This window comes from Chlamydotis macqueenii, chromosome 2, assembly GCF_036417535.1.
Source record: "Chlamydotis macqueenii isolate bChlMac1 chromosome 2, bChlMac1.mat, whole genome shotgun sequence".
In the NCBI taxonomy this organism is placed as follows: Eukaryota; Metazoa; Chordata; class Aves; order Otidiformes; family Otididae; genus Chlamydotis; species Chlamydotis macqueenii.
In genome coordinates this window covers 21,417,072-21,489,160 of record NC_141557.1, presented here as the reverse complement: position 1 = coordinate 21,489,160, position 72,089 = coordinate 21,417,072, and the positions used below count along the sequence as shown (strand labels likewise).

Genomic DNA, 72,089 nt, shown 5'->3' with positions numbered 1-72,089 from the left:
CTTGTGTTACAAAACATAGTAAACAATCACTCTGTGTTCAGCTCCTCCATGCCACTCCTCATTTGCCAGGCTTCTCCAGTAGCTCCCCTCCAGCACCTCTGCATGTTTCTAACATTTCTAGTGCCTTCTCATCTAGAAGCCATTTTGTAAACCTAATAATCCTCATCATTCTTCTCCTCATTTTAGTTCTGCTATAATCTGTATAAAATAAGGTGACTAGGTGTATTAGGTTTGTGTTGCAAGATTTTGGCAGCAGGGAGGGCTACAGGGGTGGCTTCTGTGAGAAGCTGCTAGAAGCTTCCCCCATGTCTGACAGAGCCAGAGCCAGCCGGCACCAGCGTGGACCCACTGCTGGCCAAGGCTGAGTCCATCAGCCACGGTGGTAGCACCTCTGGGATAATGTAGTTAAGAAGGGGGAAGAAAACCTGCTGTGGAACAGCAGCCAGAGAGAGGAGGGAGAATATGTGAGAGAAACCACCCTGCAGACAGCAAGGTCAGTGAAGAAGGAAGAGGAGGAGTTGCTCCAGGCACTGGAGCCTGTGGTGCAGGCCATGGTGAGGCAGGCTGTTCTCCTGCAGCCCATGGAGGCTCATGGAGGAGCAGAGATCCACCTACAGCCCACGGAGGACCCCACGCTGGACCAGGTGAATGCACCCAAAGGAGGCCTGACCCTTGGAGAGCCCGCACTGGGGCAGCCGGTTCCTCAGGGACTGCACCCCACGGAAGGGACCAACGCTGGAGCAGTTCATGAAGAACTGTATCCCATGAGAGAGACCTCACACCAGAGCAGTTAATGGAGGACTGTCTCCCGTGGGAGGGAGCCCACGCTGGAGCAGGGGAAGAGTGTGAGGAGTCCTCCCTCTGAGGAGGAAGGAGCGGCAGAGACAACGTGTGATGAACTGACCACAAGCCCCATTCCCTGTCCCCCTGTGCCATTTGGGGGAGGAGGCAGAGAAAATGGGGAGTAAAGTTGAGTCTGGGAAGAAGGGAGGGGTGAGAGGAAGGTGTTCTTAAGATTTGGTTTTATTTCTCCTTATCCTACTCTGATTTGATTGGTAATAAATCAAATTAATTTCCCCAAGTCGAGTTTATTTTGCCTGTGATGGTAATTGCTGAGTGATCTCTCCCTGTCCTTTTCTTGACCCAGGACCCTTTCATTATATTTTCTTTCTCCTATCCAGCTGAGGAGGGGGAGAGACAGAATGGCTTCGGTGGGCACCTGGTGTCCAGCCAGGGTCAACCCACCATACTAAGACAACAAGCAGTCTTCACAATGTGTATTGGAGCAACACAGAGTGACATAATGAGAACTCCTGGGTTGTGCTCAGTTACCTTCAAAGTAGATATAAATATCCCATCTGCTTTTTTGATCACTGCTCAGTACTGGGCTGACGTTTTCAGAAAGTTATCCACAGTGACTCAAAGACCTGTTTCCTAAGGACTAATAGCTATGAGTTATTTTCTCCCCCTACTTTGCCATCATTGACATTAAATTTTCATCCACTCTTTGATCGCCTAGTCATCCAGGACTGTGACATCCTTCTGAAACTTTGAGCTCAGCATTAATACTGACTGCCCTTAATAATTTTGTACAAACTGAAAACTTTCATCAGTCTGCCAGTCATTCTTTGCCAGCTCACTGAGGAATATACTGAATGGCAAAGTCCAGTGTACAAATATCTGCAGGAGCCCAGTGACAGCTTCCTTCCACAGTGAAGGCTTTCCGTTATTTCTGTCATTTCCTCCTTTCTAGCTTAAAACAGTGAGAATCTTCCCTTTCTATTTCTTAGGGAAAATAGTGACCATTTTGCAAAAACTTCTGACAAAAATCTTCCCTCTGCATCACACCTAGGCACAAAGCTTGTAAAATCCTATAAACAATTTCACCAGGTTCATGAGGCATGACTTCCTAGGAAAAAAATGCATGTGGAATCCTACCCAGCACAGCTGCTCTTACAGTTCCTCCTGATTTTGCCGGGCAAAAATGTTAGATTTATTGCTCTATAGGTTTCAGCATCGCCCTGGAGCCTTTTTTAGAGTCTGGAGTTACACTGGCCATTCCATTGACTGTTTCTCTGACACCAGATGCATTGCAACTAGGAAATTAGCAATTTCATGCTGAGTTACCCCAGACCCATTTGATTGTTGCCATCCTGCCTTCTTCTTGCCTGTCAATGTATTGATTTGTTTCAAAACCGCTTCAGTTTGAAATTGTTCTTCATCTGTCACAGGAGGCTCCTTCACCTTGTTCTTAATGAGCTGTATTCAGGAAATCTTTTTCCTAGGGCCTGATCTTTGCTGAGTAATACTTCTACCTCTTGGCTGTCTCACTTGAAGCTGCAGTGAGTTTGTGGCAGATATCACAGTTTGGGTGTGTTTGAAAGTCTTTTTTATTAGCAACTTGCCTCTTGAACTGGTATTTCATACATCTCACTGGAGATCTACTTTTCATTTGCCAGAATTTCCTGTTTTTTTAATTTTTGACGTAATTTCCATCAAGTTCTAGTAGTTCCCTTCACTGTCCTTTTAAATGGGCTGGATTTTTGTGGGTGTTGGTTTTTTTGCTTCTCTTTCTTTCTATGAGGTTTTTCAGCAAGATAGTAGGCACTTCTCAGTTTAATATGATATCTCAAAAAGTCTGTTCAAGGCTTACAAGCATTTTCAATCTTTTAGCTTTTACTTTTTTTTTTTTTAAATTGGTGACCATATTTGAAGAAAGCTCCCTTTGAATTTCAGCTTGATTGAAATGGACTTCCAGGTCATTTTTCCTTACTGGCTCAGTTTTGAATTTCAGTATATGCAACTGCTACATCCTCTTCACCGCTAACCTCTCCACTTTCCACACAGGCTGTAAATTACTTGTCTTTCTCTCTGTGTCCTTTGTAAGATATGTTCTTAGCATTTCACTCCTTTAACCCATAAGTGTCTGGTCACCTTTTCCTTTACGTAGTGTAACTCCTATGTACCTAACTTGGAGCAATTGCTTTGAACTTCATGGCATCTACATCAGATGTGAAAAAGAGCTTTCAGATGAAGGCCTGTCAATTGTTTTTTCCAGATTTTATTAGATAGACTAATGAAACACAGGGCCTTTGTCCACAAACTTTGACTTACATTGTCATCAAATGAACGGGTACTGCAGGGGTTCTGCCTGATCAGGAAGAACAAGTAGATGACACCTTCTACAGACAGATAGAAGTATTTTCATTTTCCCTGGCCCCGGTGCTCACAGCAGACTTTAACCACACTGATATCTGCTGGAGGGAGAACAAAGTGGGACATTAGCCACCTTGGAGGTTCCTGGAGACCACTGATGACAACTTCCCAACCCAAGCGACAGAGGACCCAGCAAGGAGAGGTTGTTGTTGGACCTCACACTCACAAACAAGGAAAGGCTCATCAGGGATGTGAAAGTCAAAGGCTGCCTTGCCTGCAGTGACCAAGAGATGGTAGAGTTCAGGATCCTGAGAGGAGGGAGCAGGGCAGAAAGTGAGATCACAACCCTGGACTTCAGGACTAAAGGGACCAGTAGTCCAAGAAAGTTAGTTACTATTCACCTCCTCTATGCTCAAGAACGGTCCATCCCAAAGAACAGTAAGTGAAGCAAAAATGCCAGGAGGCCCGTGTAGACTAACAAGAAATTCCTGGAAAAAGTCAGACATGAAAATGAAGTATACAGAAAGAGGAGTCAGGGAAAGGCAAGCTGTGAGAAATACACAGACACTGACTGAGCACATAGACATGGTTAGGAAAGCCAAAGCCACCCTGAGTTGAGTTTGGCAAGGGATGTTAAGAGCAACAAGAAAGGCTTCCATAAATACATAAGGGGCAAAAGAAGAGTAGGGAAATTTGGGCCTGCTGCTGAATGGAGCAGTGGTCCTGGTGACACAGGACATGGACAAAGCTGAATTACTGAATGTCTTCTTCACCTCGGTCTTTGCTAGCAAGACTCACCTTCAGGAATCCCCAGAGTCAAGGGAGAAAGCTTGGAGCAAGGAAGATGTACCCTTGGTGGAAAAAGGATCAGATCAGAGAATACGTAAGTAAACTGGACATACATAAGGCCCTGGGCTCTGGTGGGATGCATGCATGAGTGCTGAGGGGGCTGGATGATGTCATTGTGAGCCACTCTCAATTATTTGTGAATGATCATGGTGACTTGGATAGATGCCTCAAGACGGAAGGGAAGAAAATGTCACTCCTATCTTCAAGAAAGGCAAGAAGGAGGACCCAGGGAACTACAGGCTGTGTCTGACACCAGTTCACCTCACTGTGCCTGATCTGGACCCCTTCCTTGGGGCTGATACCTTAGCCTGGCCTTGGCCTGGCCCCAGCCCAAAATCACAGAGTGGCTGCAGTTGGCAGGCACCCCTGGAGGTCATATGAGTCATATGCTTGAGCAGGGCCACCTAGAGCCAGTTGCCCAGCACCATGTCCCGATGGCTTTTGAAAATCACCAAGGATCAAGGACTCCACATCACTGCAGCTTCCAGACTAGCTGGTACTTCCAAGCAAAAAACAGGCTTCTCACCATAGACAGGAGTCCCTTATATTCCATATCATCAGCCTCCAGTTGGAGAGTTGCACTTCACTACTTTGCACTTTGAGATATGCTGACATTAAGGTAAGGAATTACATGGGTAAAAGCCTACATGAGTAAATTCCGCAGGCTTTATTTCCCTGCAGTCTGAATGGAGCCTGTTTGGAGCTGTTAAGGGGGTGAGCAGGAGACAGTAGCAATCAGATTGGTACGGGTGTGGTTATAAAAGGTTTGGAAAACCACTATTTTATGCATGAGATAAAGCGAAATACTGGTCTGGTCTTCTACCTTTGTTCAATCTCCTTTCCATGTGCACAAAGCAATTTCAAATAGAGGATTTGCTCTTCGTCTCTCAAATATTATTTCTGTTCATTCAAGAAGCCCTTCCTCAAATTCCCCACATATCGCTGGGGACCTGCTCCACACTCCAAATGTTTTTTTCATGTAATAAATACTTGACATTTAGAAAAATCACTTCTAAATTTACACAGTGCAGAGCTCACAGTTTGAGATTGCCCTCTAAACACCCTGAAGTGCCAGGCGCATAAATAAATATCTTTGCAAATAGATTCTCATTTATTAGTTTTGCAAGTGTATTTTCCCTTCTTGGAGATGGGTGGTTGCTACAGAAGTGAAGAAACAGCTCTGGTTTAAATTAAATAGCAGGAAAGTGCAGGAGAAAGGCTGATTAAAAACGTTAAAGTCTCTCCTTGTTCTTTCAATTTGTTTCTCTCTTTGTAATTTAAGTTTCCTAATAATGGTACTATGCATCTAAACTGTCCAGTTGTGCTTGATGTTATGGCCAACCAAGCAAAGACCAAGCTCCGAACAGCAGCAAGAGATAAACTGCAGTTTTTAGAGAGAGGAAAAGCCGTCTGTCTGCAGTTGATGCATAGTCTCCATCACACAGAACCTAAGTGAGTCTCAACACTTAGTGGATTTGCCCACATAACCCTACTGGGAGAGGATAAAGCATTGCTTTTTCCAATTTGAAGAGGGAGCAATAGAGGACTAAGTGCTTGGCCATAAAGAAATCAAGGGACTGGTCACTAGTCTTGCTACATGGAAATTAAAAATAAAAGATCCTTCCAAAGGCATCCTTCCCTCTGAACTGCAAAGTCTTGCCTCATTTCCAGGTGCGTGGAAAGGAAAGAGAGAAAAGATCCCTGATGGCCACACATCGGTTAGCATCGCTTCTCACTGTCTCAAAGGACCTGCGGTTGGTGCCTGTGCTGCAGAAGCTGGAGCGCTGATGCACTTAATGGTGCCGTGCAAGGATACAGCCTTAATCCGTGAGCAAGGTGATCCTTTCATTTACGTCAGCTGTCAAAAACCTAAACCTCTTGTTCAAGTTGGCTCTCTATTGTCAGCGGAGACATAAAAGCACCGCAGTGGATGGGACAAACAGCTTGTTTCCAATAGTCCACTGGTTACAGAAGGTGGCTACATCAGCCCAGATGGTTAGCCTTTGGGCAGCTTGTGTATGCCAGTCTCCTCCTCCATACAGGCTGAGCCTTAGCGGCCAAAACCACAAGGGATCAGGGATCCTTGGGCACGCGCTCAGAGCCCTTGAGCCAAGGGCCTTCAGCTCACGGATTGCCTGTGTTTTGCCATGAAGTCTATGAGTCAGTAACAGCAATGACCTTGATGATTACACTTTTGTTTTTGTTTGGATGTGCCAAAACATTGTTTCTTGGCCAAGACACAATTTAGTGAAACCAAAGTAGTTTGTCACTTTTTCTGGCAAATGACAGATGAAATCATGTGGAGTGGATTGAGTGAGGAGCTCCCTGCTAGCACAGAATCATGCTTTCTCTACTGTTTACCTCTTTCTCTGAGTGTGGATATACAGATTCAAGGAATATGCTGCCCAGTCAAACTTCATGACATCCTCTTCATCAATGTTATATTGCACTGAGAACTGGCTATTACTTACCTCCAGTTTTTGGTTCTCTCAGGAAGATCTAGCCCATACCTCCCAAAGCCCCTCAGACTCACAGGTACTTCATGTCTTGCTAATGAATTTCTTCAAGTGAAGCAGTGACAATCTCTAAGTGAAAGCAGTTTTACTTGCACTGCTAGATTGTTGAACTAAGCTAAAGCCGAAGTACCATAGGATTAAATTACTTTCAATGTATCTATTCAGGGCCACACAACAGTTCAAGTATGCAAATCCAATATTGACTTCAACAGTGAACATTTCATAGTGAAAATGAGCTTTTACATTCTGATTAAATCGTGTGACCGTGAAAATTGGTTTAGAGATCAAAGAAATTAAGTTCACCATGCTTGTTATTCACAAAGGTACAGCTTCTTTCAGAGAATCCCTATCAGCTTGATCCCATTACGTGCTGTCTCTAAGTGATGTTACACAGTCTGCTACTTAGCTCCTATGGCCCTGGTCACGATGTCTAACGCCACAGGTGTCACTACCAGGCCACAGACAGGCCCCTGACTTTGTATGAATGAGGTAGATGGTAGCTCGTATCTGTAATTCACCACCACTATGGGCTCTTAGGGTGGAGCATCAAACTGCAGACGTGATGGCCAAGCTAGTCACTCTGCACGCCCTTTATAAATTGGAGAGTCCAGGGCATGATTTATTACATACTAACATAGAGACTTAAAATAAGCCAGATGAATTATGCTCCACTTCTCTCCATAGAATGTAAAGGGAACCTACATTGATGAGTTTTGATTCCCACACCTGCATTCAGTCACATGGAGACCACCTTTGGTGCCAAAATACATCTATTTCAGTTCACTGCTAGACTATACAGCACTGAACTCCTGCACTGGGCCACACTCCCCCCTCTTCTTTTTTTCCCCTGGTCTGAGGTCACTTTGCAGTGATCTTCTGTCTCAGCTGAGCTCTTGCTGTCTGATTTTTGAAATTAATATCCTCAGCAAATCATTGAGCTCCTGCGGAGCACGTACAACACAATCAGTATAATTACTTCACGTCACACCTCAGTTGTCACTTCACTTTAATGGACTGCAAGTAAGATGAACTTGAAAAGTGCTCTAAGTTAATGTTCTTAGAATTTCTATTTTAGACTCTTCTGAAAGATGTTAAACATATTCAGAAGAAGATATTTCATCCTAGAAGTTATTATCCATATTATAGCAGAGTGAATAGGGCCAACAGAGTTCAGAGCTCTATGATTAAGGCACTGTTAAAAAACATTCGATGTAGACAGGAAAAGGGTAGGACAGGAATGATGGGACTGACCTAATAAGTGTAAGTGTTTATGGTGTAGAAATTTGTAGGTGAAATAGTCACTGTGACTATGAAGTAGCATCCTGTGATTATGGACCATAGAGCATAGCATACATGTCACCCTACCTTGAACTGGAAACTTTGGTTGATGAGGTGAATCTCAGGCTACCTCCTTCTGCCACCTTCCTCAGCTTTACAGCAAGGTGAGATGCCCAAGCGCTCTGGCAGACCTGTGTCACAGATGCTAGATCTGCCTCCCACTCTGACCCATCCAGTATTTCAACAAGTCTGGCTTGTTGGAATTTATTTTACACCAGCATTTCATGGAGAATTGTGTATTCAATGTCAGAGCACTGTAATCTCCCATTTTAGGCTACTGCCTCTGCCACTTAATAACTACACACCCCTCATCCTTCCTTCATAACATTTCTCCATAATGTACCACATGCAAGCACATCCAGAGTATCTCATATTTTGTCTCTTACTCTTCTATTCCAATGCCTCAGAGAACATTGTTGTCTTTTTTGGATCCAGCTTTGAAACCTTTCTGAGTGTAACAACTCTGTATTTCGGGAAAGCAGAACAAATTAATTTAAAATTCAGCTAGGGTAAGACTCCTTTTGGTCCTTTTTTTTTATCACAAACCAACCTTAGGGCATCCACTGATGCAGTATGCCACTCAGCTCGACTCCTTCCTCTCCTACAGGCGATTCAGACCCATCATCCCCACCCTTCTGGCAGGAGCCCTATGCACCCAGCCGCTGATGGGTCTGGGTGGGGGTCGGCACTACAACTGTTTGGCAGGCATAACCTCAGTGCATAACTGCTTCTCTGTCGCTCTCCTCTTGCCTAGCCAGCTTTTTCCAGACAGCTCCCCTTCCAAGCCAGGGATGAGGAAGAGGCAATACTTTGTCTGGGGCAGCACTCATTTATTCTGTACCTGGTCCTAGTCACCAGGCAGTGCTGCTCTTCCAGTGTTTAGCTGTTCATCAGCTAAATATTTGAGATGGCAAAGCTTATTCTAAGATGCTTTCTTTCCATAGCAGAAATCACACTGCTGCTTTAGCAATTGCTCAGGTTATGAGGATACATTTGCATCTGCATCACTCATACACAATTCCAGCCATTAGCACAGCGAATAAAAGATAAACTCTTTGGTTTTGATCATATAGAAAAAAACCTGTCATGCTATGGCAAGGAGAGAGGCCGCAAAGATGCAGATCTTTGGGCAGAAGCCACTTGGTGGGCTGTGAAGCCAAGTAACAACGTTCAGTTCTAATCCTCTGTTCTGGCTGCAATAAAATTTGGCAATTGAAGTTCAGTCCCTAGAGGGCCCTAGAGGATAATAATCCAAATCATAAACCAGCTGCATTTCATGAGACAGTCACCTTCTATTTTGAGAAGTCACAGTAAGCAGCACAGAAGCTATGTGGCCTTCTTCTGTCCAAAAGTAAAAAGTAAATGCTTTGAAGGAAAGTGCTTTCTCTGAACGTCATCTGTTCAAAATTTGTCCACTACAAGTATCTGTGTATGTGTCCTACAATCAAAACCCTATTAAGGAAAAAACCCACATAAACAAGCCACTAACCATGTCTAAAGGGCTACCAGATGCACATCTACTAGGCAGGTACCTGTGGTCAGTATTTTGTATGAAAAGCTTTTGCATCAGTGGTTTTAACATTTTCAATTAATCACTGTTTTCTAGTTTAATAGTTATTTTTAGTGAAAAAATGTAACAATTTTTGTTTCTTGGTTCCTTTCCTTGTTTGATTTTTCTCCAATAAATAATTTAGAAATTTCAAGTCATGAGAAGTAACAGAAGAAGATGGTTAACTGTATTGCCATATAGGAATGGAAAAAATTGAAATAACATGAAGGTATTATTTAAGGAATACGTATTTATACATGCACCAATGCCCCAAGCCCCCATACCTTTTTTTAAGCACAGCTTGCTTTTTTCCCTTGTATCATTTTAAGGAACTGCCCATATTTCTACTGACAGTTGCTAGCACTTCTGTAGAGAGATTAGACTAATGCATTGTCTACATACTTTTGATTGTTAAGCCTCAGGAATTCAAAAAGGAAAAAAAGAAATCACAATTATGCCTAATAAGTCTTTATTTTCAAACAGAAACTGCAAAAATATTCTATTACAGAACAGGTAACAAGTGCAGAATTCTAAGTATGCATTCTAACAGTGAAACCATTGCCTCCTTGACAAGAAATCATTAGGCACTTAAAACATGGAAACAAAGTACAAATTAAATCAGCCGTAGCAGATGACTCAACAATACAACTTCATCATAGTTTTCTGTAATAAAAGCACACACACGCTTGAGGGGCTTTCTGTGCCTCCTCCTAAATCCTGCGCAGAGACACTTCTATGTTACGCTGCTCACATTCTACTCAGACAATATCAAGTTCACATCTGAAAACATAAATAATTTCAGTGTTGAGAGAATTTGAAAGAACCTTTTTGGAACCAGCAGTAGCAGAGCCTACGCTAGCAGCTTCACACAGAGCTTGGCGCACGTGGAGGAGCACAATTATACCAGCTCCAAGGAGGGGTAAGCTCTGCCTGGCCAACTGCATTGGAAAGAATGGACCCAAAATGTACGCAAACAACATGTATTTTAAGAGACAACAAAACCTCTGGGCAAAAGCGACTGTGGAAACTTTATGACATTACATTTTGACACATGGCACAGTCTCTGAAAAGAAAAATCACGTGTTTGCCATCCCTTAGGAGCAGCCCTGTGTAGAACCTCTCTATTCGCTCATCTTCTCACTTGTAGCTCTTGAACTGAATCAGAAACAGAGGCAGCCTCTCAGACCCACCTCAGAAAAGTAAATCTCAGAAGCAAGTGTCCAAATGACTAATGAAAATAACCTTCTAGAAATCAGCCAGATACCCTTAAAAATGATTTGGGGTTGTACCACTGTGTTTTTAGGTAACATTATGTACCATCCCCTGCAGTTTACTCTGGTAGCATAAAATATAATTAATATTTTAAATAATTTTCATTAGATACTCAAAAGAATATTAGAACATTAACATAAAGAATATATGAAAATACACAGAAATTTCAGCTATGATACTTCAATTTCACAAGAATTTAAGAACGGGTTTGTACCATTAGCACTAAGAACAAATACACCAAGGCGGAGGTGTTTTTAGGGAATCACCTGACAGCTGAGCCAAGAGCTGACAAGCTGGCAGGCTGCTGAACTACAGACTCCTCTTGTCAGGGACCAAAGTGAACAGTGAGGGATTTAAAGCCAGCAATTTTGTTGTAGACTAGACTGTCCTGTCACAACCATTAGCATGATTCACTCTGACGGCCTCTTGTCATGACACCATGAATTCATGGTGAGATCATTAAATACTTCCAGCACACAATTGTCTGAGTTTTCTCCCTCACTGGAGAAAAGTGGGATGAAAAAAAGACAAGACAACAGTACCGGGCACAGCAATAAACACCGATGTGCTGTACTGTGTTGCTGAAGCTACATCAGGATTTAGCAAAAGACAGATCTGACTGTTTATTTGATGGCAACACAAGGATGTCACTCCTCACATTTAACCTCAGGGGCTAAAAAAAAAATATTCCAGCAGTTCTGTTATTTGCAATAAAGAAGCACAGCCAGACTTTTCATCTTTAAACAAGTATTTGCCAACACCTGCCACTGACGGACAGTTATTGCCAACACACAGAGGGCTGCGAGCTCAATAAATTACCACACATCACAGCTACTGTGTGGAGCCCCTTGGTGTACAGCAAATCCAGGCTGACGCACTCCCATCGGGTTAAACTCTTGTCACATTGCTTGAATTTGCTCAACACCAAGAGCACACTGACAGGCTGCTACCCTAGCTGGACCCACGCATGCTAACCCAGTAACCTGGGGTCATTCCCTGGTGAGCCGGCGTTCCCAGAATAGGAAAACATTCTGAAATGCGACTTTATGAAAGGAGACTGCTAAATAACAGCAATACTTCCTTTGTTTAGTGGCATGCTGCAGATCGTTTCATGCTCTAGTTGACCATTAGGATAATTTAAGGCCAATTAAGAAATACTTTATGAAAATCTGGAACAAAGCTTAATAAATACAAATCTGCCCACACATTGTGCTCTGTAGCCGAAAGCGCCAAGTGGTTTCTCCAGCGTACCCTGAGAGATCAGCAGCCTTTGAAACTTGGCTGTCCAGAAGTTCAGAGAAGGATAATGTTCCTACCTAAAAGGACAGAATTCAAAATGCAGAGAGTGAGGCTTTATAGGGTAAATACATATCCCTTTGTCACCATTCTTGGCTAGCAGATCCAGAGATTAAAGAGATCAGCTGCTGAACTACCACAAGACGAAGGATTACCCAGCTGTGAGTATTTCAAACTAAGACATATTTAACTAACAAGCTCTTGCGTAAGAAGTCTACTGCTTCAGAATGTGCAACAAATGGCTATCAGCTGTTTAAAATAAAGCTGTTCCAGCATAAGCACTCCACAGAATATTCCTTGGGCTTGATCTCACACAGACTCTTGTACACAGGGGGGCATGTGCTTTACCGACCTGAGAATTCCTGGAGGAGCTACTGCATGGATGTTCAGGCTCTCACTCCACAGATTCGTCACATGAGAGCAAGTAACAGGACAGAGAAAGATCTCCAGGCCAAATGTTTTTTAAACACAGATTGCCGTGTCAGGCTGTAGCTCCATCACAAAGTCTGTGCAGGGTCAAGGTCAAAGCGATCAATTAACCCTGACCAATTAACCAATCCAGATACTCACTTTGGATAAAATCAAATAATACATAACAACAGGATATTTTTTTTTCCTGGTAGTTTGGGAAGCCCACAGAAGGTGCTAGGTCACCTAGATCATTAGTTTCTTTTCCGGAATCACACAGGACAGAGAATTTCATCTTGACTCAAGCATGGCAATATGTTCAGACATCTCACTACTGTACAAAGAAAAGAGAATCAAAGTGAGATTTACTGGTCTCAAAGCTGCCAGTCCTTGTGCAGCTCTGTGCTCTGCAGATGCTGTTTGAGATGCTGGGATTAGCAGAGACTGAAAGCACAGATGTGGGGGAATAACGAGCAAGTTCATACAAGTTTACTATCTCTGAACTGAGAAATAGTATTTACAGTCAAAAGTTTTTTACAGTTATCATTTCAGAACCTGCCAATGGTGGATAGCTTGCTAAAATGACTGTAATGGGAAAGACAGAAGGGGAAGCAACAACCAACCAGTGCAGGTACCTGGAGTCCTTAGGTGCCTTCTGTCACCATGGGGAGAGACAGGCTCCTGCCCGCCAGGATAAGCTCCTGCAGGAGCTCCCTCCCTTCTGACTGGGTAGGTCTCCAGAGATGTTACCTTCCTGACTTGACCGAGGTTTCAGGGGATCACTGGGCCTGTCCAACAGCCATCAGATAACAAATGGCCCCCGCTGTATCCCTACAGTCCCACCTGCATGGTCTTCTTTACTTTGACTCTGAATTCCCCTGGCTCTGTTGGCATGAACCAATTCTCTCTTTTTGTTGCCATGTCAGGTATTTGCCAGCTCCATGTGCCAAAACAGCTCAGTGCAGGATCAGACAGGAGCCAGAGACAGCACGAAGGAAGGGGGGGAGTGCAAGAATAAGGACTGGGCTGTGGAGCCAACCATTACAGCAGCTACAGCCCAAATTCAGCACCTCCAGTTAGGCAATGTGAATATCCCACCATGCTGCCTTCCTTGAGATGCAAACCGAGCCATTTTAAGTATGTTTTACTATGCTGCAAGCATAGCAGCACCTGATTCATTGCCACAGAAACTCCCTAGCAGACACTAAACAGGACTACATAACGCCCCACAGGGGGAGGAGGAATTACCAGCCTGAGGCAGCACTGGACCCTAAAGGCAGATGAAATACTACAGATTCAGAGGGGAAAAAGGCATAGAAGCAGCCAAGCAGGCTTCAGTCTAACGATGCTGTGAAGCAGTCATGTGCAAGGACACTGCCAGCCTCTGCAAAGGTACAGTGGAACTATTAGCACGTTGTCAGTGTTTCTATCTTTAGAAAACTATTTAATCTCAATATTCACTCCACAGCATGTGACAGCATTGGAAGCCCACAAACCCTAAAAATGTTTACTCCTCATGTGAAGGAGAGGGAACTGAAAGGCCTTTCTTAACATTTGGTCAAGAATCCTTAATCAAAACTGCACTTGGCTCGGTCTTGCACATGTGTCACAAACATTCCCAGCCAGGTACAAAATCTGTTTATTCATCATTATTCATCTGGCACGGATGTAAAATAAATGAGAAATTACAGATGTAAAACAAATGAGAAATAATTTATTTGGCTACCTGAGAAAACATCCTTTGCCACAGTGAGTGTACTTCAGCAAGTCTTGATCAATCCAACTGCACCGTGTCACACAGGAACTCCGCTATCAACCTGCCCAGCCTGTGCGCAAATTAACACGACGTACCCACCAAGCACACAGCAGCGGTAACTAGAATAAAGCCGAGTACAAGGTCTGCACTCCTGTGGAGTGGATGCAATTAACATCTCCTCGTAACTTCCTGGCTGGAGCAAGGCCTGAGAAAGCAACATTAAAAATAGGTTCTTAATCCAAAGTCTAATAGCGCATATTTTTATTCTAGGAGGAATTAAGAGTATTTGTAGGAATACTTGTCAGTCCTGTGCTCCACACAAATCACTGAGAGCTTTGAGAGCACAGAGGATCAGGTCTTCAGGTCAACGTCAAGTTTAAACTTTGCTGAAACAGCGCTAAAAAGTCAAAGTGTCTGTCCGTGTTACAGAGCTTTCCGTTTGCTCTCATTTCTGAGTGCTACATCACACTCCTTCAGTCAAGACCTCTTTTTGTCAAGGAAACTACAATAGGTTTCTTCTTTTCGTCTAAAGCCCTCTTGAATAACCTTTCCAGGTACTAATACACGTGTGTTATAAATAACACAGCTGCACAGAAATAGTCCAGAAACACAGTAACTTCAGCTCTTTATGGTGTGTCATGGTACACTGTATATATTTATTCACTGAGATAATGCAATACAGTCCTAACTAACAGACCCTTTTGAAAAAAGTTGCCTCACCACTGCAAATAGATTTCATTTTTTCCCCTCCACATCTTCTACTTACACACAACCAGGTTTTGCCACTTCACTCATGCCGAGTAGTTCACTGAATTTAATCTGAGCAATGAATGATCTGCCTCGCCTCTACGTACACGCAAAGCACTTGCAGTTGTTCTAGACAGAATTCAAGAACCTCTCAATCTCTAAAAGATGTACGATTTTTTCCAAGTCAAGCCATGTAGCTGCTACCCAGCCAATATAATCTCATTGCACTACACCAGACTGGAATAAACGACAGCCCTTGCCTGAACACCGGTGTGTCTTTGTCTCCCCAGATGAAATATGATGTGGTTCTCCTGCTGGGCTGTTTGCATCACCCAAAGGACAAGTACATCACTTTGCACAGCTTTCAGCTACAAACACTCAGGGGCAGTTTACGTGTGTGATTTATGGTGTAGGAGGAGCTCTTCTGGGAGCAAATTTGACTCTGATCTATAATTAGGGTCTTGCAGTAAGCAATCATCCATAACACTCGTAACATGGATGCAGTGTCTTGCAGCAGCCAGCTCTCTGCACATAAGCAGCAGATGCCTGTGGCCAGAAACTGGCACAAATTTCACTGCTAGTGACGAAAAAATGTGGACGTGTGGTGCTGGAACCATAACAGATCACAGTAAATCAAACCCTTGTGCTCACTCCTTTCAGTCACCAGCTGGTAACGCAGATGTACCCATCAACTCAATTCTGATGTCTTTGTTTCTGTTAAAAGCCCTACTGACATTCAGAGGTCCACTCCTGTATTAGCGGTGTCATTCAATGCCTCTAAGCACTATCTAATTTTTTAAAACTTTACTTTGCCAAAAATTTACTTCATTTCTGGTACATGCAGCTAGGATTTATTGACATCTCTGCTCAGGCAGGAGTAGTATTGGATTCTGATATCACTATCCTGGAAATGGATCAAGATGCTGAATGTGTTTCAACTAACAGATGTGGAGCCATAACAATTGATTCTAATATTTTCAGGATTGTTTATGTTAATATAAAAGTGCTGCAAGGTAAGCTTTCAAATATTACAACAATATAGAAATGCTCTGATAAAGTATCAGTCTAAAAGTTTTTTTTTAACCTTATTTTAAAAGGTTCAATTCATTTAAGTAGGATTTTTTTTTTCAGATATAATCCTCAATGAGTGGAATACTGAATGCTCTTTAAATCAGCTGATTGGGGATTTAATGCTACAGTGGCAAAAGGAGTTTTAGCAAACAGAACCTCCGATAGTATCTGACTGTAAAAGAAGGAGAAGAAGGACACTCTATCTTTGAACTGATCGTTCAATAGACTCTTAAAAAAGCCACTGAAACTCTTCTTCTAACAGAAACTAGTTATTACAAATTTTTGTTGGGTTTTTTTTTTTTTTTGGTTGGTTGGTTGTTTTTTTTTTCCTGCAGTAAAACACATAAGCAATAACATACAAGCAGCCATAGCCAGGGGAAAACTGCTTGTCACAGCTCCTGTAAATGTTAACATGATTCTTTCCATTGGGCTGATATTTCACTTTCTTTTGTTGCAGGATGTTGCTCCACAGGTATTCCTGACCATATGGAAATGTAAAGCAGAAGAACTGTATGGGTTTTAAATTAAGTGACTGTAGGGTCTTTTCTCATATGTCCTGGTATAGGAGAAGAACTCGGGGTTGATTGTAAGAGGAACATTCTTCAAATAATGCTTAGCACAGTTTCCTTATCTGTAGTCACATATAGATAGGAGCTATGCTAGGTGAAAAAGAAATAGAAGAAATGGTAGATTTGGTACCAATCATTTTTCTAATGAAAGGTCCATCTCTTACGTCAGCCGAGATACAGATCTGGGATTGCAGGAATGTGTGCAAAGTCACACCCTACCAGAACTCCGGGGATTGCAGCATGGAACCTAGTTTATTGTCCTCATTTGGAGCTGAACTGGGCCTTAGACAGGAACACAAGCATGAAGAGAGGTTTAAAAACAATTATACACTCTGGTCCTTCTTGTTCACAAAATTAACATAATTCACATGAGTGATCCCATTAAATCCACAGCATTATCTACTGCCCACAAAATGAAATTCCATAAACCACTTGAGTATCTCTAACCCGAGGAATTTTTTCATCTGTACACTCTGGGACAAACTAAGAATGACAAGGCTTTGAATTAATTACTCCTCTGTAGCTCTTCTCGTCACCTTTCTCATGTAGACAAATGCTAGAGTTTATAGGATCAAAGTCTTAATTGAAAATGTTCACTGCAACTCATGCAGCTACCATACAGAGACTACTGCCTGTATTATGTGACATTAACAAAACCAGGGATCTTATGTCAAAATGTTTTAATGATACTTTAAGAAGCAAAACATGACGAATGTCACATAGTGCCACCATCCTGAGATTGTGCTTTGCTATGATTAAACCAATAGTCAGGAGTTTCAGAATTTCCCAAATAAATGTTATTTTGTATTTTAAAAAAATGATTACTCAAAATTCAGAAATGTAGCAGTCACTGTGTGAAAAATCACTTCCTTTCTCCCCAGGTGTAAAATACTTCTCTATTGTAATAATGCAGTTTAATGCTCACAAAATCACATCAGACCAAATCCAACACCGAACTGCTGAGATATACACAAATTGTCTCCTTAGGATCATCACCCTGGAATTAAAACAATAAAACATGTTATTGATCTTTCTTGTATAGTAGGAAAACTGATTGTTATATTCAAAACAAGCCAAATGTCCTTCCACATCTGCTTTGTCAGCCTGATTTCAGAGTGGGAATCTATGACATTTATTATACAGTATCATAGGCTCACAAAATTCTCCCCGTTAAGCTGGACTGCTAGTGATGTAGCTCAGGCACCTGCTCTTTCTAAAGGAGGACTCCTTCATTGGAACACCCCCAGAACTGCTCACACTCACCCCACCTGCACCACCCACTTCAGGCTTCCTAAGCTAACCAAGGCTGGGTCTAACCAGTGTCTTCACGTCTTCATGGGACACATCCACTACTAATCTGAATATGGATATGTTCTAAATTACATTCTCTTAATCATAATTTGAAATAGCTACAGATTTAAATGATTCTGTTTCTTCAACAGGCTAGTTCTGCTGTGGAAAAACAAAACCAAACCCTTCTAGATCTGTAAATACTTTTTCATTTGAAATGAAAAATGAAATCTAACATAAATCCTAATTTGATTTAATTTGTGTTTTTCTATTCTAGCGAGTCTTAAGTAAACCAAAAGCAACTTATCTCCACTTGTTTCATTACTGACATTATTCTTAACACTTAAACTTAGTTAGTGGCTGAACACATGAGCAAAGCTGTACTGCATGGGCACTAAAGCAGAAGACCTTTCTTTCAACATTGTATACATCTATAATTTAATGCTGGATAATATTTGTCCAAGTCAAGGATAGGCTGAAATCTGGCTGCCTGACAGGAACCCAGAGGTGTTCTTATTTTCAAAATGTGGTATCATTTTTCTCAAGGTAATTAAAAGTGAATTGTGGTGCAGTTCATATTTCTCTAGCTACATTGAGACACCACAAGCATAGAAGAATTTCAGCAGAATTTAAGCTCATGTTGGTTTCTTACTGCTATAAATAGGTTATTTATAACAATTATATTTATAAATAGGTTATTTATAACAGTATTTATCACTTGTTTGGATTGTATCAACTTTCAAGATTAAAAAGACATCACACACTGACAGAGCATTATTCTCTTTGATGTTAATTCCTCAGCAAGAAAGCAGGCAGCTGCCTGCTTTACAGGATTCTGCCTTGCCAGCTCCACCTTGAGCGCAGGGCTGCACTGCTGCTCCCTCTATCAGAACCAGATGGCTTTTAATAATCTGATTAAAAGCCCAGTCCCAATTTTTACTTTCCAGGTAAGATACATTCACACTCAGCCAACGGTTCACCAGTTCTTACTCCTTAACCACCAGCACACCCCTGCTCAAGCTCTCCTCCTTCTGTCCTTTTGCTTGGATAATGGAGCACTATTCTCTTCCTCTGGCTCAGGGAGTCTCAATCTCACTCTTTATTTTCTACATTTTTTTTTCTGTTGACTGGCTCCTCTGAGCAGCTGCTTAATGTTACTGTGCTGCATGTCAAAGGAAAACCTACTCATCTTCCCAGCTGTCTCTTTCTAGCAAGCAGAAAACCTGACGGATTCTTGGTCAGAAAAAATTTGCATTTTAACCAGGCTTCTGGGCAATCAAATTTTTGCCAGTCTGATTAATTTATCATCCAACAATTTTTCTAATCAGATTTTTCTGTCTATTTTTAAATACGAATCAAGCCATTTCTCCTCCTTGAACTTCTGTTTACTTGAAGCTGATGACATGCCCTTCAGGCTTATCAGGTTAAAGCAATGAACAAACAAGACTTCCTTCAGCTGCAGGGCCATAGCAAGAATGATTTGGTAATTTAATACAAAGTAATAAAGATCATTATTTTAATTACATTACAAGATTTTTCTGTAGTCTCATTTTCCATTTTACCATCTGTGACAGGTACGCATCTACTTTAGCAAAGACACACATGTCTGCTGAGCATAATCACAAGGGTGCAGGAGTGGATATTAAGGCAGATGGATTTTCCCACATTATTCAGCACCAGCTCTGTGGGGCTCTCATACCTGACAATTCCCTCTATCCAATAAGTAAAGTTGACCTTTACAACGGCAAAGATGGTGTTTAGGAGCAATACTGCCAAAATGATTCACTGAGATGCAGTTATGCTTTCCAGAACCTGCTACCTGCTTGCAATGCAGGTGCTTGCAGCAGAGCAGCTCTCTTCACTTCTTATTTACAGCAGCAAACATTTGTGTCCCAGTAACATGTGAGGGAAGTGCTGCCTGAGACTTCTGTGGGCACCCCGTGGTGTGAGGAACCTTCAGCTACCCACTAAAGGGGGAGAGCGTGGAGCGGGGAGAAGAATATAAAAGGAAAATGGAAAAGAGAAAGGAGATTGTTCAATTTTTAGAAAAGGTCATCTTCAGTGAAATACACTCATTATAGAATTTCAATTATCTCTAATAGTTGATAATAGTAGCAGAATGGTAGCTCATACTGAAAGCATTTAATTTCTTTGGTTTTAAAGGGATAACTTTTCTCTTTGTAAGTAACTGATAGTGGAGAAAAATCTTAGGGCAGCAGAACTTACCCTTCTGGTTGTTTTTTCTTTACAGCTTATTTTGCAAATTCAGCCACAGAAGTGATTTTCAGTCTATCAAGCATGGACACCATTTAATTAAGCCAAACAGATGCTTAAACATTTTTGTGGCTTCTCTCTGTTTCCCTCTAGATTAAATATTCATAAAGAGCTGCCTTTCATTTTCCTAGCTGAAAATTACATGGTATGTCTCCAGCGAGTTATATTATAGGAAGAATAAATACAATGGAAACTGCAGGGTATAAACAGCTTAGCCACTAAGAAAAATACATTATGTATTTCTTAACCTTTCCAACGTGCTGCAACTTTTCACAAGCAAAAAAGTATACTTTAGCCACATGAAACTGCATAGACATACATCTCCTCCTAGGCAATTTTCTGCCAAGGACTAGGAGAATGGATTCATTAGATGGCTTCTAGGTCCCTTCTCACATGTTTTATATTATGATAATAATATATGAAAGCAGTTTACTTTTCTATTTCTTCAAATAAACTGTAACTTAATAAAATTGTGCCTTCTTGGTACTAGCAATCTGCTAGTTTAAAACATAGCAGTCTCTGATGATGAACCAAGTGTGAATGTATCTTTGATAGCATGTTTTCTGAATACCATCAAAGAATATTGTCAAATACATTTCAGAACCTAGCTAGAAGAAAAGCCTTTAGCTTTTGAACTTAAAATTTCTGTCTTAAACAAGATGATGCTATTTTAATTTACTTAACTTGAGTAATACAGTTGTGAGATTACATCAGTCCAATCAAAGCATATTGTATACAATGGTAGTTCTACCACAGATTTCACTTACTGTTACATTAACTTGAACCCCCTGGAAAAAGGGAGTTCTGTGAAAGGCAAATGTGACAACAGTATTGTGAGCTGGGGAATTTCTGAGTTAGCTTAAAAGATGAAGAAGTATTTATATAAATAGGTCTTATTTTGTCAAGAGGGCAAATCAAGATTGAAAACATGCAGGCAAATATTTTCAAAGTCATTTGTACTCTGTACACGGTAAAATTGGCTGAAGGTCAGAGGCCAGACTCTCTTCTGCATTTCTCTGAGGCAATACACAGAAGGTGGAGGTCCAAGGGGGATGGGAGACTCAGAAAGGACCACGGAAAGGGAATGGCACTTCATCCTATATTTGTAACTCCCAGATTCTGAGCTGCCCCAAGGTAAAATCCTCAGCAAAATCTGCTATAGTGTATGGCAGCTTCCTCATTGCTGTCCACAAGCTGTTCTTCAGCCCAGGGCTGCGAGAGCATGCTGCTCTAAACTTATCTTTACCTACCAAGAGGGAAAAAGGGGGCATACACATGCTACCGCTTCATGGGGCAATCTTAGTCCTTACTTTGGCCTCTGTATACATCTGGAAAGGCTGTGCTAGGATGAGGTGTCTTCTCCTGTAGATCATAGTATGTGACTACCTTTAATAAAGCAATTTACAGCAGAGGCTGGTTCATGGGAATTGATACCAAACCAAACATAGGTTGGTAGAGACGTACATCTGAGATAAGGAGACACTACTGATTGACTGTGAATTACGGTGATCATATGTATTTAGCTATGCTCCCCATCTAAAGTTCATAATTAGAAATAACTTCCTAACTCTGTGGTACATTACATTTATTCAGAAAACTCCAACGTTTCACTAATTTATGAACATAACTTTCACTAAGTGTAAGGTAGAAATGTCTCTAAGGAAGAACAGACCCACACTGTGCGCAAAACAAGTTTTCCCTTGGCACATTATTTAAATAAAGATGGTTTATGTGGTAAGAATGTGCCCTACCTTTTTAGTCTGATCCACATTTACCAAACTGCAACTTCAAAATGCCTTTGCCATGAAGCTGAAGGATCTGGTTGTATTCTTTGGGCATTGCATGGAAACCTGGTTTAGGTAGCTGGTTGTCGTAATAGTGGTGGCTGATTGGCGTCTTCTCTGTGGATCTTGAGAAAGGCCAGAAGCCATAGAGCTTCACATTCTCACACAGCTCAAGAGCAGCACTAGTGATCATAAAACCAGATGACAACCGGTAGGCTTTCACACCCTTAGTTCTCCAGAACTGGGCAAGACTTTTCAGATAGGTAGGGTGAAAAAATATCACCCTTTGGGTTGCTTTGAACTCTTGCAGAGTGTGATATACTTTAAAAGAAGTGGCTGTGTTGCTTCTGAAGGAAAATGCTGGTAATAAAAGGAAAGCATCTCCATAGACAGCTATGTTCTCCAGAAATTCTGTCTTCTTTTCATTTAGTTTGTTGTATCTGCAAAGTACAACATTTTAGGAAAAGAGTGAACGGAATGTACTATTGATATAAATATTACAGACCAAAACAGCACAGTTGTGCTTGCATATATGAGTTATGAACTCTGCTACACTACCTCAGTATTGCAAATCTATACCAACCTGGTTACACATTGTCATATGTGCAGTTACAAATCTCTGGTTTTATTGTATAATAAGAGCACACTTCATAGGATTGATTTGGCAATATAGGAGATACTGAAGCAGATCAAATTCACTGCTAATGAGACCAGGTCCTATTTACAGAATCGATTGACTCAAAAAATTTCAAAGCAGAATGCAAAAAAACCCCTCTGTATTTATACTTTCTCTGTTTAAAAATACACACACTGTGATATGTACTGCATGTGTTTGTGAAATGTGTTTCTTAGATCAATAGGTATACAATAACCTCTCTTCAAAATCTGGGTATCTGCCCTGTGTGGAAACACAAGTATGCATGTGAGCAATCCTGGAGTGTTAAAGATCAGGGTGTGTTCAAGTTCTGCGGGGTCTTAGCTGCTTTTGATATACTTTAAAAATATCTGAAAATATGGGCATGTCTATTTATCTCCTTCGACTACAAAGGGAACACATGGAGATCTGTAAAGACTTAGAGATCTAACTTCACAAATGAAGAGAGTTTATCCTCAGATGCTTTGATTCCCCAACAACCCTCAAAGAGACTTAGTTCACATCATTGGAAAATTCCATGCTCCCAAATACTGAATAGTGAATTTCCAGAGTCATCCAAGAAGTGATACAAGACACACAGGGGTCACTCAGCTCTTTTCATCTATAGATCTGAGTTGTCTGAATCACTTGAACATATGGTGCTTGCACACCCTTTGGGATTGAAAGCTGAAGTTCCCTTTTGCAGGTAGTTGTCTATTTGAGCAGTGTGTTGTCACCTTTTAAGGGCTACCAGAGTCCACTCTTCACAAACAGCTCCAGCAGAAACTGGAAAACTTGGTTTCATTTCTTTTCACAACTTGAGTAGGTTCAAATCCTCTTCTCATGCAGCGCTTCACGACAGAGGACAGCAGCCACTGCCATTTCCATTCAAAACTCTCGTGGAGGAGTTATCAGTTACCTCTTGCACAACTGAACTCATGCAAGGAGTGAAACACCCCTTCTCAGCCTGAAGGGGTTCAAACTTACAGCTTCTGCTTCCCAGAAAAGTGCCATTACCACTAGACTCAGCCTCTCCTGTTGGCCCTGGGTGCCTGCCAAACCAAGCAAAGAACGCCTGAGCCTATATCTAAGAAAAGTGGCTGAAGGGTGAACTTTTGGCTTCTACTCCGAGAATTTTCTTTATTTCTGCTCAGTGTAAAGTATATAAAGAGCCTTCAGGACAGAATTCAGATCTCTGTTCTTCCTTAGAAGCCTGAAGAACTCAACCTCGCCTTGTTTTCCTTTCCAGCTCTGCCACTGCAAGGTGCAGCGTAGCCCAGGTCCATTAGGACATTAAGAACTGTGTTTTATTCCTCCAAGAGAGTTCACCTACATTGTGCACCCTGACAGACACAGCTCAAAAGCTGATTAATCTTAACAACAATAACATCAGATTAACACAGTACTCAAACACAGAATTATAAATTAAAGTGAATAAAGTCAGAATAGGTCTTCTGAGAGAAGAAATAAACTTTGTTCTGCCAAGTGGTGCCAAGTTGCTTCCTGCTTCTCCTTCAAAAGCATTTACAGAACTCTCTGAAAAGTCCTCTCATAATCTCATTTCATCCTCACACAGGTTTAACTCCTGTTTCCTTCAGAGTAACTCCTGTTAACCCTGGTGTGCCATAATTTGGCTAAAAAATGAGTGCAGCTATGGCAGAACACTTTGATCAAGCCCAGAAAAATTGTGGGTCAGGTCAGCAGTCAGCAATGATGCTGAGTCACTGGACAAAGCTTCCCTTCCATATATTCTTATGCAGCCCCGCTAACATCAATGAGCTAAGTATATTTTTGGAGAAGCAATAATTCATCTTCATTTATGTCGAAAAGGTCTGGATAAGCATCAAGGTAGTTAGTACTCATTGCAAAAAATCAAGTTCTATCCTTGAATCAAAGACAAATGCCTGTTAGTAATTTCTGTGCTTACTGTACTTTTTCCTTGTCCCTTTAAAGGAAAAAAAAAAGCTTTGCCTGATGTTGTCTATTTGACAAATACAGATATGACAGACAATAACATACAGTAAGACCAGTAAGCAGTAAATAACATGCCACAGCAGTCCCTTTCATAGATAAGCTGCAGTTTCAGCCTGCTGAAGATGTCAGATTAGTCAGCCTGGCCTTATTAGATTTTCTTGAAGAAGACGGTGGAGGAAAAAAAAAAAAAACTTTGCTGAGAAAAAAGGGTGAGAGCAGCTTTCATATGGATTGAGAAAATGGATAACAGAAATCGGGCCTCCATTCAGGAAATAGCCTTCATCAGAACAGCATCTAAGCGCATTACCTAAGAACACGTGCTTACAGTCCTACTGATAGAGTCAGACACACATTTCCAAGATTTCCTGATTTATGATTACAATTCCTTTCTTGTGTTGGGGGTCATGAGTGTCATGGGGGGAAAAAGAAGAGGCAATCATCAATTTTACTCTGCCATAAATTGTGGATTGGTGCCAACCGAGGGACTTGCTAATCTGGGTATTGCAGACTCCTTTCTCCTACAAAAAAAAAGGCCAGGTTTAACAGATTTCCATTTAAACTGGTACATATTTTACACGGAAACTAAGGCTTAATTAAGTAATCTGCATGCACTGCTCTCTATGCTGGTATCCCAATGGATTTCCAACAAAATCCAAATCATGTCAAACAATTATACAATATTGCACAGAAACGGATTTGCAGTAGTACTTACTTCTGAGCTATGATACTCGGATTAACAGTCACAAGGTTTGTTTTACTGCCAACATCTTTGCTAATGCTTCCTGTGGTTGGAGGGAGGTTACACCTGAAATTGCAAACATTTACTTAAACAGATGTGCACCAGAAATGCTTTACCGTTATTATTTGCAAATTCCTCTCATGTGCAATGACACTTTCGCGTCAGCTCCCAGGGATCTCTAAGCACTTTATAAATATTAAATAAGGCTTACAGCACTTCTAGTAAAAATATTTAATCTCCTGTACAGATGGTTAAAATAGGGCACAGAGAGCTCATTTTCACAAATCATCTCACAAACCAGGAGCAAAGTTAAAATCCTGGAAGGACTCAAGTCTATGAATGCCCTATGTTTGCTGCTAAAAATACTGCCCCTCTTGCCTAAGCAATGCATTTATTCTGAAAGTCTTCTATTATTTTCTGTTTAAAAACAGTCTGAGTGACACCAGTCCCTCAGCTTGCACAGCAGTGTTGACTGCTGTTTCATGAGACAACAACAGCGTAACTCGCCCGACTTCAGAAACAGTGGTTTCTGTAACAGATAAAGAAAGCATTTTTAAAAAGTCTGTCACTCAGTAAGTTTAGCATCTTAGTATGTATATTTCCCATTTTTATTAAGACAGGTATTTAACTTGAATGATTTTTTTTTTTAATTTGAAAAGCCCAAATATTAGTCAAAATCAGGAAAGGAAACAAAATGCAGCAGACTACGTGACTGGACATCACTGAGAGAAGAATCTTCACTTGGTTACTCCATTCCCTTGCAGGAACTAGAAATTGAGAGTCACGTACTGAGAAGACAGTGGGCCAAATTATGCTCTGAGTATGTCTGGTTTGCTCCACAATCTACAGAGAGAGCTGAAAAAACCTACTAGAATTAGCTGCCTAATTTTTCAGATGGCTAACACAAGATGAGACAAATACGGAGGCAGTTAAATAACTGCACTAGGGAGCCAACCTAGGGCTAAGGAAACCCTTTGTTAAACCAGAGGTAAAGGTAAACATGTGACATTTAACACCAATCTTTCCTATTTCAATTCCAGGGTATTCTTTATTCTCTCCTCCTGACCTAAAAAAAAAAAAAAAAAAAAAAGAAGAAAAAAAAGTTCCCTTTCCTAAAGGATGTTAAATGAATAGAAATTTCAGGTTCTCAAGTAATCACATTTCACACCACTGGCAAGGTATCTTTGCAATCATAGATCATACATGTATCTATACAGTCCTCTCTTTACTTACGAAGCAGCGTTCTGAAATCTACAAAGCAGAACTATCCTTAGAGAGGCAGAAATAAAGGATTGTCAAGATCCTTCCTCCCTGCTACAAAGCAGCGCTGGCATGCTTCCAAGCCTGCCAAGTTTTTAGAAACATTTGACACTCTTCAGTAAGATGAAGCAGCTCTTACCTAAACACAAAGTCAGAACGATCAATTTCAGCTCCGCAGCTGGAATTTTTCAGGATGCCTCCATTTCCAACCACGGCACAGGTCTTGAAGGGATAGGCTGAAAGAGGAGAGGACTGCAAACAAACAAAAAGACACAGTCAATGCCTCATAAATCTTTTGATTGTTTCTTCACATCTTTAGTCATTTGTCCTTGTAGGTTTAATCCGGTAAATCCCAGTGAAAGCATTCACCATTTAGCAGACAGGGCTGCCAGGCCTGGAGAGCCAAGAGCCAAAAATAGGCACCAACACACTGAGAATTGTGACTTCTGTCGACTGGACTTTGAGGGAATAATACTGCATTGTTAAAACCATATGAATATCTTTTAAATACATTTAACACAAAAATTATCTCATAGTGGACTAAATCCTTGGCAAGCCAAGGAACTAACTTGTACCAAAGACAGTTTAAATTTCCTCATTTTCCCTTGCACTGTAACAGACTGGGGGGTTGTCACATCGTCATTGACTTTGTCAGCTAATAGAAGGTAACTTTGTAAACACTCATTACTTTGTCATCACAGAATTACAATGGATGTAAAATAACAAATTTAGGGGAAGCTTAAGATGCTGTAAAGAATAATCATGTGTCCTGGCTTAACTTATGGCTAATGTGGTGGCTAACTGAAGAGGTTGCTGTTTCTGGCTGTTCACCCTCTCTACTGCTTTTCTTGTTAGAGGTGGCTGTCCTGGGTGGGGAAGCCGAACGGGAGCTAAGTGCATCCACTCGTGAACCAGTACAGATCACAACCTAGCAAATGAGTGTAAATTGTTGGCTATTTCAGTGGACATTAATACAGTTGGCTGTTATCCCAAGGTCTCAGAAACACCTCATACATCTTGTTCAGCCCCTCTTGCTGTGGGAGCACTGACATTCAACAGAGAGACCAACAGCTGGGCTATTTGACTGCAGAAACTGAACCCACTTGTAAAATGGAGTCAAAAGTTGCTTACACAAAGTGTTATCCTTCCTCACTCTCTCATCAGCTTGCCCAAAGAGAAGCAGGAAGGGACATTGTTATGAACAAGGTAAAAGTGTGGGAACAGTGGAAGACATCACGTTCCCTAGTAATATATTACAAAATAACATGTTCAAATATTTTGTTAAATTCTGAAAAGACACTAGAGGAAAACAAAGGCCAGACAACTCTGGCTAGCTTAGCAAGTATATATGCACATAAAACATACTACATTTTTCTTTCATTCAGTTTAAATTTGGAACCACCGTAACCTCTATTGCAATGAAGTTTTTAGTGAATCACAGAGACATTAAAAAGGACTGGACTCATGGTAGCTGAGATCTCACAAATCAAGAATGCCAGAGACGGGTAAGAGGGCTCCTGTGTGCTCTTACTTTTGAGAAATTAAGTACCTCTCTGTGCCCCTATTTGTCTGGTCTCCAGATCTTGTATGTCTATTGTAAGTCCTGAGCTACAAAATCTGATTGCTTTGCTCAACCTGTGTTTCTGACTGGAAAGTTCCCACCCCAGTGGGCAACAAAGCTGGTGAAAGGGCTGGAAGGAATGTCCTATGAGGAGCAGCTGAGGGCTCTGGGCTTGTCTAGTTTCGAGAGAAGGAGGCTGAGGGATAACCTCATTGCTCTCCACAGTTTCCTGAGGAGGGAAGTGGAGAGGGAGGTGCTGATCTCTTCTCCCTGGTACCCAGCAGTAGGACGTGTGGGAATGGTCCAAAGCTGCGCCAGGGGAGGTTTAGACTGGACATTAGAAATTACTTTTTTACTAAGAGGGTGGTCAAACACTGGAACAGGCTTCCTAGAGAGGTGGTCAGTGCCCCAAGCCTATCAGTGTTTAAGAGGCATTTGGACAATAATCCTTAAATAATCCTTAAAAACGTGCTTTAACTTTTGGTCAGCTCCGAATTGGTCAGACAGTTGGACTACATGATCATTGTAGTGATTTCCAACTGAAATATTCTATTCTATTCCATTCCATTCCATTCCATTCCATTCCATTCAGTATCAGGTTTACCATCAAAATAGCTTTCATAAGTTATATGCCCAAGCCTGCACCGGAAATGGCATGGGAATACAAGGAAAATGAAATGTTGTTCCACGCTGAAATGCCTTTGAAAATGAGAATGAGAAGAGCAAGGCAAATGTTCTCAGAGGATTCAGTCCTAAATTCAGCTGGCTGCCAAGCCAAGCTGCAACGTGTGTTCTGTATCAACTCTACCTGCAATCTGACCTGTGATACCCTTTCCATGCCTCCACCATTGCACAGGAAGGTGAAAAAAAAAAGGTCTTAAAAGGTGAATGGAGAAGTGTGTACAGGGGGTGAAGGGTCTCTTCCAGAGAAATCAAACAAAGCAGCTCTATTACTAACCCAAAATATATATGATACTGCAATTATAATAACAGGTAAAGGTTCTTACCACAGGTAGCATCTTAAAAATGTCCTCTGTAATGAGGATGGTCTTTTTACTGTCCACTTCATAACTCATGTTACTTCCCAATGGGGTGTTGTTTTGAGAAGCAATAAAATTGTGAACTGCATCACAGCAGGAAGCTAATTCTGACCTGCAAAAAACCCAAACAAAACCTGCTCAAAGACAGGCAAATAAGTAGGAGAGCAGTGGTAGAGAACTAGATAAATGAAAACCAGTTCTAATTAACTAAGCAACAAAAGGCTATATGAACCCTCTACAACGTCATTTCCCTTGCTTTGCAGAGCAAATCCATTTTCACAGCAAATATTCAGAAACTAATCAGACCAAGAACTCCTTCTCTTATCCTGTTTTTCTGTCTTGGCCTCCCTTTCCCATCCAGAAAAAGTTTTAATCTGACTTCTCCTTATTATTAATTGCTAAGATTACTATAGAAACACTGAGAGAACTTCAGTCCCCAAAGAATTAACAATGTGATTTCAATCAACATAGAATGTGTAATTGTAAGAAAGCAGAAGGCTGAAGAAAGAAAGAATCAATGAGATGAACAGAATAGTGATGGGAAGTACTGGCTATAGCACTTAATGAACAGCTAGATGGTTACAAGCCAATTAATTAATAATTAATTTCTGCAACTGTTCAGCATGGTTTTCCTGTGAGAAATATCACAGGTGTTAAATAAATTACATCACAACTTGCAAATAAAGAAGATTAGTATCTTTGTGGTAGAGAGAGACAGCCCTGCTGCTCCCTGAAACACCTAGCAGAAGTCCTTAAATAGGTAAGAGTGCAAGGGATTCACTCGGACCTTATACATAATGAAGGTTATCACCCTCTTACAATTCCTGTTACCTCCAAACTGATTTTTAAAATATGTGTGTAAATATCTTGTATTATTAACAGTTAAATGCAGTTAAAAGCCTCATCAGACCTGAAATGCTATAATTGATTTTACTTTAAGCAACAATGTTCTCTCTGCTGCCACTGGATCCAATTTTCAGACTGTAAGGTGGAAATATTAATGGCCAACCGTCATCTATCATGCAATTGGTAGGACACAATTATCATACTAGGTAAGATACTAAGAGAACTACTAATTGTTTAGAGAATAAAATTAATTGATAACAGAAATGCTTGGAATTTTTAAGAAAATAATACAGCAGGGAAAAGATAATAATTCCTGTCATAACACTGAAGTTTAATTGTGAAGAAAAAAAATATATTTACACTTAAAGCCAGAGGAATAGAAAAACTTTATTTCATACTTTTTCAGTGAGTATGGTAAACCAAACCGTTGCAAGTAGTTAAACAACACAGGCCAAATTCTGGCTGAAAGTAAGCTGACTTCAATAGGGTAAGACACAGGTAGGAGAAGTTGCTTCATTTGACTTTTTCAACAATGTACACAGAGCAAATATTCTAATAATAGTATAGTTTTATTTCTGATGGAGATGAGGCATAGTCTAGCACATGGAAGAACCCAAGGATTATGTTTCCTGGAAGACAGAGAAGAGAATGAACAGCTCTGGGATAACTCCCAGTCTCACTTCTCTTGAAATAATGGTCAAAATGGAGTGAAAAAAAGGTTGAGAAGGTTGGTTGGGTTCATACAGAAAATACCAAATTTCAGTTATCAGATGGGTTACTGATATATATTAACCTGTTTTGAATACTGAGCTCTGCAACTCCTCAAAGATAAAGTTTCCAGATGTGCGAAGAACACTGGGAATGACTGACTGATTAGATGGCATAGATCTGAAATAATCACACCAGAAGAGTTACCAGAAAATGTTAATGGGAAATATTACTCCTGAGGGAGGAAAAAGTAGGGTTCAGATTTCCACAAACCATATTCAGCTCCACTCCCTGAACACAGTTATTCCCACTGCCTTGCTCGAAGCCTCAAGGGGCAGGGAGGGCCTGTGGCCAATGAAAACCACCTGGTACAAGGGTGGGGATGGAACTGAGACTTTGCTCCTGTGGGTCAGGAGGTTCGCACATGGTGAAAACCAATGGACCACTCTTAACTAGAGTCCACTTGCTGTCTTTTCTTGTACACTTTTTTCTATAACCAGTTCTTTCTAACCTTAATACGGGCATAATAGCATACGGGCTTAATACGTACTGCAGTCATAAGAAGATTCAGCTATCACTGTCATGGCCCGAGGACACCACCAAGCCTCACTACCCCTGCCCAGTGCCCTGGGGCCACCCCCATCCTGCCCATGGCCAAGGACCCCATGTCAGCCCCCCAGAGCCATCAGTCCCTGCCCCAGTGACAAAACAGCAAGGCTGGTCTCCAGCTGTGCCCATCCCATTGCCAGGCAGGTGCCCGATGCCCAGGGCGAGGGCTGCCCCACTGCTGGCTGGGGGTAGGACAGGCCCAGCTGCCAGTCCCTGCTCTGCCAGCCCCATTATTGCGCTGGGATCCCATTCCCTGTCCCTCAGGGAGCAGCCATCCCTCACTGCTCCCTGCTAATCTCACGGAGAGGAAGAACCACAAACCCCTTAATTTTGATTTCCTTGAATTTTTTCTTAAAACTAAATGAAGCAGGCCTAAATATTATCTGTGTCTACAACGGAATGTTCAGAGGAGAAGGAATAATGCCAGAATATTATTGTCCAGCTTTAATAAAACAGCTGTTTTGTGTGTGATGGCTACCAGAACCTGAAAAGGCAAACCGATGATAGATAACATTCATTAATACAGATGATGAGTTTTGGCTCCTTATTACTCATTCCACAAGAATGAGTGCTTCAATAAAAGCAGAAACAGCCTGGAAGAAAACCAGATATCAGAATTAATATGAAAGTAATAGTTTAAATTAATATTATGGATCCACTGAGGAAGTAAAACAGAGCCAGGCTAGTTCAGAAACACAGTGAGAACAAGAGAATACATATTGATTAATGATACATATTGTTATGTTAGCTAAGAGCATACGGGCTTAAAATTTGGAGGTAACAACAGAAACCTCTTACTTAGATCAAAATATGACACAGAATCTCACCATGCCCAAGGATACATGAAAAGAGCTCCAGTGGGAACACACATAACCTGCAGACAGCAATACCCACTAGCAATATATTCAGCGATCTGATCGTACAGGATTTTGTACAAGCTGTGACACCCGGTACCTCTACAACTGACAGCAAACAATGAGGAAGGGCCAGACACTGGGCAGCTCACACAATCTATTACTGCAACTGTCATCACAGTATTAATGTCACATTAATGTGGTCTCTGTCATGAGGTAATGACACCCGAAAGAGCACGAACTTTGTAAGATTGCGACATGTATTGTACAAGCCAATTCTTTTAACAAGTGGTGTACGTAAGGTGTTGCAAGACAATGTTGCAAGACAATGTTTTAACTCATGTCTCATGCCACCTAGGGAGAGAGATATTGTTAAAACCTACCATACAAAGAAGTTCCTAACCAGATGGTGGGATAAGAGACAAGGGGCAGAATCTTAACAGCACCAAATGGTACTGCCTCGAAGACAAACTCCGCATTTTATTTTGAAGGGTAGAAAGTGATTCACACTGTCTGTTCTGACTGAGAGAAAACACTGAGATATGGGGGCAGCTCTTAGAAGATGGGATGTTGCTGAGCATTCACCTCAGATATGTGTAAGAATATGGATGAGGCTTATGGTAAGAAGGTTTAAGTTCCAGTTGTTAAGAGAGCTGCTAGACTCAGGGTTGCCCTAAACCAAAGTGTTTTTATGATCCAGTCACAGCATTAGAAGTCCAGAGCGAAGGAAGCTGGAGTGAAAACACCCAAGTTTTGTAGGACCCCCAGGTTTGGAAAGTATCACCTTTGGAGTACAGGTTGGTACTGCCAGTTTCTTATTTGGAGAAAGCCTTCTCTCCAACATGTCTCCTGCAAGCAGATGGAAGAGGAGTGAGACTTTAGAGCTGTTTTTAAGTCCTGAGGCCTAACATCAACCACAGATATTCCTAATGCCAAGATAAGGGGAAAGGGAATTGACTGCATTATCTGGAAATTTCACTTGTAACAAGTAAGGAACAAACTCAGTACCTGGAAAAAGACTACACCATTTGGACTGGTAACACATACCTCATAAAACTGAGTAAGTACAGTCATGATAGTCTTAATCAATAACCTAACCGGAGCACTGTGCTGCATTTGTCTGTGAAGTTTTGTTCAAATTAGATAACACAGAGTCATTGTTGCACTGGAGAATGTTTTTTGTTGATCAGTAGATGCTTTTGCTGAATTTTCTCCTTTGTGGACCAAGGATGCGGGACCCATTTTTCTACTGAGGTCAGCTGGGATGGAATTCTGAGCCCACACAGCACCCAGATAACTTCTTCAGGTTTGTGGCTGCTGAGAACTTAAGAAAATCGTTGTTTCTGAAGCAAGTCAGCAAAGTATTGAGGCAATCCAAAGGAATAATGCTGTTTTCCAACTGCTGTGCAGTCAGTTCACACTGAACTGTAGGCAGTAATAGAGGACTGCTGCCTTGATTGTACGTATTTCCGAACCCCTCTGCATAACACAAACACTTCACATGAAGAGTTCACTCTTTTCAGTGGAAGTCAGTAAGTATCTGCAGGATCTAAATATGTTGACGTAGCTTCTTTGCAGCTCCTGTAGTAGCTCTGTAGACAAGAAGCTCAGCCTGGACTATTGTATTCCTCCAAGCAGCAAAATGAGTTAGCTCAGCTTGGTTCTGCACTGATATGAATTAGCATTTTAGCTGGTTCAGCGCTTGCATACAGGCTGCACGTGCCTGCTGACAAGACACGGTGCGCACACATCCTGAAGAGACTGCAAACATCTCAACATCTTGCTTCCAACAACTCCATTTGAACCAGCCATAAGGGCTAAAGCACTCAACAGCTAGTCAAAGGCTGTCAGAGTTTTTCAGCTGGGCCAAAAGCTGGCACTGTCCTTATCCTGAGTGGAATGGGAAGAATCTATAATAAGAGTAAAATTTGTCTTTATGCAAAGAGCTTCTGCAGAGTTTACAAACTCCCCACTCCTCCAAACTACTGATACAAGCAGCAAGAGAACCTTTAATTCATCCTCCTGCACTAAGTAGGATGGTTTTACTCAGAACACCTTCTTTCATTAGAAATGCTTAGCTGAATTAATTTTGTTCTATATTCAAAAAAATATTCTATTCATATATATATCTGGTGTGAAAAGGCACTTGCTTCTGCACAGCCTTGTACTTTGGGACACGGGAAAGAGAGTACACCATCGGAACTGTCTAATGCAGCCCAGAGCTGGACCACGGGGCCAACACAGTTCACCGTGATCATGAAGAGGCTGCAGTACCCCAAGGGGACGTGAGCCTGCAGAATCTGATAAAACTGTGTGAACTCAGTAGTATTTCTTTTGTATAGACTACACTTCAGTGTGATGCTAGTGCCCGTAGAGCTGGGGCCAGAGGGCATTCTTTGTAGCTGAGGACAGCGTGAAATATTCCACTGTCATTATACATTGGACTAAACTGGGGTGGGAGGAGGGGAACAGCGGATGGGGATGGACACTGCAGAAGCATCAAAATATGCAAAATATTGTTCTAAATAGGAGATGCTCAACTGTCCTCTAAGGCCATAGTGGGAAGGGTGAGGAAAATCATCTTAATTTGCCCTAGTCAGTATCAGGAAGCACACTGACGCAGGCTGCCTAGGCAAGGTGCAGGATTTCAGTGACTGTAGATTTCTAATAGATGTCGACAAACTTCTTTCAGGAATGGTCTAAGACCATTTGATTCTAAGTCACCTTTTACAAACAGCCATACAAGTGAATGTTTGTTTGCAAAAAGAATGTCATACCAGTCCTGTCATACAGCACTTGCACACCATCCACACCCACAATGCTTACACAGATGTATCTCTGTGCATCTTCCGTTACCCAGCACACATAAACACCACATAAAACAGCTAACCAAATATGAAGTAAGACTAGCAAATATTTAAAGCTGTAACTCCTGTAAGCCTGATGCTTAGTGTATCTCACAGCACAGTCTGCAATATTATTTGAATAAAGGGCAAAATATTCCAAGTGAAAAAAACCTGTGGATTGTTAACAATCAGAAAAAGTCTATGCTTGCCTAATAGCTTGTTTTAATAATTCACCTAGCTTGGGTATTTGAAATCATTAGTTCATGTGAGCTATTGTACTGTACACGTGAAAACAACAAAGACTTTGAGGTTTCCTATTGAAGAGACTGCCGTGACAGCATAGAGAAGAACCCACAAAAAAATTCCACTATATAACAGCAAAATTTCAAGGGTGCAACTACAAACAGTGAGATTACCTTTTATCTATGTCCACCGCTGTCATATTTTATAATGAGCAAGCAATTATCTTATTGTACTGCACTGGGGGCTCTAGACAATGATATGGATTTCTCCAGGCTCTTGTCAATCCAAGTCAATAGCACCAAAGTGCAATGAGGCACATTATGACATATTCCAATCTTTTAGAAAAGAGTGGTTAAATCTGATATCCGAAGCAGAATATGTTGAAGGGGTATGCTACACTGACAGCCTTTGAACAGACTATAAATGAAGTAACATCATAAATGCCTAAGACAATGAAAGCCAGCAGGGTTGAATCTGAAATCAAGGCTGAACATGTAAAAAGTGCAATAAAATTTTCAAACCAAAGTCTATTTGAAGAGTCCTCCATGAAGACATAATTAACTCAGTCTGATCCAATATTAAGTTCTCCTTACACGAATCCTCCAACCTTTAGGAAAGTACATAGTCTGTAGAGCAATTAAAAGACTCAACCAAACTGTCACCAATTACTACCTCTCCATCCAGCCTTTATCTCTTCTGAAATAGAAATATGTCTCTGAATATACACTCTTGATTTCACATATGATCTATTAAACCTCTGCAGCAAATGTACTCTTAAATCACACCGTAATCTCAGAGCTCTGCATATTTTCTTGTATACTGGAATGGAAGGTTTCAGAGAGTACAGTGGAATTATTGATCAGTTTAGTGTTTGGAAAGCTATTGATTATGTGGTGAGCTCATGTAAGCATAAATTGACCTTGCAGGGTATTTTATTTGTGTTTCAACTGTGGTTCATTACAGTACACAGATGCATTAAGCAATACTGTTATATGCGTTAGACTGTAGCACACTACAAATGAATCACTTCAAGAAGGAGTGGGATTTTACAATCTGTGGGAATGTTTAACTCACTTTTCAGAAGTGGTATTGAAGTGGGAAAAGGGTAATAGAGGTTGAGTGGAATAAAAAGCTGGAGGGGAAATTACAAGACTAGGAAAATGGGTTGATCTTTTAACTATTCTTTTCAAGACCCAGGGTTCTTCTTTTTTAAAGTAGCAATGTTTTCTTTTAAAAAAGTTAAAAATATTTTGGTGGGGTGGAGCAGTGTGCCAGCTAAACTGCAGTGTAACATCAGGGTTTCAAAGCTGTGTTTCCTTCTCCTTTCATTATCAGATGCAAACAAGGCTTGTCAGGAATGATATTTCCATGGGGAAGGGGGCCAGCATGCACAGCTCACACAGGGGTGTTCCAGTGTGATACCCCTCCCGAAGAACTGCTGCACTGCTTTGCCAGGCTCCGAGCTCAGCAAGACAGCCCAGAATTACAATGCCCAGAGGCTTCTCTGAAACACAGCGTCTGCTCAGCCTTTCTCCATACCCTCCCTCCCCTCCCTCCAAATCATTTTGAGTGCTGTTTTAGCTAGTTGCTAGGTTCCAGCAAAAACAGAGTTGCAACTATTTGGAAAACCTGCAGATTATTTGCCGCCATAGGTGTATAGCCCAAATGAGAATAAACGAAAATTAAAAGTCTGTAAAGCAAAGAGATGTGGAGGTGTAAAAAACAATTACAGCTTGCACCCAATTGGGCTCTGTAATTTGTTGCACTAATGAAACATTTCTTTTAAGTGGAAAACCTTTGAAGAATACTAATATAATAATTAATATTCAGGTTACCTAGGGAACCTGAGACTCTACTGACTGCAGCTAGAAGAGCCTTTGCAGAGGAAGCTACCCAGCGTGGCTTTCTTCTGGAGCATTAAGAATGACACTTCCAGGCAGCTGCAAGATTATTTTCCCTCCTTTTTAAGTTTATACTAATCCTCTCTTATAACCAAGAAATCCAAGGACTTGCTTTGTCTAAAACAAGTTAGAGCTGATGTAAATGCGAAAAGGGAGGAAGAATTCAGGTGGGCTTAGAAACAAAGGGCTAATGTGGAGATGCTAGATGATTATAGAGCCATAAAAAACAAGTGAAATAAAAAAGAACATGAGAAGCAGAGCTGAATTTCATAAAGGAAAGACCCGAATAAAAAATACTTAAATAGTTCTCCGTAAGTCAGTAGTAGTAAATGATAGAGAAGATTTTCCCTAAATCAGTTAGTAGGATGCCATTTATGCCACTTCTGGTGCAGGTATATCAGCTTTGCTAGCTTCTGTTGTGAAGTTAGATAAAACCTCTTTAGCAATGGCTGAAAAACACTACTGTGGGGCACAACAAATCTTAACTAGATTGCAAGGGCAATGAACCAAGTGCTTGCACTTGCTCTTCTGCGGGGAGCCTAAATCTGACAGTGCCAAATGCTGAATCAGCATTACAGATACTGAAATAAGTGAAGGGCCAGGAGACTGGCTCCCCAACAGAGGCTGGACAAAAATCAGCCAGAGAAGAGTGACTGTGGATATTATGGGAGGTATTAAAGAGAACATCATGGCTTGCACTTGCCTCATCATTCTTCCTGATTTTGAGAAACACATGGGTAAACATCCCGTAGCTGTCAAGAACCACTGACCACTGCCAGATCGCAATCTAGCCAAGCACATCAGCCTGCATAGCAAAGCAGCTTTAGAGGAAGCTGTCTGGAAAAGAAAAAGGGCAGCTCTCTGACAACAAATGGACACAGTTTGTACAGTTGCACGGCAAAGCTGAGCTAGGTAGTAGAGGGACAACCTGGAATCCTGCACTCTGCTTTTTGCACAATTGGTTGGCAAAAACACAGTGGTCTGTGCCACACATGGCTGTCAGCTGTAACGCTTTTGCCAAATACAAAGATAAGTATTTCTTTCCTGCATTGCACTTCTAATTCGTATTCTTTTATTTGGCCTGGATCTGCTGCAAGTGTGGCTTACAAAGAGAATTGATGTGTACTCATTGGCACACAGTGCTGTCTTCTAGGAACATAAGTGTTACTGGCTCAGATCACATATTCCTTCACTGCCCTACCAGTGTGATGGTAGCCAACAGCAAAACCTGCAAAAAAAAAAAAAAAACAACTCACAAGAAAGCTTCTCTGAGAAATTCACTACCCCACGGGAAGCTGCTTTTGAACCTTATTAATTAGAGGTTAGTTTATGCCCTGAAGCATAAGACATTAAATCCCTTATAAATATGCATGCCTGTTCTTCAGAACTTTAGGATAATACAGAGATGTCATACAGCTGACACCACGCCAGAGAAGCATGTAAGTGTTCGCTCCATTTAACAGATGGGCAAACAGGGAAAGAAGTCAAGCAGCTTCTCTGCAGTCTACTCAGCAGGCAGACTTCCGGTGGCACTGGCAGGTGAATAATACGATACAGGCAGTTTCAAGCTCTCCTCCTGAAGTTGGCCAGCTGTATTACCCAATTCCTGCTGCACACCCCTCTGAAATTAATTTCCTCTTCTGCAAAACAGGTGTGTTTATGTACCTACTTAACAAGACTTTTAGAACTGAATGATATTTGTATTACACAATTATTATCCATTACTGACACTAGGCAAAGTTAAAAAAAGGAAGAGATGTGCAGCCAAAGGATTATTAATGCATTTATTTCACCACATTTCTAGAAGCTTTGTTCCCCATAGAGCTCTGTCACTGCATCATTTCTCAGCTAGAGTGTCCTTGCAAAGCTAGTTCCAGGCTCTTGTGCTTAAGTCTGATAAATAAGTTTGGGAGTGCTGTAAGCATGGAGTGTATACAGATTTAGTCAGTAAATTTTATACTGAATTTTTCTTTTTTTTTTAAATCTTTTTTTTAAAAGCCTCTATTGACCAACTGCTAAGAGCCTTGAAAGTCTCCAGTATGGTCTCAGAGTAAGGACAACTGTAAAATTTCAATATCGTATTTCCAGAAAACAACAGAGAGAAGAAGAGTTTGAGAGAACGGAAAAAGAAAGAAAAGTCTTACATAAAATAACACATCTTTTGTAAAATAATCACCTGCAATGCCCTAAACCAAAGTACCAGTCCTTGGTCATATCAATGGAATTTTTGGATGATATCAAAGCAGATAAAATTTCATAGGCACAGAAGAATATACAGTACTGTCATCAGAACTGCAGCATGGGTTGTGTACACATGAATTAGCTAATACTCTAGCTAGTCTGGATGTTAAAAAGCCACGAAACCATAACAGCACAGCCCCTGAAAGTCGATTAAGTAATAAGAGTTTGTCCAGCCTGTGCTGAACCATGGGTTTCAAAAGATTTATTTTGCTTGGTATTTGAGCTAAGTTAAAGCTAGCAAGCTCCTCTCAGTACACATACAGTCCACATTTTCTACACCTCACAGTTTTCGCTTTTGAATATTTCCAGTCTGACCACAGTTGTGTAATCCACCTTGACTACTTATGACCCACACTCCTTGCTGGAAGGTACGACAGTAAGAGGAACAGTAAGCATCTTGTACTTAAAAGTCCTACAGTCTCCTGTGACAGTTTAGATAGAGGCTGTCATGTTTGATTCCTATAGGCCTAGAAGATGTAGAAGAAGTTGGCCCAGTGGAAGAAAGACTGCAGAAACAATAAAGTGGCAAATTGCTGGTACGTAGTGGCTGGTCTGTTCGGAAGGAAGAGAAGTTAAAAAAAAAAGACGGGAAAACAAAAAGCCTAAATGTAGCAGAGTGAAGAGCAGATGACAGCAGCTTCAACTCTTATCAAGTCTGTGCAAGACATCTGCCTGTTCTGAAACAGAATGGGCTGCTTCTACAGCTCCTTATCATGCTCTGGTATCTCTGTGCACAGCTAAAGCCTGCCTGAGTTAACTGGAAGTTTCTTAAACCTTAACTCTGTGTATTCTCCTGCCACAGCCTTGGGAAACACTATTAATCAGTTATGACTGCACAGCAAACACACCAATTTATGTGCACAAAAACCTTTAACACCCCTCAAAACTACTTCTTCCAAGGATATCATGCTGAGCATGTGGAGATCAAGTTTTCAATGCTAGTTAGCTCCAAAGAGTTGGAAGGTAGGTCCGTTTATTTATTATTAATGATCATGACAGAATCTTTAATTCTGATCCATGTAATAATGTAATTCAAGAGAGTATTTTCCCCTGGAGAAAACAGGGTTGGCACAGCGAAGCTGTTCTCTAAAACCAGCATGATGCATTTCAGAATCAGAGTGGAAGCTTTTCAGGGATCACTGTTCCTCCTAAGCATGCACCTGCGTGCCATCCCAAAGAAGGACAGATGTAATCCTGTGCTTACATGCTCAGGGGCCATGACATGCAGCGTCAAACCTAATGAGTGCCTTGGGCACTTCTGTAATAGAAGCAATAGTCTTGGGGTAAGAAATACACTGCTCCATTACACAGCCTTTTACCAGAGTGCTAGTTCAGATGGACAAAATCACATTACAGATTTGTTTTTTAATACTGTACACTTTGTGTCAAGAATATTTTAATCTATTCTATTCATTATAGTGGAGACAGTTAAATTACTTCATATGTGTAGTTCTTTTATCCTACTCAGTTTGGAATTAAACAAGAAGAGCCTCAGCATCAAAGATTAATAGAAATGTACAGCTACAAATGCAGTCTAAAAGCAACACTAAATTATCTTTCCAAAAGAGAAGACTTAAATTTATGGCTTGTTAGATGAATCTAGGGTAAACAATTTTTCTAAATGAAACAATGAAAATTACCTGAATTTTGTAGATTCTTCTGGTGTCCTTATCCAGGTGCAGTTCTGCAGTTTTGTAACTATGTGAAGATAATAATCTTCTGAATATCTAAAAAAGGCAACAACATCAAACACTAGAATATATATCTATGTATATTTAGAAACAGTCTCTAAAACATTTAAATTATGCATGTATTAATAATAATGTGCACAGTGCATATATAATAGATTGCTTTTAGAACTCCATGACCTATTTTATTTTTGTAATTTGTAACAGTGTATCCTCATTTAATTAGTATGACCTATTAAACATTGCTTCTTAATAGTGATGTCCCAATGAACTTTTATTTTCAGAAACTTTCAAAAGTACATTGGTTTCAAACTTAAGTTTTTGACCATAAATATTTTGAAGTTATTAGAAATCATCTCAAGTGCAGAAGTCCAAAATAATACATCAACTAGCACTTTCGTTACATTGGTACATGTAACCAAATAGCTTTCTGCTCCTTTTAAAGCCTTTCAAGAGATTTAAATTTATTCATATGTGAAATACTTCAGAACATGCATGTCAAAAGAATGGAGACATTTCTTCCCTTATAGGTTCAATGTTAATACTTCTCCCATTTGTGCCTGGATCCTAATAGAGGTTTTTTTAAAAAATAACTCTGACTTACAAGGAGGACTGGAGGAATGGGAAGAAGAGATTATATAGATGTCAGGACTACAAATTGTATGGGACTCATGTCTCCCGAAAAGATCTACCTTGTAATATTTCAGCAAAAATGGCATAGCGTTGGCCCAAATCCAAATGATCATGAGTTTACTCAAGCTGGAACTTTGAAGTGTGTACTTTGAACAGTTTTACAAGACCTAGGATGGCAAAAAATCTCACTTGTTTTTAGATGCAGCATGAGAATTGATAAAAAGGAACATTAAAAAGGCTGTGGTAGCTTGCAATAGCAGAGGTCAGCAACCTGAAAGCTTCCTTTCCTCATGTCTTCAACATGCTTTCAGTACCACAGCTGTATGGGAAACACTTGAAAAAACAGATCCCTTTTTTGTTTGCTTCATAAAAGTACTGCAACTGCTAAAGTTAACTTGTTTATCCGCCCCTGAGTAAAATGATGTCCCATTTCCACATGGAAAAAGAAACGAAACTTTTTAGAGGAATTCTGCATTAGAACTGGTCTTTAGCTCAGTTTTGCACCTGTGACATCATGTACGATTTTGATTCTCTAGACTTAGCAAGCTCTTAAAGGAACTAGGCAACGTGACTAAGCTGATTTTACTGAGCCCTCGCACAACTCAAGAGTGCAGGAATGAATGGGCAGAAGTGGGAGAAGAGCACAGCTAGTTTCATTGCAGCCGATCTGACCTGGTGCAGAACATTCTTCCTCCTTCCAGCCCAACTCCAAATCTGTTCTCTCCCTTGTGCCACTGCTGGTACTTAATTTACTCCACCTCCATGTTGGTTTTGCCAGCTTTTGCACTTGCCAAATGCCTTCATAGACCACTTTAATTCACTACCATGGCAAAAAAAAAGAACGCAGAAAGAAAAAAAAAATGCATACACATTTTCTTCTTTGTGTGTAAAAGCTGATCAGGAAAGATTCTGTCAAACACCATAGCCAGTATAAACAAGGAGTGATGGGAGCTGAGAAACTGGGAACAAGGCCTTCCTATTTTGGCAGCTGCCTGCTGGTTTGTTGTATTAGCAGCCTTGGAACTGCAGCCAGAGAAAATGGAACAACTTTCTTGCTTAAGCTGCTACCTAAATTGGCTCACTGTGAGGTCAGACAAGTGTCAGTACCAGCACGGGGCAGGACAGGGAGTACACATGGGGGGAAGATGGAATAGAAGCACAGAACCAAAATAGCCTATGCTGATGTTGAATCACTCATTTCGTTTCATTCCTTAAGGCTAAACAATAAATAACTCTCAAATGCTGGGATTTATGGAAAAATTACAAAAATTAATAGGACACCAATGCAGGAAGAGTTACTTAGGCTATCCTTATCTAGGAGAAAAAAATATAGAAAAAGCAAATTCTAGCCTAAAGACATCGATAAGATGAAGATCAGAGTCAGAAATTAAAAGAAAAATTACCATCAGCTCAGAAAGAAATCGCTTGGACTGACAAGTTATTAGCAAGTCACAGGGAAACATTGAGAAACAGGAGAAAAATCAAAGCATCATCCATAATGCTACTTCTGAAGCCTCATGAGAAGCACGGGCACTCACTGTCAGAAACTATGGACCTTCTTATACACGAAACAGAAGCTGCACCTAGGGTAAAATCACCAACGCAGGAACATCGCTGCCTTTCCACTGCTGTCTACTGGATGGAATCCCCCTTCGTCAGAGGTGTTCAAGCTCACCAGCTCTCCCAGAAAAGCACCACTCACAGGTCCCTACAAGGCAGAACACTACTTCTGCTCCACCTGTGCATCCAGTTCTGCTTCTCCTGTGACTTACAAAGGGACTATGGACTGTCAGAACTCATCTTGGTCAGCGCTGGCTCAGCGCAGGAAGCGGCAGGGACAACCTGGCGGCACGTCCTGGGGAACAGGAGCTCCTGACTGCGGCAGCCCACCAAGGCGGCTGCCACATCTCCTCACACCGGTAGAAAGCTGCCATGAAACAAACTCTACTTGAATACAGGCAATATTCCCATAGACTAATTTTTTTAAAGACTCAAAGTGAAGCTCTGGGATTTGCAGCAGCTGGGTTTACAGCCCAGAAAGCTTTGTTTTCCTCTCAGAAAGCCTGTTTTAGCATTTCCTGCTTTAACGGAGCCTTGGGGACTCACTGCTCCAATGGAATCAGTCCAGAAGGCCATCAGAAAACCATTTCATGGCTCCGCTGCAACCCAGACAGTCCCCTTCTCTACTGTTCCATTTTAAAGAGCTGGGACATTACATATATTTCCACTGGCACCCAGGAGCTTACAGCACATATTCACTGATGCTAAAAGGGTTTCATTATTAAGACAAAAAAGCTCAGGTAAATTGAACAATAAAAATACACGGACAAGACAATAATTACAGTGCCGAGAATAGCGAAGGAAGCATGTTTCATCCTGTTTTTGTCTGCCACCTGCACCACAACCATTATAATAACTTGCTGTCGTAGGAAATTCACTTACAGTGCACGAGCCTTGCTGACAAATAACACCTGGAAGGCTTTTTTTGCCTACAGTACTTGTCAGGTACGCAGTGACCTTCTACGTTAACTGCAGCAGCTAAGGTGGAATTACTATGCACAGGCAAGGCCCCGACAAAGTATAAGTATCTTCTAATTTTTGGCAGATATCTAAAGGACAACAGCAAGGACAGAAGTGTTGAGATAGCAGGGAGACAATAGGTAAAATGTCAGAATAGAGAGAAAGATGCAGCCCCACTGGTTACTTGTTAAAACTAAACACCTACTTGGAAAAAGCTTTGAATTAGAAGGAAAATTGAGCAGCAGGAGTGAAAAAAAAAAAAAGGAGATATTCCTACTTGGGAGCTTATGTTCAAGAAAGAAACAAATAAAAAGAAAAACTAAAGGCAGGAATTGCAAGAGAAAAGGAGTATCCCTTTTGCATTTGGACACTTTAACACTACCAAAATAATTATCAGTTTTTAAAGCCCTCAGGAGAGCGTGCGCAGGGCTTGCTCTAGAATAAAAATGGAAAACTGCCAGCAAAACTCAGCATTTCAGGCTCTTTATCACCACCAGCACATACCTGCTATAATAATAACTTCCCACTTAAATAGCATTTTTTACTATCAAATCATTTGACAAGCTTTAAACTAGTGGGGTTTTTTTCCCTTTCTGACACCTTAAGAGGCAAGAGTGTCCAGAATGTCCCTGAAAGTCTAGAATTGCAATATAAAGCATTTATATACCATGTCTGTGAGTCACACCTTGAAAAAGCAACAAAGATCCCTGCAGCTCCTCTCAGTGAAGGACAACGAGTTGCAATACTCACGGGACAAAGCAATCCCTTGCTCCTTTGTTCCAAGCCTCAGTCTCTTCTTACCTGCCCAATTCATCTTCTGCCCTGTTAAATGGTGCAGCTCCTTTCTCCTTAGCCACAGAATAAAGGTCTCACACTTTGTAAAGTTCCTCCTACAATCTCAGCTCCAAAATGTTCTAGATATGAAGAGCACATCTGCATTGCTGCAGCCTGTACAACGTCTTAACAGATGGGATAAATAATAGCATTTATATTGCTATAACTGGATTTGGGGGGCAATACAGTGACTGGTTTTCCTTTTCTTGGCGTTAATCACTCAATTTTTCAGTCAACTGTATTCTCTGACCTCTGTTTGCCAATCTCTGTTTCAGCTCTCACCAGCAGCACATCACTAACATAGCAGTCTAGCATCTTTTAAAAGAGTAAAAACTTAAATCATAGTGTTGCTGATAAGGTAGAATATTGCTGGGAGAACAGGTTACAGAGGAGACTAAAACCCCAAAATTAAAAGAGTAAAGACAGAATGCTGGGAATATGGTGACTTAAAAGCAGGTGAAAGGTCTTAAAATGCAAATAGAAAGTGAGGAGAAGGCAGAAAAGACAGGAGAAGTTTTTAAATGATGATTTAATGTTGTTTCTGTGTTAAGGAAAAAAAATTGACTTCTCCAGTCCTTTGAATGGGGAAAGGCAAATAATTATTTTTAACAGAGCTTCTGTTTCTCATTCCATTTCTCTTCTCTTCACAAATGAAGGGGAAAAAAAAAAAGCTTCCAATTTAAAAACACCATGGCACATAACTAATTTTAAGCTAGACGTCAGTCCTAATGGAAGCCTTTCTTATTTAAAATGTTTTATTTATTTGTGCAACCATACAGGCAAAATGTTACATGTCAAAAGCTATGGGCTATTTCTCCCATTTTTACTCTAGAAAGCGGCAAGGAATTTGAGCAGGGCTGATATAATTTTTTTTTTTTTTTCCCATGTCAGGAAAAGGCAGAACAGCAAGTTGAAACCCAAAATTAACTGGGGATGTTTTTAAAATGTATCTAAAATTGAATTATTAGTTTCCTGTGGACTAGTTATTATAATTAGTGCAATTAATTAGCACATCTTTATACTAGTACATTTCCATACTTACTTCAGTGAATATACTAAAAAGAATCCATTAACTGAGGTTGCTCATCGCAGGAGTGTTCACCAGTCAGGAAAAAGAGACTCAAGAATGAAATTACACCTCACAGATTCTGTTCAACCTTTTTGTGAATATCTTGGAATAAAATGTCGCTAACTGGCAAGGAGAAATCTTGTTGACTTATATTGTGAAAATTAAAAAAAAAAAAATTCCACCTCAAACAAATCTAATTAATGTGAAAGAAAAAATGCAGGCAAACATTGGTTGAACAATTTCATTTTCGTGTTCTATAGCTTAACATTAACACCACCGAGAGTTGTGTAAAAGAGGACTATCTTTTACCCTTCTATTTAAAACAAACAAAGCAGGAAGGACAGCAAATACCTACCTTTTCTTCTTGATAGATGATGACAAAATGTTGTCCTGAATTGCCTTACATTTTGAAGCCTGTTCAAACTGGTAAATTCCATTTTTATTAACAGTTGTTCTGTTAAAAAGGGGGGAAGGGAGGCAGAAAAAGCAACAAACTTTAAAAGAAAGAACACATTCTGACAATGCTGTCACATTTACTTTGCTATGATAATAAGATTAATAACCATTGATTTAGCTGAGAACATTACCAAGGAAATCTTATTGACTTCTATTGTGAATTTCTTGTATAAAATGGGAGTTTGCTGCTAGTGACTGTAAAACATTTGATTCTTTAAAGTAACCCTATTTCATACTCTGAATTATATTTTCTGCTTTACACTGTAATCAGAAAATGTAATTAAAAAAAAAAGAATTTAAATGAGAAGCCCCTTGAACATTATGTTTTGAAGATATTTAAAATATTCACCAGTAAAATATTTAGCAGATGTGATTTCCTAAAGTTGTTGAAGTGCAATATTCAGAGCCCATATAATATGTACCAGAAACACCACAGGTGAAGTGGATCTTTTTGCTTGGACCTTAACTTATTAACTCCAGCTTAATACTTCCTCCCTTGTTTATCCTTTATTTACACAGTGAGAATAAATATTTGTAAAAGGAACCAAAGCAAGTGCCAGGCAGTGATCTTTAATTCCTGTTGTCTTATTTTCACCAAATTCCTGTGTGGTCCTCTTGCTCTGGCAGTCCTAGTAGAAGATTGAGCTCTAAATTAGTAAATGACCAAGATACCAAGGTCTTATTCCACTCACCTCAGTTCACCCTGTATCTAGGTTCAATCTCATACAATCACCACCTTCCGTCACCATCCTTCTGCAGTGCGTATTGCCATTTATCATGAAGTTATTTTCCTCCAGCATTTTTATTTTTCTTGCTCCTCACCACCTTCTCCTTTCCCCCCACCTCGTTCCTTTTTGGTTCTTTCCACTGATTCACTACTTACAGAACATTCAGACGCTGCAACCTATTTATCCAAACCAGGACTAGAAATACAGAAGACACAGATGCTGTGTCATTCACTCCTGGGTGCGAGCTGCAGCAGTAAACATAACCCATGCTGTTCTTAGAAACACTGAACAACTGAGCCATCTCTGTACAAAGGCACTCATACACAAAGAGAAAGGGTCTTCCTGCTTTCTACACAATGCACTCTGCTTCGAAACCATCATTCCTTTTACTAACAAGGACCAAAACTCCATGACTTTCACCTGTTAAAACATGGAGACCACTTATCAACAAGATCTCTGACAAGCTCATTTTGAAGCTCCTACTTGGGAAAGATGCCTTTTCAAGTCACAGAATCATAGAGTGGCTGAGGTTGGAAGTCACCTCTGGAGATCATCTTGTTCAGTCCTCTGCTCAAGCAAGGTCACCTAGAGATGGCTGCCCAGGACCGAGTCCAGATGGCTTTTGAATATCTCCAAGAATGGAGACTCCACAACCTCCCCGGGCAACCTGTGCCAGTGCTCAGTCACCCTCACAGTGAAAAAGTGTTTCCTGGTGTTCAGAGGGAACCTCCTGTGTTTCACCTGGTGCCCACTGCCTCTGGTCCTGCCACTGGGCACCACTGAGAAGAACCTGGCTCCAGCCCCTTTGCACTCTCCCTTCAGGTATGGATAAGGTCCCCCTTGAGCCTTCTCAAACAACTAAAATCATAAATAATTCAAATGAGAAGAAAGAATAAATGCTTGCTTATTTTGCTACTGGCACGTTCATAGCTACAACAGGGGAAGAAAAGGAACAAAGCACCTTTCCTTCTCTTTTCATTGCCCATGAATCAGTCACTCCCTAGGAGCAATTCACCCAGGACGTAGCCTGCCGAGGAGAGCGAGCTCTCTCCTTTTCTTTCCATCATCAGGAGCTTCTTCCCAGTACACACTCAGTGCCCCTAAGGAAGTACGCAGTCTGTGTGCTCCTTGTTGAGGGCAATGGTAAGACAACACAACGTAAACCTCTGCCCTTTCAGTTCTGCAGTGACTTCAATAGATGGCAACAGCAGGCGGTACCTACTGAGAGCTCCTTGGTTGATTTTGCGTACAGCTCCTTACCTAATTCTTTTTCAAGGAGAGACATAAAAATGTCAGGGCAGAAGGCTCTCAGAGCACACAGTTCAGAGGATCGAGCACATAACTTCACAAATCTTACACAGCAAGTGCCAGCAAGTATCCTGCCTACACCATTTACGCACACAGGTTTACTGCAGCTTGGTCTGAACGGTTCTGTCTACACCGAAGAACCAGGAGGGCCCTTTCAAAAAAGAACCCAGCAGCAGTTACCAGACAAATTTAGTTAGCACTAAATCATGTTTCCTCTCTCTTGCTTCTTTAACTCAGTAAGCTCAAATGATTCTTCTGCAGCTTAAAGTAAGAGTAGGGATAACAGGCAACGCTTAGCTGTATAAACAGCACCTTAAATAAAAGAACTATTGATATCATAAGCCAAGTGCATGTTATTGCTGTAAATAAGTCCTTCATTACAACTGAAAATCAGGATGCTGGATGCTGGTTTGAGAAGCAGCCCCAGCCCTTCTGAGCCACAGCTGGCCAGAGGAGATCTTCTTTACCACATGGAGCCTCCCAGTAAGACCAAGTCAGAGCAGGCGTTCGGGTGTGATCAGCTCGCTGCAAGGTGCGTTTGCAGGCATCGTTGGAGAACCAACATTCTGTCACAAGTAGGTTTCAACTCCGTGCATTACAATCATTACAACAAGGTCCTTACAGCTTCCTATTAATCTACGTCCTGAGATCAGTGGAGGCAGCGAATAAATATTCTGTCAACCAAATACAAGCTTTACTCAACAGACTTTTAGTCTTTTTTTAATTCATAGCACTAAGATCAACTGAAGCAAGATGCCTCATTTTTAATACATAATTGCTTTTTATGCATATATTTTCAAAATTTTCAAAAAAGGAAGCAGTCAGATAAAAAATAATTAGCAAAATAAATCCATGTTCTGTTTTCTCATTAAATCCTGACAATCACTTTCACAGCCATCAAGGGGAGAAAAAAGGAATGAGCCTTTCTTTCTCTTTCCATGACATACGTAAAGATTGGTGAAAATGGCACAACCGTGGGGAAAACCGGACATGAATTTTAATCCGAATTCTTTATCCATATAATGCAGGCACAAGATAGATCACCAAATGCTTCTTCTGTGGCTTTTTCCACATATAATCTAGTCAGTGCTCTTTATGTGGTGCAAAAAGATACAAAAATAAAATAATTTATTTGCAAGACATGCAAAACAATGACTTATTCTAGTAAAAGTTATGTTTCTGAATTTCTGTTTCACCATCAGAGTGGCCTCTGCTTCACATGAGTGAAAGATTTTGCTTAATACAAAAAGGGGTGTGCAAGGGGCAGTCCAGACTTCTACTGCATTATTCATTGCAGAGCTGTGCAGACATCACACTCAGATTAGATTTCTGACCACTTAGGACCATTACACTAGGCAACATTTATCACTAAATGAATTTACCTGACCTAGTGTATGACAATCTTTGCTCAACACTCAGAATTGCACTAAAACTTCTGCAATGAAATCAGGTAACATGCCTAACAATGCAGCTACCAGGCCACGTTCAACTATTTTTGCAAACTCTGACGCTAGGTGAGAACTTGAAGTGGCAACCAACTTATATTCTGTCAGCTTATACTCATGAAACTGATGAAACAGGGAAATTTCTGCTGCATTTCCCTTAGCATTTAGATGTTCTCAAAGCCAACCTCACTGGCCAAAACCTGAAAGACAGGGTTTTTTTCTAATCATATACAAACAGCTTGAAGACCACATACTTCCTCTGGTAACTCTAGGAACTCGGAAAGTACACTATCTGTACTTTAACAGATCCACAGTCGATTAAGACCATGTGCCATATTTATCAGCACGCTTTTATTCTACATCTTGCTGTCAGGAAGACAGGATTCTTTAAGACAAAGATTGCACCCACCTTCAGAATAAGAAACAGAGAAACTATATGGAAAGTCCACAGCCCCTTTTCCCCTTCTGTTGCCCTTGTAGCAGTCAGTCCTGAGACTACAGGGAACCTTAGCGCAGGGAATCAGCAGATAGAGAGGTACCTCAGGTAACATGGAGTTCTGAAGGAGCAGTGGTACAGGGAGGGAAAGAAAAGGGAAGCCCTTTACAAACCAAACTCAATCGCAGTCAGTCATCAGAGTAAGACAACGGACAAACATAAGATGGATTAAAAAGGACGAATGGTAGGCAAAAAAAAACAGATGTAAAAAGGAAATATTACACTATACATAAAGACATGCCTAGGATCGAAAGGCAAATTTGCCAGAATTTCCACAAAGTTAGCTGGAAACAACTGAAAGAATGTGGGGTGAGATTTTCAAGAGCTCAGAACTAGACTGTCTGCAGTACTGAAAGCAACAAGAAATTCACTCCTAATTTCAGCAGAGGTTAGGTTCACACTAAGCCTAAGGAAGAATCCCACTCATCATGCCCAGCAGAACTAGTTGTTGCACTTCTTCTAGGGCTTCCTGCTCTTGTCTGCTTGAAGCAGCAAAGGACCTCTGAACCCTGTTCCAGCTGAGCATCTCCAGCTAAAAAGGATAACTTCTACATGCAAAACTGCACATTCATATCCTTCTTCCAAACTGGCACTGAGCAACGTTATCCAGACTGTGAATACCTTCTGTTTTAATCTCTCCCTTGAAGAGACTAATTTATATTTGAATCTCATAGCCTATTAGTTGAATACCATTAAAAACTCATAATCCATACTTCCCTGGGAAGAGTCCTCTCAAGCGCTATCTTTGACACTATTTCAAATGAATCAGATGATAAGAATACAGTGACTTTTTAAGGTTCACAAAACCTTGATTAGTAAGGCAATGAATAATTGAAATGCTTGGTGAAATGGACTATAAAAATGACTTTATCAAACCATAGCAGTAAGAATTTGTCTTGTAACATTAATCACACTTACTGTGAAAGAGACCAATCCTACCATGCTTGTTCAAGTTCCCATGGAGGTTTTGCTTATCTAAGGAATGCTAAACCAGGTCTTTAAAACAAGCTGCATTTTTAAGTTATTTGGAAGACCTTCCAGTGCATTCACCAGAGCTACACATAACATCAGATACTTTTTATTTATAAAATCCATAAACTGCATGACACATAACATGACAAGCAACATTCAGAGTCTCACAGTGGGTAAAGGATAAGACACGTACACTAAAATGATGTTACAATAGTATGTGACAGACAGAATGACAGAGCAGTTTCACTTGGACCAAGTAAACAGAAAGAGGCCGGAAAACCTTTCGCCACTGTCAGAACATAAATGTGTCCTGGCAACAGCTTTCAGCTGAACACCTATTAATTTAGATAGAACTAATCATGAGGCATGTGTTAGAAACGTGCTCCTAAAATATGTCTGCATGCACCGCTTGGGAATGAAGGAAAAAAATACTAACAGAGAAGTAAAATTTGTGAAGTGGCCACCACTGCTGACTAATCTAAAGTGTAGCAAATTATTTGTGCAACATAGTAAGCTACTGTTCATAATTGTGGTAATAGCTTGTCTCTTCTTCCCCTTCTGCCTGCCAGAACGCAATATTTTGACAGGAAACAGAACGTACAGGTCTCTATAGCACAGTTAATTAAGTATAGTTGTTTATTCCCTAGGCCTGCATAAAGATTTGCTGCTGAGAGAGGAATTGGAGAAACCAACACTATGGAACACTGTTTTAATACTGACTTGTTTACTCATCGCTCCTCTATCACTTCCTCCCACTGTTCAATTACCACAGCAGTCTCTACACTGTGCTTGCCTTGGCCCTGCAAAGTCCAAGGGAAATAGTAAGTGAACGCCTTACAAATGGTGACACAAACAGAGTAATAGTGGTGGTCAGTTCTTCAGGGTACTGCTGCCTTGTTATTACTTGTATATCAAGTATATATAAAGAGTGCTTGAGAAAACTATTTTCACTTCCCTTGTAGGAGCTAGCATTATTTATCTGCTATATCTTCCTGGGCAGTACAAAAAGAGCCAGAATCTATGCCCAAGTTTAAAATAGCACACCCTGGGCCTCATCGCAAAGAAAAGACTACCTAGCTCCTCTTGTCACCTTCCCCTGACAAGCTCCAGCAGTATTGAGCCCTCTATTTTGCTATTAATGCTGTGACTACACAAACAAATATGTTGCCACAAACACAGGTGGAGAGGGAGGGAGGGAGTACCAAGTGTCTAAAGGTGGGACAAGTGCAGGACTGCTTCTTTTAGTTGTACTGTTGGCTTAAGCGAGTTTAAGCTGTACTTGCAGTTACAGCTTAAAAACTGAGAGGACCCTATGAGACACAGACGTGAGGACCTACCAGAGAACCACAGCATTGTGGTGTAAATTATACTGGTTCCTTGAATAAATTTGGGGACTACTAGAGAAATCTTACTAACAATGACCTTTTTTTTTTTTTTTTAGTAAGAAACCCTACTAACAGGCACAGTAGGCTGTGAAATAAAGCCAAGACAAAAACTGGAAGTCACATTGTAGAGGCAGTCACATTGTTCAAGTTATCTAACACTTAATAAGAAAAAGTGGTAAGAAATGTCCCGTAAGAGACAAATCACATCTCCAAGGTTATTTACTAAGACATAGATCTTCAGAGAACTTTAGGTGCCTAGTCACTATCTAATTAAACATTGCTGTGCATAATAGCTTCCTAAATATCTATGACAGTCTGAACCAATACCGTGCTTTTCATCCTTTCATCCTTCAGTTTCATCCTTTTAAAAGAATTACTCAAAGTAAAAGAACAGATTAACTTTCAATATTGTGAGGCAACAGAATAATAGGGCCTTAGAGATTCTTTAAGAGATGCTTGGTTACAAATATGTCTCCTACAGCAAAGGAAATAATGATAAGAAGAAAGATTAGCTTGTGGTTCTGAAGATTGTCTAGATTACTTAGAGTTCAGGAAGGATAGTGCCCAGTTTTTTTTTCTTTTTCCTTTCCTGGAACCTCCCACAAAAGTTGGTGAGAAAATCTTAGCTTTCCAGAAAAATGCATCAAACTGATAAGAGATCAGAGTCTAACCTAACATCTGTGCGCATGGTCTTACTCTTACGCAAGAAAGGACATTGCTGTCAGCAGCCCAGCAATGCTGTTCAAACCATCAGGGTACTTTAGGAGAACCACGCTTCAGGACATCTGCACCAATAGACTGTTCCTAGTTTTGTGCATCAACATGCTAACGTAGCCTCTTCCAATTCAAAAAATCACTGTACAACCTATTTCAACGAGGGACTCTTCTGTCCTTTTGCTACACTCATGGATACTGCAGCAAAACCCCACTGCAAACTGGAATCTAATTCCTAGTGACCTGACCATCCGTCTCCATCACTAGGGATTGGTCTGCATCTCCTGAATGAGTCCAGATGCTCTCTGGATCAAATCTCTCCAGCGTGGCCCTCAGCCAGGCCCAGTCCAGCTGCTGCCTGGATCAAACCCCTCCGGCATGGCTCCCTGCCCAGTCCAGCTGCTCTCTGGATTAAATAACAGCTCCTGGTCAGGCCAGCAGCTCTCCCTCCTTCCTCATATGCCAAACATGCACCACAAACTCCTGTCAGGCCAGCTTACTGAGTGTAGTCACTCAGGTGAGAAAGAACATCCTCTCTTGGATCCAGCCAGCAAGCCATCCCTCAACGACACTACGGATATAGGAAATAGAGTGAAATGAAACTTTTTTTGATTAATAATTTACTTGTCACACTTTTGCAGTCACTTAGTCACGAAGACATACGATTTCAGGTTGATCAAAACTAGCTCCAAACTGGTGCCAAAATGCTCCAAGCAGATTAAGGAAAAACATGTATTTAAAATCTCATGCTCACTTGCCTTATTACAGAGATCAAAAACTGACCCATACATGCCACGGATTTTTAGCCCTCTTCAGTATGTGTTGCTTCCACTTTCTTTGCTCCAGTTGTGAGAGCACTAACAGCAGATGGGAAGCAGCTAGACTGTTCTCTGAAGTGCTCTCTGCCAGCATTTCTAGTCAATTTGACTCCATGGTTTAGCACACAGAGCTGAGTGGAAGCAGGCTGCAGCTCAGAAGCTAGCAGGAAAAAGAAGAGTATGAGAAGACGGGGCAGGGGGGAACCACAGGCATAACACAAAACAGAGTGGAGAGGAGAACGGAGTGACAGCTACAAAACCCAGAGAAGAACAGAGTACATACTGCAAAACCAATAAATTGTATGGAGTGGAAAAGAAGGGAAAAAAAGGCAGAAAGGGAAAAAATGAACACAGGAAAGAGAGGCAGGCTAGAAGCACATAACAGCAGTTTAGAATTCTGCAAATACTCCTGTTCCTTTTGTTTCACTCTGATTTTGAAAGATGTTATAAACTTACAGGTTGTGAAAGTTCTGAATTTAGAGACAGGGAGCACAAGGGTCTCTCATCAGAAACGTGCCGGAAACCCACTCTTAGGGTACACTGCAACGGTTACTATGACTAACGTCACTTGCATTCACTTAGGGAAAGTATATGTTGTTTCAATCTCAAATTCAGCTAGACTGGGTGAAACGGTGGCCTCAGTAACATTAACTGCGTTGTCACCATTGACTTCAACATAACTCGGACATCACCATTCCCATTAAAGACCCAGTTCCCAAGTTCTTCCTAATTTTTATCATGAGTTTTTGAGCATACTGTATATTAACATACAATAATCATTGCAACTGCAATGTCAATGAGGCCATAAAAAAAAAAAAAAGAAAATAGCAAAAATATTTGCAAACCACTTCTTACATAGTAAATCTCACGTGTGGATTACACCACCCTCTTCTGCACTATTAGTTTTCCTACAATGTGTGAAGACTCAAGAGCACGAAAACACTGTCATTAACATTGAAGCCTGCACGTAGGGCGTGACTTGTTTCACAGCTAATTTTACCAACTATTTTCATACGAAACTTCACAGTATAAAATAACGGGCTGTAAAGCAAAGATCTACACTGATCTAAAAGATCAGGACATGGGATCACGTGAAAGGGCTCCCACGAAGTAAGATGCCACACAACATGAAAAAGGCTTCACATGTCTCACCTTCATCCTACAGATTTTAAAGGAGAAATCTGTATTTTTAAGTAAATACACATTACAAAAATGGTAACGGTATTACTCAGCTCCAGCTCCACCTTCCTGGAAAGAAGAATAAAAGATACCTGGAACATGTCATTCAGCAAGCACTTTTTGCACCGCATGTTAACTAAACTGCTATATTTCAACATTTCATTGGGCTCAAAACCCGCAGCTGAGTGACAGCCGTCATTAAGAGGGTCTACGAGCAAATAATTTATTACAGTTAAAGTGAATTTTCATTTTCTCAGTTTAATAAGTCTCAAACTGACGTGCTCTCTGATGAAGCTGCCAGAACAAAAGGAAGAATAAACGGCAGCAAAGGCAAATTTTGCCTCTGCTTCGGTAGAGCCTTCCCCACGGACCCAGGGTACCAGTCCCTGACGGCGGGCAGCCCGTACCTGTTCTCGGTCCGCGGAGGGGACGTGAGGGGGGACCTGAGGGCTCGCACCACTTTCGGCGTGACAGCAGCTACTCCCGCGTCCTCCTCCCAGCCCCTGGCAAGCGAGACGGGAAAACAAAAGTTGTCAAAACCAGCGATTAAGCATCGCCAGGCGCGAGCGGCGCCGCTCGCCTCCCCACGAACCGGTCACACGCCGCGAACACCCGAGCCCAGCCCGGACCGCGCCGGGGGGGCACCGCGCCGGGCGGGCTCCGATGCGCCCCTCTCCTGGAGGAGGGGCCCTGACTGCGTCCCGCTCCTTCTCCCCCGGCCGGCTCCGGGCTCTCCCGCCCCGCGGCCCCACCGCAGCGGGCGAGGCTCCCCTCCATGGCCGCCCTACCTGGCGCGGAGGGGCTGCTGGCCGCCCAGGCGCAGGAGGCAGCCACCGAGCAGCAGGCTGCCCAGCGCCGCGGCCAAGGCGATGACAGCCCGCATGATGCGCTCGGCAGCGGCACCCGCCGCAGCTACGGCCGCCCCATAGTATTTAAGGGAGGCTGCGGGGAGGGGGAGGCGGCCATGGCAGCCACAGGGTCTCTCCGCTCCGCCCCTCGCCCGCTCCGGCGGCCGCAGCCCTGCGTCGCCGCCATCAGCCCCCCTCCTCCCGCCGCGGCCGCTGCTCGGGGCCCTGCCCGCCGGGGCCGGTCGCCGGCGGGGCCGTGCTGAGGGACCGGGCTGGGCTTCTCGCCAAACTTTCCCCTCAGGGGAGCGGCGCGGCCGTGGCGGGGAGCAGACGGAGGCGGCGTGCGGGGGTCAGCGGGCAAGGAGCCGCCGGGGGAGGCCCGGGCAGCCTGCCCTGCCCCGTGGCCGGTGCTCCTGGGTCGCTGCTGCCTTGGTAGCTCTTGATCTTCTTTATAAATAACCTTCAGTGCGTTGTTTTGTGGTTTGTGTTTTTTTTTTTTTAAATAAAATTTATTTGCAGTGGTTTTGGTAGAGAAATGTTTCTGTAGTAAGTTTGTGCCTTTTTGCCTATTTGTGTGCTTAGTGTTGTTTTCACAAGGCCAGCTGCTGCTGTGAGAAACCCAGTAGGGTGACAAGGTGCCATTAATTAGGCCCCCTTCATCAAGGGAGTGGGTAGGGGAGATGTTATACCATCCAGCAGCCTTTCAGTCGTGAGCCAGCTGACACCTTGTTTTTGCAGATTCTTCCCTTGCCTTCCCATTTTCTGTATCTGCAAGCATTCCCTTAAGCCTCAGAGCTGCTCCTATGTTCTCAAACAATGGCTGGAAAGCCTCAAAAGAAGAGCTCTGCTGCAGATATATAAATGAAGTAACAAGGGACTTGGTATTTTGACTGGTAAGTGGTTGGATTCGATAACAAGAAGCAGCATGCCTTCAGTCTGTCTGAGGAACAGTGCAGCGCTAGCTGTGATGGGGTATGCCAGGAAATATTTGATTTTTTTTTTTTTTTAGGGCATTTGTCAGCTCACTGGTGAGCAGTACAGGGGAGCTGGACTCAGTTGTAGGCTGGTGTCACCGAGGGGTAGCAGGTATCAGACTGGTTCAGTGCACGGTCCCCTTGTGAGCACAGCTCGCTCATCCTCTTGGCTTTGAAGTACTTAGTCATAACAGAGAAACAAAGCCACTCCTAAGACTTTTGAAGTCTGGAAGAAGTTGGCTGTTTTGAGGTTGTTATGAATCACAAATGTCTTGAACATGAAGATGTTTCGTTGCCATTTTGGAAAAACTTACTTCAGCTTCAGGCCTGTCCTTTAAACCCAGTTGACATTGTATATGAACCTGTAGGGGCTAACAGTCAAGCTTTTCAAGGTACGCGTATGCTCACTGGTTAGCAGATACTAGAAACTTCAGTAGTGCTGTTACTTCTGTAAAACTTGAAGGCTCTTGCTGGTGTTAATTATCAACTATTTAATAATATCCATTAAGTGCTCTATATAAAACAATAAATCTTTGTAGAAAGTCTAGTGGTATTCTATTTCAGCTCTGAATGAAAGAAGAGTAAGAGTTACAGTCCAGAAAACTGTTGTTTTTCCCTCACTGTTATTTCCCTCTGCAATACGGTTTTCCCATGAGTCCTGAAGTATCACTGTCAGCTAATCCATGGGAAAATTAGTGATGCCAGTGGGGACATCATATTTCAAGTTAGAGGTCTGCTGCCAACACCAGTCTGTAATATCAGTAGAGACTTTTTTTTCCCAGATCAGAAGGTTAATCTTTGTGTCATATTAAAGTTCTTGCAAAGAAAATGGGAAGATCATAAATGGTATCTGTTTAAATTAGACTTGGCACTTGGTGCTTGTTGTTTACCAACAACTTTGCAAACAGTTATTGATTGATTGTCACAATATCTCTAGGTGTTACTAGCCTTAATTTCCTGGCAGAGCGGCTTAGTGGAGAGGTTAAGTGACCTAACTAAGGGGCAAGATGAGAATCAATGGTAAATCAGGATTCACATTTAGGAATGCTGGACTCAAAGATCAAGTTTCTCTTGCATCACATTTCTGTGTCAGAAGCAACTGTGTCAGGAAACATAATGTAGAGGGTCAAAATTATAAAGGCACAGGTGCCAAAGACACCACACAGGAAAAGACAAAGACCAAACAGTGGTCTTTGTCTTTATGTGGAGACTGTGTCCTGTCCCATCCTCCTCCTGACAGCTGGAAGCTGCTGCATCTTGGCAGCATCCCCAAGCCTCTGGTTCCCATTAGCTTACGAAGTCAGTAGGAACTGATAATTGCTGGCTTGCACAGAAGAGATCACTAATCAGCCAGGTGGTGTCATGATGACTTTGCTGCTGAGTTCCTACAACCCTACTTAGCTGCTAATTTGGAAAAGTAAAATGTAGCCTTGGGTATCATCTGTGAAGGGCTGCTGCCCCCCAGGTCAACAGGATTGCATCTCGAAACGAGTCTGGTGGTGGTGCCTGTAGGGCTGCTGGTCGCATGGAGCTAGCTTAGCTGCCTTATTTCCAGCAGCTAAATCATATTAAGAAGCAATTAATGTTCATTAAATGCTTTCCTAATGCTGCCATCTCATCTAAGCAATGGCTGTCATAGGGATATTAGTTATTGCAAATAGGAGAGGAGATGGCTGGTGCAATTAGGAAGAAGAGAAAGGTACTTAAAGATATTCAGTGAAACTGGAGTCCCACGTTGTAGCAGAGCATGAGAGTCCCCAGAGTGAGGTGTTGGTGCAAGACTACTATTTCAGTATTTTTAGTGTAGTCATCAATGTGAGTGCTTTTAGCAAAGGAAAAATCCAACAAACCCACAAAACCAAAATATATGTGTTTCAAACTGGGAGAAAGTCATTGGTTCACATTGCGTTTCACAACTTTTTCTTTCCACCCACAGTTTTGGGCAACATGGTTTAAATAATGATAAGCAGCAAGGACTCAGGTGCTGTCTGCCAAACTCCAGGACATCAAATTGTGCAGATAATTTCACAAAAGAAAAATGGTAAAAAAACCCCCAGTGCATTCCTGTACCCCTTTATTAGGGAAAAAAAAAAAAAAAAAGCCAAATCCAAACCAAATAATTACCTTGTTTACCTTGTGTGGCTGTTGCTGCTATGCTTTTTCAGTCTTGCCTTAATGTTTTTCATTATTTTCTCAGGGCAGGATTTTGTCTCGTAACTTATTCTTATTTTAATAAAACTTAATTTATGTAATAACTAAATTCTGCCAGCAAACAGTCTGTGTTAAACTAGCTGAAGTATTAGGTGTTTGAAAGCAGTTGTGTGTACTCCTGTTCTGAGGTGTGCTGGTGATGATTCATCCTGTAAGGCACTGTTCATTCTCCAGAGGTCAAGGTGAAAAAAGTTCGGGCACATGGAGACGTCTTCAAGATGCTGAGCGTCTCATAAGATGTCAGACTTACAGTAAAACTTGCCTCTTTGTGCACAACATTAATGATTTTTCACTGTTGTAAACTGGCTATGATTTTTATTTGTCAAAGTAATGTGTTGTCTGTGCTTCACCAGATTCTTCTACTTAGTTTATCCAAGTAACCAGCTTCTCTTTAGGAATTGTCATCCTGCCCCATGGCAGATGAACATTCATTGCCAAAAAATCCATCTTGTAGCATAAGGAAACTTGAGGCCCGTAACTACGGAAAATCCGTTCTCTGCTGCCAGCCACCATGTGCGGCTTCATCCAGTTAAGGGCACCGTGGGCATTGTAGTGCAGTCCAGTGTGCATGCTTTTCCTAAGGAAGCTGATGAGGGGAAGAGCATCTGAATTCTAATTAGATACAAAGGAGGATTTTAATGCAGAAACTCAGAAAACTTGCAAGTTGTTAACCTGAAGGGGGAGATTTTTATTTTTTTCCTTTCTCTCTTCTTCCTAAATGCTCTCAGCGTGACTTCTTAACATGACACCATAAGAAACGCCATGTCGGGTCAGACTAGAACAGCGTGTTCTTTGGGAAGTGCCCAGTAGCAGACTCCTAGGGAAGAACTGTGCAGTGATCCGTCCCTAGGATCCTTTCTCAGTTTCCAGCAATCAACGGCTGAGGAAATTTCTGAACCAGAGCTATCAGTGTGTTTAGTCACCTTTCATGGATTTTTCTTCCATAACTGTGTCTAATTGCTTTTTAAATCCATGTACACTTCTGGCATCAACAGCAGCTTGTGTCAATGATTTCCATCCAAGCTGAAATCCTTCCCATTACAATTAGCCCGAGAACAATTTGCTAAGAAAAGTCTCTGTTGTTATTTGGAAACTCTGATCTCCTATGCTAATGGACATGAAGCAGTAAGTATTCTTTTGCAAATAATTTTACTACACATTGCACAAATCAGTGCTGCTTTTAATACAAATTCACAGCATCTACTGCTGGAATTCAGAGTGAGTTATTACAGAGCATACTGTGAATGCAAATTAAAAATAATGCACAACGCTCAACCAAATCCTAATGGACCAATGGCACAATGTCAAATACATCAGGAGCAAAGACTTCTAACACTATTATTAAAACCCCAAGCAAACAAACAAAGTAGGTAAATCAGCACTGACAAAAACTATTTGAGCAACATTTACTCCTCACAGATCAGCATGCAGACCGTGGTACAGCTCCCAGCGGTTCTTAAAATGCTGGTATGACTGAGGGGGGAATATGCCTCCAGGGATGTCACATAATGGAAAGGCTCTCCTCAGGCGCTGTGGTCAACGGCTGAGGTAATTACATCAAGCTGAACATTTCTTTCCCTCAGTGAGTATGGCACAGTGTGTCTAGCTGCTTATCTGTAGAAAAATCTGATTAAGATCACAAGTTTGTTGAAGTGTGCTTATAAAATACTCAGCAATAGAAATGAGGGGCCATAGTGGAGTTCAGAGTCATCTTTAATGATACAAGTGATGGGCTGTTGGGTCCGTCAGCATCATTTATGCTTATGGGAGATCTGAGCCACAATTTAGGAAAATAAATAAATGCAAATAGCAAATAGCAAATAGCAGGCATTACTTGGAAGAAGTAGCAAGAGGGATAGCTGTGTGAGAGCCTAATCTTGGGATGGAAGGATTATTTATTGAGTTTGATCCAGGGTGGTGGCCTGACCACCCAGCTCCAATCTGGCTTCTTGAGATCACAGTGCACTGAAAAAAACTAGAGCTCATTTATCTGGTATTCTTAAATTTCCTTTGAAATTCACATGGAGTATAGTAAATAAAAAAATAAGGAAGCATCATTTGCTGATATATCAGGATAGATTACTTGACTGATACTGAAGAAAACAAAAAAAAGTGATACAGAGCACCATAAACTCATGGATTCGAGGGGTATGGAGGAAGGAAGACAGGACCTCTGTCTTTGAACTGAGAAAAAAAAGCCATTAACCCTGTTAAATATAACTGCCCAGATGGCAGCCTAAACCTATTCTTGCATAAGACTGATTTTCCCGGTCTCTTCTGCAGTAAAAATGGTTGAATACTCCATAGAAACATACCTACTGTAAATCCTGGATTTTCCACGTTCCGTCATCAGATACTTCTAAAGCTGTTTGCAGCGTTGTGAAATTCATGCTGGTAAGGCTGCCAAATGGGTGCGGGTGTGCCAGAGTCCCCCTGCCTAAGAGAGGGATGTGGGGATCTGCAGCGGGGGCTGCGCCGCACTAAGAAGAGGGGATGACCTGGAGGAGAACCCATGTCCCAGAGGTCATGGGGCTGTGTAGGAAATTAATTGTGAAGCTGCTTGAAAGCCAGGGAGCCAGCCCAGCACGGGGCTTTAGCGGAGACGCAGCTTTAAGCGCGTGAATATTTCTGCTAAACTGGGGCCAGTGTCATGCCTCTGAAGCACCTGTGAGAGTCTTCTGAAAGCTCGATGTGTCTCCCCAGTGAAACATCAGTGTTTGCACAGGGCAGGGGGCATATCCGTGCAGTGATGGGGAACAGCAAGACAGTCACTGAACCCCCAGTACACCCTGGGAAGAGAAATGATGTAGGAAAATAAGCCATGCAAAAAAATACCTCTTAGCATCAGGGTAGCCTTCCTGTCTTGGGAACCTCTGTGAAACAAAACAACAACAACAAAAAAATACCCTAGACAATTCTTTAGTTCTGTTTGTCTAGTAGCACCTTGAGTCATCTATAAACTGGAATTGAAACCCTTTGCCTCTAAACAGTGATAAGTCTGGGTTACTTCAAGAGCTAGCAAGAAATACAGGCATTTGGGAAGGTTTATTCTGAACTGGGGTTGTCTCAAATGTCTTTTTTTTTTCTCCATTCTGAAGTAATTTTGTCTGAATCATACCGGTTGTAAACCGGAGTCTGAAATGGGCCAAACCATGGTGGGATTCATGCCAACTTTTGATTGAGGGAGCCAGCTCAGCTGGCGCGTGAGCATCGCTGTCCTGCGGCGAGTGGGACAGGCAGCAGTGAGCATGGGACTGGGGTGGTCCTTGGCAGCCGTGGGCAGTGCAGCCCCTCTCCAGCGCCAGGAGCAGGCAGGAAACCTTGGATGGCCTGTGCCGTGGCCAGGGGGTGTGAAAGGCGGCAGGTGGAGGCCAAGGGAGGGAGTTAGGACATTTTCCCTCTCCCAGCAGATCATCACTTGTGCTCAGCTCTCTGTGGCTCTGTCCTCTAAACATGCAGTGCTAAGTGCAGGACTCCATCCCCACAGTGAGAGCCTTCTGTATGTAAATGTAATCTGCTCTGTGATTCATGCATTACTTAAAAATAACAATTATTTTAAATGTTGCCTTCTCCATTTCAGTAAATATGCTGATATCCTGTGCCTTGGTGACAGGCCTTGCTGATCGTATTGCGCTCCTGGTTCACTTTCATTAGGCTCTGCAAATATAGTGCCGTTCTCGCAAAATCTGTGTGCTGGGTAAGCCAGAATCTCTCCTATGGTCCTCAGATAGCCACTTATGTATTTGTCTCCCTCTCAATTACTGTGCTTTCAGAGAAAGCTCATTTTGGTTTATTATTATCCAGTGCTTTCAGTGGCCTGGCAGGAGAGAATTAATGTCCACAGAGGAGAAAACCAAATGTAGCCTAGGAAAAGTGAGTGTCATCTGAACAGAAGGCATCGATAAATACTTTTATATTTAGCATTATTTTCAGAACTGGCATCCCGTACCTAGCTCCCAGGTCAGACTTTCTGCAGCACGTTGTCATTTTCTTCTTACAGATTGGTCAACTTTATTTTCAACCTTCAGGGCAGCAACACCCATAGTACTTATTTACAGACCCACTGTGTGAGGTGCTGTTAGAAATGCCCCACAGTTAACAACTCCATCTAAACAGGCTGAGCTTGTAAACATGTGGTTTACATACAGCATTTCTGAGTCTTCTTTATTCAACAGTCTTGGTAGGCATCACCATCGGATCTGAGGGAACCTAAAAATGTATCAGTGTTTGGGAGGAGAACCCACAAGGGAGAGCAGGAGCAAGCTGGGGAGGACGAAGGCCCTGGGGTGCGAAGGGTGTGCATGGGGAGCCACTGGCTCAGCGTGGGGGACAGCCCACGTGTAGACCCCCAAGGGCAGAGGAGGGGGAGGATGAAGGCATTTTCAGCTGAGGGAATGCTGATGTTTAAAGTACAATTATCGTAATGCTGGGGAGATGTGCATTTTAAATACCCACATTTGAAATTCTTTGCCTTTAATTGATGTTTGCATATTGCATGGGTATGCATTTGACCAAAGAGCTGAGCATGTGTAAAAGGCGATTCTAAAGCAAGGAATCATCACTTGAAACCTGCAGCTGGAGAAAATGTATTCAGGCATTCCAGATGTACTCAGGCTCAACTTGGCTGCGGTTAAGAGCAAACTGAGAATTTAATGAATAAGCAATATGTGGTTTTATTGATAACCGTTGGGTATGGTCATGCAAAACTGAATGAATCCTGCTGACAGCTGACCAGAGGGTAACACAGCAGCAAGACGACCCAGCAGCATCGCTCTGAGCTGCCCTGAACCACACTGCCTGGGTCTTCCTCAGGGAGAGCTGCTGCTCCAGCCTCTGCACCACTTTTTTCCTTCTTGTGTGACTCACTCTTCAGTAATGTCTACAGTGCAATAGGTTTTTTGGGGGAAAAAAAAAATCTTTTCCCCAAGGATGAGATTGAGACCACAAATTCAGTCTGTGTTGGAGGAATTGGAACTAGCTCCCTTTCTCAAACTCAGTGAACCGAATTATCAGCACTGAATTGCATGTTTTCCTTTCTATGGCATGTTAGCATCTAGCTAAGGATGAATAACGCGCGGTGGCAGGTATCTGCACTAGCTGCTGTACAGGATATTTGCATGTAGCGTACCGAGCCCTGTAAGACAGGAAGCAGCAGTCGTCATGGGGCCTGTTTCGTGCCTGGCCCCATGATGCACATCAAGATTTGAAGCAAGATGATCTCTGGAAATTAAAAGGTGCCAAGTAATTCAAAATTGTGACATATTGATTTCTTTTTTCAGACACTGTATCGTTTGTAAAGCTGCAACACAGTGCTATAACTCCATGTTTTGCTCTTTAATGATTGGCCAATAGCCCATTTATAAATACTGTTTTACCATTTACTGACATTTTACATTTATTGAGCATATATTTTATCTAGACTCATAAAGACAGTGCAGTAAGTTTTTAATAAACACAAAAATATTTCGGGCTAAACAAAAGCAAGAATGCATGACTGCGGGAGCATGCTCCCAACGTGTAATGAGAAGGTGCTGCCAGATGTTCTGCAGGAGATTGGGGAAGGAGGCACAAGCCAGGGAGCTGTGAGTGGAGCATGGAGAATTGCATTGGTGGGGTACCAGTGCGAATCCATGCCCTGGACACCAGCTGGTCCTGAGCCTGCTGTGAAATGAATGGCAGTACTTTGAGCTGCCCACTTGTTTCCCCCACAGAAGGCATCATGTTAACTGCCATCTCACAGCAGCTGTTGGAGGGGACAGCAGGGATGGGAGCTGTGTTTTCCCCAGACTCTGGGTGAGGAAGCACTGAGCGAGCTGTGGGGTGGGCATATGATCAGATTACTCCTGTTTTTTTTTTTTTTTTCTGGCTATAAGAAAAAAGGCATTAGTTTTTTTTCTGACTATAGCATCTGCAGTCCTGGGTCAAGGTAATGTAACAAAAAAGTGACAGAGCTTCCCCTTTCGCTGTACTGATCTGTTCTGTAATTGTAAGGTTAAGACTGTATAATATTTGGAAGCTTGTGTTAGCTTCCTGATTCCACATTTGGTCACTTCTCTTATATTTCGGTCATTTATCTTATATTCTGTTATACTGTTAATATGTACAGAGAACATTTGGGGGGAATTAAGTAAGTTATTAAATATAAATTTAGGAAACTAATCTCCCATTCACATTTTGTTATTAATTAGCCTATAGATACTATGTTTTTCTAGGCAGGATGTAGAGAGAATAAATGATGTACAAACAAGCTGGTTTTGCCAGTTATAGGTACAAAACCATGTAAGGACTTTTGGTTTTAAAAGGAAGCTGAAATGATACATTTTTAATGCCAAACATCAACCTCATTAGATCTATTTATTTAAAAGACCTTTAAAAAGCAAAGACACAAAAGTCTGCTTTTATGGGACACATCTGGGACACCAATGGCTGGGTTTCATATGATGAGATTCAGTCATGTAGAATATATGCATCCACATCTGAATCATTCACCCTGGCTCCATTTGTATTTAAAGGAAATATATTAACTTCTAGGGAGAAATTTATATCATCCAAGAGTGAACATGTTTAAGCTCAGATTTTTTACATGCGTATAAAAAAGATCCCAGAGAGGCTGGTTCAGCTACAGCTGAGATAAAGCCCTCCTGCCTGACAATAAGAGATATTTAGAGGAATTAAAAGGATTCCTGTCCTCATCTGAAAACATAGATTGTTTCCTTTATTCAAATATATTGTGCTATGAGATAGTGGCAAGCTTTTAAATGAGTGTTTCTTACATAACCTGGTACATAACTTCTACTGAAGATGCAAGGTTGAATCCAATCACATTTTAACATAGGCTAGGCTTGATAACTCTAGATTTTAATTGCACTTGCATATTTAATTATGTGGAAAAAATAATTTAGAGACTTGGTACGGTGCATGCACTCATGTTCTTCTTGACATAAGTGACCATATTGATGGACACCCTGCTACAGTGCAGAAAATGGCTGCCATGCTCTCTCCCACATCACCCTCTGCCTTACAGCAGAGTGGGATTTCCCAGGCACTTACCACTGATATCAAAGGGAGTTTTGCTGTTGTATTCCCCAGAGAGCAGAATTAGTTGGTAGGAAGTACTCAGAAAAATCCTGCCCCCACCAGAGTAACTGATCCATCACCCGTGCCGGGCCCTGGTACCCTGAATCCAGATGGCATCGATGTGTCGAGTACCGCCAGGCTTGTTGCTCATTGTGTTTGTATTAAGTGTGCTCCTTCAAGAAAACAAGCTGCCAGAAGTTTTATTGTACTGAGCCATAAATGTGCAAGGTGATTATGGCAGATAAAGCCCCCGAACAGAGCTCACGGGTCCGGGCACAAAGACCGCCGAGATCTGCAAAGCGCGCTGAGTACAGAGGCAGCCCGGCCACACAGGAGGCCTTCCCGGCCAGAGTGTCTTACTGAACAAAGGGGAGCTAAACTCCTTAAAAAAAGGATTGGCAACAGTATAAAAAAAAATCCTTAAGCTGAAAAAAAACCTAAAGACTCGCTCTGCGATTCCTGGAAACTGACGGTCAAATTAAAGCAGGCCGAGCAACCCCTCCTGTAAACCTGTTTCAAGAACTTTTCTCTGTTGCATTTGAGTCATTGCATTCAGTTACAGAAGCGTTAAAAGAATTTCCACCATGCAAAACATTCAAAGCTATTTTAACTTCATAAATTCCTCTTTAAGAAGGAAGTGTTACGGGGAAGGGGAAGTAGTAACTAATGTAGATGGTGCCATCTCAGGCAAGACAGTGAGCTTGGCTGCCAGAAGAGCTTGTTTCATGCTTCTCCAGCTCTTACCTTCTCTCAAAAAGTACTTATTGCGGAGCCCTATTAGTTTGAAATAATAGTTTCATAGGATTTCTTCAATGCACATGCTAGTCTTAATTTGAACAAAACATTCTTTGTCTTTGAGTAGCTGTCTGATACTTTAGTCTATGCTTCATGTGAATAAATTTTATATTTATACATAAGCTTGTATCAGTAATTTGCCCAGGATGTAACAATGGATTATGCTGCCATGGAATTAAAAAGCAAACAGTTTGTTCATGAGTTAGCTTCATTGCAAGCCCTAAATTAAATTTAATTAGATTAGGGGTGATTGCCTTTCCCTGGCCAGGATTAAAACATTAGCTGCTTTTGAGATCAGGAAAATATTCCCAGGACAAAATCTCGAGAAACTGAAGGATGCCTGTGATTTAATTATGCATCTTGTGATATTTAGTGTTTTTCCCACTGCTCAGTCACCAGAGTCATGAGACTCTGAGAAGCTAAGCTTTTTCTTTAAAAACTAAATTATCAGGCTTTAAAATTGCCAAGAAATTAAAAAAAAAAAAAAGGAAGCTCCTGAGTGTTAAAGAAATTAAAGGGGAAAAAAAGACAAAATATTTTGGAAGAATTGGTGTGTTCCTATGCAGGTTTTGAAGAGCTGTGCTTGATAGTATCAGCCATTTCTTCTTTCTTTAGCAGTGGTAGGTAACTAATACTGACAAGAAATTCAATAGTTCACAGGGATCATTTTTAAACCATTTTGCACAGCTTGGTCCTTAGAGGAGGTCCCCAAACAAATCAAGATCAGGCAGAAGAGCCTCGGTCTCTGTTGGAGCAGAGCCCTGAGCCTCGTCCATTGCCGCTGCAGCAGACAGTGAGCGGCACATATGCTGGGTAGGAGTGATCCGGCACAGCTGGACCTGGTGCCTCCTGGCAATGACCCACGTTTACACCACAAACAACTTGATGCCAACTGCCCTCCATCAACAAGCAGTACTATTTTTTTTTCTACAGATGTCACAGCTACGCTCATAGTCCAGGACCAGATGTTTACACCAGACTGTCCCATAAGCAAGAGGAGATGCGGGCTGACACCCATTCACACCATCCTGATGAGCACTGAGTGGCACCAGGTCTTTGCCTCCAGAATGAAACCTGGGCAATGACAATGAGACATTTAAGATCATAACAACCACCACGTGGGCTTAGGGTAGCCTTCAAGGTTTTGTAGAGGAGTCTAATTTGAAGGGAACTTGAAGTCTAATTTGAAGGTGTGCACATTATATTAATTTGGCTTCTCCTGACATACAAAGTCTTCCTTTGAGAGCTTTTATAGTAAAAGGAAGAAAGCAAGAACGCGAGGGGGTCTCACAGAGTTGTGATAAAAGCTGCTGTCATTATAACAGATCATCAGAAAGAAAGAAGGAAATGATGAGACGCCATTCATCACGTTGAGAAATGCTCACAAACAGCTCTAGGTTAGGTAAGACTAGCGACAATATTTATGAAGAGGGATATGTTATTAGAAGAATGCAATTTTTCCTCTTTGTGGGCTGTTTACAAACTCATCCCAATTTCTGCCAGTGTATTGGTTATTTGCAATAATTCATTCAAATACCTCACTCAAAACAGTAAGAAAAAAATTCATTTGTCTTTGAGAATAAATTTCATTTCCCTGAAATGCGTGGTGTTTTTGCATAAATGGGATGTGGAGTTTTCAGCTTGCACGCTATGCAAACAAGTCGTTTTAAGTGGGTTATAGTCACTTTATTGAGGTCATTGACCACACTATTTTTTCTACTGCATGGCTGTAGGCATGAAAAAAAAAAGCTTTTTGATGTGGGAAAACAGACCAGAACCGATGAACTATTGACAATAAGTATAAATAATAGATAGCAAACAGAAAGGATCTGTGCATTGTAGTTCAGGTTATGTTTTATTTTTGTTGATGGTTTTAAAGGGATAGTGGCACCCTGGCCACCTGCAGTGATTGTTTTACTCATAAAAATCCAATTTTTTCAGGGAGACAAAAAGAAAATCTTTACAAATTAATGTCTGCAAACAGCAAATGCAATATGGATAGAGGATAAATGTCACATCAGAAATTATGTGTTCATGGATGCTGCTTTGCGGCCAAGTTCTTTTCAGTCCCACTGCAGATGGCCATCAGAATTAACCCTTTGCACAGTCCCCTCACAATGTACAGATCCGCTAGAAATGGGCCAGGAAATCTGCATTTAGACCAGATGTAAGGAGGTATGTAAAGTAGTCTCACCATCTCTTTTATTCTTTCTCCTAGCACTAGTCTGTAGTCAGGCTGGAAACATGTAAAATCAGGTGCCTCATCATTTTTCAGATCATTGATAGAAAGTAATTAGTAGCTGCCAATTCAACACTATGCCTTGAAACATCGCCATCACACTCACCTCCTTTGAGCTGGCAGTTGATACCAAGACTACAGAGTCAAAATGAATCCTTCTGGACATATGGTTAAGTCAGCATAATTTCTTGTCTTATCACTCCATTCCTCAAGGGTGGAGACAGAGAGCATCCTGATCTCCTGCATTCAGTTATTTCTATTATTATATAGAAAAGGTGTCCCCACCCAGGGCAGGGGGGTTGGAACTACATAATGTTTAAGGTCCCTTCCAACCCAAACCATTCTATGATTCTATGAAATACTCTTCTACTTCATAAGTCATCGTAAGGTGCCCAACCAGTGTCACCTGCAGGTGGACAAGAGGAGAAGACAGCAAAAGAGCCCTGGCTCCTGTGATAAAACATGCTTGTACACACAGATGCTGCTCCTCAGGCTTGTCCCATGCATTCAAGCTCATAAGCAACTCTGCCAGATTCTTTGTGTGACTGTCTGTTCTTCTTACACTGATGTCAGAGGAAAGATGGATTTTCTGTTTCATTAAGTTTAGGAGAGTTGCCACCCGTCAATCTCCATCATATGCCTTGGAGCCGCCTCGTAATGCCTAATAAAACATTTCTATGTCTAGGTACGATTGCAGCTTTTGTGTTACATGCAATGAATTTTCCTCATTAAGACTTTAATTTAAGTCACGTTACAGATTTGTTTTATCTGCTTAATAATAGAATACTATCTAAAGAATATCTCAGTATAATTTGAAATTAATAGAAAAAGCCTGCAGGCCTTAATCCTGAGAGCCCACGGAAGTGGTTCAGATGCCAACTTCAAGAAGTATTTTGGAACTGGAGATCACAAGTCTTAATACATCCCCTCCCATTAAAACAACTTCTCAAGGTTTAAAAAGTTACCCAAGCTTGGATTACTCGCTGAAAAGTAATCCAGATTTAAAAAGTGGCACTTTCTTTCTGCAGTAGGACCTGCCTTTAATTTTCATTCTACTATTGTTTAGGGCGGGGGGTGGCACTATTTAAACAAGCTGAAATCCGCTAGGATAATGAATTCATTTCTGTTAGTCTACACAACTGTCCTTACCATACTTTGTCACTGAGCCACTCTGAATGTTCAGTTGATGCAACCAGATAGAATTGAATTGGAAAAAGCTGACATTTCCAAACGTGCCCAAGTAGGAAATGATTCAATGGTTCCAAGGAGCAGAGCCAACTGTGAAAGACCATTTGCAACATGATATATCTGGAACCCTAAGCCACCCTTTTGTTTTACGAGCTTCTAATCTTTCTATTTTGATGTGTGGTGCTTTCCTTTTCCATAGGAAGATTTTGATCACATGCTGGTTCCTTTTTTGCATCTGCTGGGAATAATTGGCATTGTACCTTTCGAAGGAACTCATCACAAGGGCAGCCACTGGTCCTTGCCCTCTGCAAACCCCACCGGGGCCCGGCTGGCCCAGGACAAGCTAGCAAAGCACGGGGGCATACATCTAAAGAAGCTAGTCAGCGACTGAGCCACTGTCATTTCAATGACTAGACTTTGACCTTGGATTCACAATATTAATTTGCATTTGTCACAGAAGTGGTCACTGAAGTATGTAAGTCATGCAGGCTTGCTTTGTAACAGCCTATTTTGCAGCGTATTGAGGTATTGTACGCCCTGGGAGAACAATCAAAAGCTTGTTTTACCTAATACGGAAACTGCTGAGGCACATGAATAACCGTACTGTTTTCCAATACATTTCACACTGATTAATTTTTCAGTTTTATGAAACAAGCTGTGGTTATCTTTGAGACAGGTTCAGTGAGCCAGTGCTTGACTTTAAATGTAAAACTACCGATGTTGCTGGGCAGATGCGCATGGGCACTCGAAAGACCACAGCTCCTATCAACACTGAATGACACCAGCCTCTTCAGTCTCCCTCTCATCTCCTTTGCTTGCTTCTGGCCACAGAAATACCAACTTCCTGTAAATGATATTTTCATGTGATACATATGATGTTTTCATTTAAGAACTTATGTATCTGCCCTGCAGAAGTTGAAGTTTCATAAAAGAAAAAATGAAGACCAATTTCACTTCTCTAATTCCTTTTCTATACAGTTTCCAGGTTTCTCTGAATCAGCTAATTTGTGGTATAGAAGCTGAAGATGTGTTTGGCAGGTTGGCTGAAGGAACAGCTGAGCTGTTTGCTCTTCAGACGGTTTTGTGTCATGACTCTGTCCATGAAGAGTGCTCCATAAACTACTAATAATATCAAATACTTAGTCCTCTCTCTGACATCTGCAGATCACTCTTGACTTCCT

General features: G+C 41.5%; 1 protein-coding gene across 1 annotated transcript; it reads right to left on the bottom strand.

The window, feature by feature from the left end:
• Positions 1 to 14,443: 14,443 nt before the first annotated feature.
• Positions 14,444 to 56,477, bottom strand: ST8SIA6 (ST8 alpha-N-acetyl-neuraminide alpha-2,8-sialyltransferase 6). The gene is made up of 9 exons (XM_086741543.1): positions 56,365 to 56,477; positions 55,984 to 56,079; positions 46,431 to 46,529; positions 40,972 to 41,058; positions 29,051 to 29,195; positions 26,622 to 26,734; positions 25,196 to 25,288; positions 21,843 to 22,315; positions 14,444 to 17,524 (listed from the first exon to the last, which is right to left on the bottom strand). Exons 1-8 carry the CDS (start codon positions 56,457 to 56,459, stop codon positions 21,847 to 21,849), a joined length of 1,197 nt encoding a protein of 398 aa, XP_086597669.1. The 5' UTR covers positions 56,460 to 56,477; the 3' UTR covers positions 14,444 to 17,524; positions 21,843 to 21,846.
• Between the last annotated feature and the right edge of the window lie 15,612 nt (positions 56,478 to 72,089).

What these genes read in the sequence shown, in the direction of transcription:
- ST8SIA6 (XM_086741543.1), bottom strand. Translation starts at nt 56,459, where the DNA reads ATGCGGGCTGTCATCGCCTTGGCCGCGGCGCTGGGCAGCCTGCTGCTC. An exon ending in CGTTCTGACTTTGTGTTTAG is followed by an intron (nt 25,289 to 26,621) that starts GTAAGAGCTGCT and finishes TTGCAATTTCAG; the next exon opens with GTGTAACCTCCCTCCAACCA. An exon ending in CCGAGTATCATAGCTCAGAA is followed by an intron (nt 22,316 to 25,195) that starts GTAAGTACTACT and finishes TGTACTTTGCAG; the next exon opens with ATACAACAAACTAAATGAAA.